The sequence below is a fragment of the Solanum lycopersicum genome, chromosome 9 (assembly GCF_036512215.1).
Source record: "Solanum lycopersicum chromosome 9, SLM_r2.1".
NCBI lineage: Eukaryota > Viridiplantae > Streptophyta > Magnoliopsida > Solanales > Solanaceae > Solanum > Solanum lycopersicum.
In genome coordinates this window covers 40,032,941-40,105,029 of record NC_090808.1, presented here as the reverse complement: position 1 = coordinate 40,105,029, position 72,089 = coordinate 40,032,941, and positions in this window count along the sequence as shown.

Here is a 72,089-nt window from a genome sequence, read left to right as displayed (position 1 = left end):
ACTCTATAAGATCTCTCTCTTATGTTTTCTTGTCCAATGGTCTTTTAGATGTGATTTCTTGGATGAGATTGTTCTCAATGCTTGATGGAGAAAATGTGAGTTCAAATGCTTATCTTTGTTTTATTGTTTGAATTAGTATGTGTGAAGATAAATTTTGGGCATGTTTTGATTATATGATGACATTTATTGCTATGTATGAAAAATTATGTGAAATAGCATGTTATGTTGAAAAATGTAAGTAATGATATAGTTAAAGCATGTTAGAAGTTATTATGGTTAAAATTACTTCTTTTGGAATGATGTGTTCCCGTATTGTTTTGCATGCTTGTAACCATATGGCACTGTTTTAATTTTAAATACTTAGTGACTACCTATGGAAGCATGCTACCTTAATATTTTGTACTTAAAGGTTTTCAATGTTCCTTGTGTATACATATAGTCCTTGATAAGTTTCATAGTATGAATTGGAGTCCTTTGTATATACATGATCCTAGGTGTGATGATAACATGTTTGTCTTGGTAAAGTTTGATACCTCATATTGCAATGTTTTTCCCATCAATCGCCTAAATGTGGCATTTTTGGAATTTGAAAACATGCTCACTGTAATGATAGGCAGCTTACTGTAATGTTTTTTGGAAAACCAACTAAATTGTTCTTTGATTAGATATTTTTGAAATGTGTACATAATTGATGCATATAAACATGATAATGAATAAGCAGAATTGATACTTGGAATGAAGAATGAGATTCTTATGGCATGATAGGTTGTAGAGTTGTTTCTAACTTCTTATTGTGTTGTGAGTCCCTTAATGATTGTTGAATTGACAATTCCGTAGAAATTAAAGTAGTACTCTTATCTTTGTAGAGTGATTATGTTGGTTTGTTTGACCTAGAAGTTACCTAACATTAATGTTGAAGAAAAGACAGTCCTTATGGCAATATCTCATTGTTGTTCCCCGTAATAATGTATTCCCTTGGCGTCTATTGTATTGTATGAAAACCATATGTGGCTGAATGAGATTAACCTAACTAGATTATTGGGGATGAATTTCCTAGGAGATGAAGTTTAATTGTAATCACTTAGAAGTGATGAAAATGAAGGTCATTTAGTTCAGATCCTTTTAAGGGTTGTTTAAGTTGCTCTTATGTTGGGTATATCCTAAGTGGGGGTATGGTGATGGAGTAGTAATGTTGTAGATATTTTCTATCTTGTCCTTGTGTTCTTACTTCAACTTTAATCAAATGAATTCATAGTAAACTTGTTCATGAATAGAGTCTTGCATAAAGTACGAATCACATGAACTTTATATGTTTAGTACATATTGATTGGCTTTACCTTGAAGATATTGTGGAGGTTCCTAAGTGCATGAAAGAATTTTTTTGATAAAATCCATGTTTTCTCATGTTAAATTACATTTTGATATGCTAGTTGTGCATTTGACTTCATGAGATTATATAACAAGCATGGTAATGGTAAATTGTGAGGTGAAATGTTTACCTTTATAATGAAAAGTTGAGTCTCTTTAATATGAAATATGTTGTGTCTCTTTAAAACAAAATATGTTGAGTCTCTTGAAAACTATGTGACTTTTATGATTTGGAATGCATAATTGTAGGCTCATTCTTGACAAGTGAAAGCATGTTTAGTTAACTTCTCATGTGTGTGCCTATGATTTTTGTAATTCTTCTCAAAATATTCTCACTATGAAGGTGAGTACTATGTTAGAAATTGACATTTTGTTAAACTTCTTCCTATTTGCTGTGATGTGCTTGGTGTGACTTATAACTTAGACTTCAATAGGCAGGAAACATGAGTATGCCTTGGTTTAAAAGTTGAGAATTTCTCATTTTAAAAGGAAATTGACCTTGTACCTTGATTAGGTGTGAACTCATGATACATGTAAGTGTGTTGAGGAGAAGGACATTCATCCATGGACACCACTAAACATGGTATGGTTTGGTATGACCTTCATGGAACTAGGTCTAATTAATAAATATCTTTGTTAATTAATTTAACTGAAGTCTATGTGCATTAAAGTATGAGTGCCTACTTATTTTTAGTATTGTTTAAATTTGCCTATGTGTTGCCTTTCAATATGATCTCTTAATTAATTTAGGTCAAACAATCATGTTATGATTTGGAGAAGGATGTTCCTCCTATGAACATGATAATAACCCTTGTGTTTGATGCATTAAAGAGTGAGTGAATAATTGAAGTTTTTCTTTCTTGTGTGCATTGAGTGATAAAATCATTTGATATTGTTATAAATTATATGAACTACTCTATGATTCATTGAAGTCCTTGTTGTGATTGAAGAGCCCTAAGTGTCATTCGAGGACAAATGTTCCCACGGGGGGGATACTGTATGACCCCAAATGAGATAGGGTGTCTAAATATTAACATGTTTTTCTAAAGGTATAAGGTCCTAAATTGACTTATAATATTGTTAAGAGGCAGTATGTAATGTTTGAAGTGATTTGGAAGTTGAACGTCAAGGGACAACCAAAACGTTCAACGACTAGTCACCTATGTGCCTCATGTGTCCATGCGTGTTTATAGGCTGTATATCATGAGATTCTTATGTATTAAAATTATTTATAATTATGCTTAAATATGGCATAGGATTTTCGAGAAGTTTGGAGGTAAAACAACCAAGAACGTCCAAGGCGTTCGAAAGATACACCTTAACACGTTCAACGTGTGCCTTGATGGGGCCTAGCCTGTTTGGATAAGTTGCAGGTGTTTTTTAATTTCAACTTATGTGGAAGGTCTAAAAAATTTTAAGTCTCGTATTAATGTTGAAAACATTGGGGTACGACTTCTAAAGGGCCCTGCAAAAGGAACCACAAGAAGGACCTAAGGCTTGTCGAAACACTGCCTTGGCAGTGTAAATCGACAGACCAAACGATGGCCGGCTGCTCAACCAAGGGCCCGTTGTTGAGGTTTGTCAATTGGTACTTAGATTTGGTAGGTCTCAACCCACAAATTGAAAAAGTACGAATTAACGGAGGCCAATGGACGGCCAGTAGACTGACCAACGTCTAGGCGATTGCTCCATCGATGGTGGCCTGTAAACTTGTGCCTGCGACTATTTTATTTAAGGGGTGAATGGGAAATTTACCCCACGTACTAACCTGATATAACATGTCTTTTTGGATTTTTTTGGCTGCATAGAAGTCATTATACACGTGATCAACCTATTCCAAATCCTCTCCCACGAATTGAACCTTTTCCCTCAAAAATATTCTCCCTAGAAACAACCATTGTTGGTGAAGATCAAGAAATCTTGGAGCTAGAATTTCAATGGATGAATAATAAATATTTAGAGGTTTTCAACTAGACAAAGTTAGGGTGATCCTTCATCTCTTTTTATCCTTCCATCTAGAGAGTTAATCTCAATGCTTTCAAAATCATTGTCATGATCAAAGTTCTCCTTTTTCAACCTAGACATAAGTTCTTTCTTCAGTTGATTTCAAAAGAATCATATGAATGTATTTATGATTATTTTTTTATTTGGACGTGATTTTAAATCCTATTTCATGATTAACCCATGCTCCTTCATAAACTTTATTTTAGTCCATATATGCTCTATGATCTTGATCTTATGCATATTGATTTGTGAATCAATTATGTTAATATGCTTATTTCTACTGTCTAGTATGTATATTGATGGTGAAACATTGATGAATTATCCATGTGAATCCATGTATAAAGATTTGAACAAAACTAGCCTATGTTCAATGTGTTCATTGTAAGGTAAGATTCATGGTGATTGTTATGAGATTTTTATTAAGTAAAGATCATTGTATCTACTTCATTAAGTTGATATTATGAATAAATTGTGGTTATTAATCCTTTATGATCGAATCAAAGGAAACTTGGTAAGATTGATCTACAAGCTTTAGAATATAGATTGATGATTCTAGCATGCTTATTGTACGATTCAAATACATTTAAATGATTGTTAACTACAGACTATGATATAATATTATTATGAATTATATGTCATGGATATAATGTGGATTAATGCATGATACTTTGAATAGGATTAAAATATTTAAATTTATCCTCCATGAATTCCTAATATGAAGCATGTTATAGTGATCAATAGTTTATTGGGAAATATAGTAGGATCTCGTCTAAGCTATGATTTCTTCAATCTACTGCCCTAGATTGGTGGTATTGACGAAATGTGACTTATTATCCATGTAAGTGAAATTGGTTGATGGTCTACCTCGATCTGATGGTCCTGATTCTCCGACTTGGCAAGCTTCGAGAAACTCTCTAGGTTCTTCCTAGGAATATTCCTTCTTTCTTTTCTGTCCTATTGAGAGGATGATACCTGGCCATCGCCTTTGGTCTTAGGTCACAAAGGTGACCACATCTAGTTATGAGGTTGGCTTACGTCCTTCTACATTATATCATGTTAATGTTATGTTGCACTAGTTTTTAGTATGGCCTTGTAGTAGCTTATGATTAACTTTATGTATGAGTATGATACCTTAAGCTACTTCCCTATACCTAATTTATTGATGAAAGAGTAGTAATTGTCAAAGATGACCAAAGGCTAAAGAATTGGTAAGAACTCATCTACTCTTCTACTTCTCTATTTCTTCATAGTAAAGTTGATGAAGCCTTGTATGCCATTGTTTGGTACGATCCACATATGGTGGTGGTGTTTAATTTATTGTCAATATATATGTGTGTTGACTATGTCCTTGAAGGCAAATTTATAAGTATATTAGTGTTTGTTTATGACTATTACAATATGACAAGTTTATGCCTACTTTCCTATTCTAATTGTGATCTAGGTTGTATGGCTATTGTATAAGCATGTGTATATACATAATAGGGTAAAGTGTAAATGCTGCCAATGATAAGATAGAAATTGTTAATAATTCCTTACCTATATACCCCTATGTGAAAGAATAAATAGCACAACTTAGGAGTCTTGAGTGTAATATGAAGTTGGCTTGTCTCCCAAGATATTGCGTGTTTTATGGTCTATACTTGATAGAGTATTAAGGTCTAAGAGGATTGCTGCCTCAATGTGTTGTTGATAGCCATTATTTGTTAAGGTTGACCAATGTTCACTCACTCACCTTTATTGCACAAAATGATTTGAATGAATGATTTATTATAAATTGAATAAGTTTAGGTCAAAATTTATATGAACCCATGAAAATCATGAAATTCTTATTTTATCTATATTATGGGTGTTTTGATCATGTCTCTATTTTATATAATTCTTGTGAAGATTACTTTTGGCTATTAAATTATGTAAAGATCATGTTACAATTGTATATAGGCTGTCTTAATTTGATTATTTTCATATTTTATCATCTTGGGTCATTGTATGGTTTGATTATTGGTTTGGATTAGTTTTTATGGCTATTGGTTAGAGCATTTGTAAATTGAATTTGTTTGAATGGCTAATGGTTGGAGGTTTTGTTGATGGAATGGTGGTATGTTGACCTAAACTTTTGTATATTGTTTAGTATAGGTCTTCAACTTTGATGATTGGTATGGTCCACTTATGGTGGTGCTGCTTTTCTGCTATAACTGTTGGGAATGTAACCTTGTCAGAATTACTTTATGAATTGTAATGTTATCATGTTATGACGTGCGTAGGTGATATTTGTGAAGAATTATATCGTTTATCTGTATATGTGAAGTAAAACCATGTGTTCTTCCAAATGATTATAAGTAACCATCATATGCTACATTGATTCCTTATATGTGTATACTTGATGTTGAAGTGTGATTCTTTATAGTTGACTATATGAGTCCTATGAGGTACTATGTTGATGTTTCTTTTGAAATGGATAGGGTTACTTGTAGTATACTTAGTTTTCCATATGTGCAACTTGAATGTGATTAAACATGTGATAAGATGATGATATGTGTGTCTGTTTTTGGTAGACCTATGTCCCTCTACTTAATAATAGAAGAATAAGAATATGAATTTTGACTTAGTAGGCTAAAGAACCTATGTAATGTATATATATTTATGATTGAAATATGACAACAAAAATGTTTAAGAGGGTCACTAATAGGGAACCTTTAAACTATAAAAAGGTTATGATACCCTTGAAGTCGAAAGCCTCAATGGTATCTTTCTTGTGTGAATGATGGACTTAGGGGTGTTTGACGGAACGACATGAACCCATCCTTAAGAAAATCATTGAGCTAGTAACTATTTTCTTGAATCCATAGTGGACCCATCATTGTAAGGTGTATTATGATTAGTTTATGACTATTATATGGTACCTCAACATATGCCCTTGTGATGGAATTATTCTATGCAAACTAAGGATAGCATCGACTGAGTTTGCTTGGGGAGTGTCTCAACTTAAGTTGATACAAGAGTACAAAGAAACCCTTAATATTCCTTACAATGTGCCTACGTGGGAAGTGTCCTAGTTTTACCCTTGTCAAGAAGAACACCCTCCATCAGAATACGGAATACTATGGATTCCATGCCTAGTTAGTATGGTCTATCTAGTTTAATGCCTATTATCATCATGTTGGATACATTCTAGCATTGGATAATTTCTACAATGTTTAGGTAGTGGAATGGGACACTATCTAAACATTGCATGGGCACAGTTTGAAGATGTTAGTATGTAGGTTCCCTAGGTCTTCCCCAAGATCATTATGTGAATGTCCTTAATTATTGAATGTTTCTTAAATGGATTAAAGAACATAGTTGACTTTAAGTTAAATTTATGTAAATAAAAAGGTACCTACCTACAGTAGCTTTCAGGATTGCTTAGGTTTGTTTGAATAGGTTTTATGGGTGGTCTCTTCATGTCTTACTTAGGTGAGTGTTAGAGTTACATTAGATTGGGGGTTAATTAATGAAATGGGAAGATGCTTTCCTTTGGCAGTCTTGAGGTTCACTTAGTTGTGTGTGAAAGGGTTGTACGGGCGGCCTCTTCAAATCTAACTCAAGTGAGTCTTTAGATAACCTTGGGTAGGAGAGTCTCATGCTTATATGATTTTGAAGTGATGTTAATGCCATTATGTGGATTACTTTACTTATATATGTATATGTTTACTTGAAGTGGTTTCTTATAGTGATGTTATGAGGTTTTCTCAACAAATAGCATGTCTTATACTAATGTGTTTGTACCATGGTTTTAACTTCACTTCACCAAACTTAGTTCATTCTATTGTACTAATTTCATATATTTTGTCTTATGTGTAAAGATGTAAGTGGAAATTTAGAGGATCCATTTGAAGTGAAGCTTGTAGTTAGAATTCATTCAAGCAAGTTGTCGTATGCCCTCAATTGATTTGAGGACATAACTATGTTTAGCTTTTCTTGTAAACGACATTGTATTAGACCGTGTTATTTCTATTATGTTGTTGTATGGGTCATTACACAAGATATTCGTATTTCCAAGATAGATATTATGAGACTTATCTTTTTCCTATGATTTTCTATGAAAGAGGTTTTGAAGTATTATTCTATTGTTGTAAGAAAAAATTATTTCACACTACTTACACACACACACACAATATATATATATATATATATACAAATATATACACACACACACATGTGCGTGTTTGTGTGTTGTGATGGATGATGTCATAGGGCTTGTAACCTCTTAGAGGTCGAATACGCCATGCCATGACCTAAGAATACCATTTCTTATAGGGTATACCCTTGGGTCGTGACAGCCAAATAAACATAGTCAATATCATATCTAAAATATAAAAAATGCCAACATCCCCTAACTTGAGGGCCTACAAATAACATGGGAAATGACTCCAAGTCTTCTTGCAAAACGACCTTGATACTTCAATGGCCCGACCCTACATTATTCCTGAAAAGGAAAAGAATATGGGTCAGTAAAAACTATATGTATTAAGTATGGAAGTTGATGCACGTAAAATCCTTGAAATCATACTTTAAGGGACGTTTAATTAAATACAATGCTAAGTAACTTTTAAAAGACTTTATGCACTATCAAGAACATACACAAACAATCATCATATTATCACATAAGACAAGTCCATATTAAACACAAGACAAACATCATTAGAAAGTCATGTAAACATGGATATCATCAACATAAGGTAATATCAACATCAATAGCATCAACATAAAGTCATACCAACAATTCATGTGATAGAGTTCATACCATCAAATTATACAAGACCCTTACTCACAATACCATTCCAAACCCATAAGTGTAATGTAAATGTGAAGCCCCATAACTCCACATAATCACAAAACAAAGTAAGATATCATTAGTAATGTCTTGCTTAATGTAGCATAACATCATGTGTAGTTATCATCACGTATAAAAATTTAGACCAAGAGCATGTTCATCAATGAGACTAAAATCATATAGGCTCATAAAAATTCAACGTAAACATATGAATTTCATTCATATCATATGTTCATAACAACAACCTCCTAGGAATCCCCAAAGGCCATGTTGTGCAATGTATAGATAGAGTCTCATTCCCTTACCTACACAAAGTAGAACCTTTTAAGTCACCCTAGTTATTGTTCCCTTCATTACTTCATTTATTCATTTTACATTCGGGAACAACCGCCTTAACTTACAATAGACCATGTGAGATAAAAATGGAATCTAGTGTCATGAAACCCTACACCAAATGAAGGTGCTCTACTTGCAAAAGGTTGAACAAAAATATGAACATAACTTTAGAGGTGGATCCATTAGCTAGTATTCCTGTGCAGGAAATATAGTTAAGGAACTAGGAGATATATTTGAAACCCTTTTTATGAAAAATTGCGGTGTAGTCTCCATTTAATTAGAACCATTGTGAACCTACCTTGCTACGTTGGGTAGGTACACCTCTGGTAAGTAGTTATCTCGGTGCTAAGATATAGTCCCTTTTTGAAATATCTTGAATCATTTATTAATCATCATATATTGATATAAACTATATGAGACTAACCCCTTTAATAATCATGTACCTATATCATTAGGTATTGCATGATTAATAGAACACTTTAACAACAACAAGAACTTTAACAAATCATATAGACACTTACAATATTCAAAACATTATCACATAGAATTCAATGCACCAAACATACAAGAAACATAACTTCAACCCAATTAGTACTCAAGAAACACATGCAATCCACACTTTCACTCAGTCATGATAATCACATCAAGCACTTAGACACTATTCTTGTTCATAGGAAGAAGATCCTTTTGTAAATACTAAGATGATAATTATACTTAATTTTTATCAATCGGTTATCATATAAGATCACACATAGGCATATTTGACATCATTCAAAATCAAGTAGGGACTCATACTTCAATGTACATAGACTTGAGTAAGATAGGTTGACAAAGGATTCTTAATCGTTGGCCTAACGCCATGAGGTTCATACTTAACCATACAATGCTTAGACATGCTTAAGGAGGAATGACCTTCTCCTCAATATACATATATGTATCATGAGCTCACATCAAAGCAAAACACACGGTCAATTCCTTCTAAAATGTCAAATTCTCAACTTTTAAACAATGGTATGCTCATGTTTCCGTCCTAGTAAAGTCAAAACGGTATGTCAAACCAAGTATATCACAAAACAGAGGTAGTCATTTAACATAATAGCAATTTTAAACATAGTAACCGCCTTCACAATTTATATCATTTGGGAAAATAATACAATTCATAGGCACACACAAGACACATAGTTAGACATACTTTAGCCTTTTAAGAGTACGCTTACAATCATGATTCCCAAACCATACAAGTAACATGGTTTTCAAGAGAGTCAACACTTTTTATTTTAAAGAGACTAAACTTTTCATTTTAAGGCTAAACAATACGCCTCGCAAGTGACTAGAACCATGTTTTTTATATTATCTCATAAAGTCAAATGCACAACTAACATGTTACAACAAACATTAGAAAAGATGCATTTTATCCAAAATATTCCTTCATGCACTTTGGAACCTTCCAAGTGTCTTTAAGGTAATGTCAATCAAGACATACCAAATATATAATGGTCATGCAATTCATAATTTATGCGAAACTCTATTCATGGAAAAGTTCAAAATTCATTAGATTCAAGCTCAAGCAAAGATAGAAGGACAAGGTAGAAAATAACTACTACCTTACTACTCCATCACCATCCCCCACTTATGGTAAACCCAATTGAGAGCAATTTAACTTAAACTTAAGAGGATCTTAACAACATTTTTTTTTCATTAGTTTAAAGTGGTTAACTCTTAAAAGGGATTACGATAAGTTGACCAAGATATTCTGAAGCTTATCATCTATGAAACTTATCCCCCAATCATCAATTTAAGCCATACTATACATAAACATATGTTTTTTATACAATACTTTAGACACCAAGGTCATACAATATTAAGGGAAACAATAGAGGAGACTTAGCCTTAAAATTTCTTCTTTTTATTTGGACATTACAATAAGGTGACTTCTTCATAAATCAAACCCACATCATCACCCCATAAAGAAAATCATACCACCTTCACACCTAGTATAAAGTATATACAAAGGACTCCAAGCCATACTAGGCGACTAGAAAGGACAACATTTGTACAAAGGTAAACATTGAACACCTTTAATCACATATTCCTAAGGTAGCATATTTCTAAAGGTAGTCACTAAGCATTTCAAGCTCAAATCATAATATTAGGCTACCATCATGTAAAACCATTTGCTTACACATCACTAAAAAAAACTCATTTTAACCATAATAACTTCTAGCATGATTTAACTATATCATGACATAGATTTCTTAATATAACATGCTATTTCACATGAATCTCAAACATAGCCATAAATGGCATCACATCATCAAAACATGTCAAAAATTACCTTCAAACATACTCATCAAACTATAAAACCAAAATAAGAATTTAAACTAACCTTTTTTCCATCATGAATGAAGAAAAATCTTATCCGAGCAATCACATCTAAAAGACCACCGGACAAGAAACGTATGAGAGAGATCTTATAGAGTTAAGTTGTATGGCACGATATGAGATGATGAAGAAGGAAAACTCTATCATCCTATAGCCTCCCATACCATTTGATGTTTCGTGACTCGCCACTAATGATATGAGACTCTACTAGATGTGACAATATGAGATATCTTTGATCCTAAACCACATTTAAAACCTCATGCTCTGATACCACGTTTGTCACATTTTTTGGAGCACCCCCTAGAAGTAACATGGAGTACTTGACCTTCCGTAGTTCTTATACGAGCCCATAGTTATCATTCATCCCATTGTCATGGTAAATTTAGCAGATAATTGAAATTTTTTTATAGCACATCATATGCTAGAAACATCACTTTATATATATATACATATATATATATATATATAAATTATAAGTCATAATACATATTTAGACGTTAAGTCTCTTTTCCATCCTAGACTGAATATCATCAATGTAGTAATTATAATTTGGGGTTATGATCGACCATGAACCACCATTTGGAAAAATTTCTAAAAGCACACCTAACCGATCCACCCTATAAACATCTTTGACAAGTTCTTTCTTAGCGTTTTCCTAATGAGACACATTACTCATAGTAAAATGATTCAAAGAATCCACAACCACATTGGTGTTGCAATGGTGGAAAAAGGACACCCATGTCATAATCCTATAAAAATTCTAACCATCTTCTCTGTCAGATAATCAACTCCTTTTTTGTAAACACATATTGAACACTTTTATGGTAACTAAATACATCCTCATGCACACCATACAAGTAGTATCTCTATATTTTGAAGGAAAAAACTAAAGTAGCTAACTCAAGGACATGTTCGATACTTGTTACCATAAGAGAAGTTCTATGATGTTTAGGTGGTGGTATTAGACAAAATCTAGACATTGCAAAATACGCTTTGAAGATGTTAGTGAGAGTCCTTAGGTCTTCTACAAGACCATTAATTCCATGTCCTCTATGTGATGAATGTTTCTTAATGAAGTACTGAAATAATTACTTATGTTAGGAATTATGTAAATGAATGCCTACCTAAAATAGACTGACTAATGGATTCCTTCTTTAAATTATGAAGAGGTAATAAGGATAATCTCTTCATGTATTATCTATAGAAGTTTTGATAATGACTCAAGTTAGGGAAGTTGGTTGATTCTTTGGGCGTGATGTAAACTTAGGAAGTCTAAAGGATTATTTTGGTAACCCTAAAGAGGGTGTATGGGCGTTATCTACTAGGGCTACATAAATGAGTCTTTTGATATACTTGTTAAAGAGAATTTAATATATTTTACATGTTATGTGTTTGGTGTATTGTTAGTGTGTATGTGTCTCATTATTAGTTGTCTTGAGGATCGTTTACGAATGCTTAGAGAGGGTATATGGGTGGTATCTCTTTTACTGGCTTAAGTGAGTCTTAGGATAGGTTTTAGTGGGATTATTACATGCAAAAAGGTGTTAAAGATGAAGTGAAGATACTTCAATATAACAATGAAGAACTTCATTGTATAGTAAATGAGGTTATTGTAAAGTGACCTTTAAAATTTACTAAATTGTTTAAATTATTTCTTATGTGTTTCTAACTCGATAAATGTTGTTCTTACGATTATATTATGATATTTAAATGTATAGATGCATATTTCCAATAAATTCCATTTCATAATTTTGATGCATTATGTAATACTTAGTACATGCGGTTGTACTAATTCAAATCTTTTATCTATCTCTACAGTGGTTGGTAGGTAAGGAGAATTTGGTAAGCAAGACTTGGATCGTAGCATCGTTCAAGTGAAGTTTACATATGTCCTCATTTCACTCGATGGGATATATGTCATTTATATCTTTATTGATGTATTGTAATAGATGTAGTAGTACTATATTTCAATTGTGTATGGGCCTTGTAATAAGTACTCTTGTGTCTAAGCTTTGATGATATTTAGACTTACTATTTCCTATGGATTTCATATGAAAGTGTTTTTAAAGACTATGAAATGTTTTGTGAAAAGTTTTAATTGCGCACTATTTTTCACTATGTATATGGAATGATCGATGTGCAAGGACTTGTATAAGACCTCCGAGAGGTTGAATACGCCGGTTAATGACCTTATAAAATGGCCTAACTTCTTAGATATAGGTGTGGGTAGTGATAGTCTCCATTCTCCAACCCACATTAGAAAGAACTTGGGAATAGTGAGGTTGCTACTAAACACTTCCTCTTAACTCACAAATAGTGCTCACCCCAAAATTCCCCTTTTTACTTAGCCTCATTCATTCTTTCAAGTGTGAGTATTTTTTTTCATTTGGACAAACCTTTAAAATAAGCATCATTTCTTTTAATCTTCATTCTATACATGCATAAACCTTCATTCATCACATCACACACTTTAACATAATTCATATAATCATATAAGTCACTTAGACCTAATCCTTAGCATACTTTAATCTAATCTTCCATCACCTATAGCATTTTGATCAACAAATCATAATAAATTAGCCCTTATGGCTGTAGCTTACCATCAATAAAAACACAAGTAAAACAAAGCTCAACGACTACAAAACCAAGCTCATTTTACCCATTTATTAAGTAAAAATTTGATAAAAAGCTCTAACATGATTTCACTAAAGTTTTAGAATTAAAAGCAGCAACTACCATTAGAAAAATCACGTTTTAATCATTATAAATGTTTTCATGCAACACCCATACTCAGAGTAAAAGAAATAAGAAGTTAGGGTTGGAATATTGCTTTTAAAATCTCATAGAAATGATCTCCTTGAATGGTAAAGAGTTAAAGGATTACTACCATAACTCTCATAGAAGAAATCCAATCGTTTTTTTTATGAAGAACTTGACAACCAACAACCTCTTCTATCCCTTCTTGAGTTCTAGCTTCCATGGTGACTTGAGAGAGTCTATGGAGAGAGAGAGGGGTTCTGAGTTTCAATAAATGTAGTCTAATATTAGCTCTTTGGGTTCGAATCACTTAAATAAAACCTTAAATAAAGGTCTAAAGTTCATAAAAGACTTGGGGTTAATTTACCTAATATCCCAAGCTTTGGAAGAAAAAGCAACTTTCGGCAGCACCATCGATGCTCCCTTATGAGACTGGCCATTCGTCAATCAACGACCTAATGGTGGAGGTCCATCTATTGGGACTTTGCGACAAAATTGTGCAGGATTTTATAGCCTTGTATTCCACTCGACCCTCAAGGTCTATAAATCATTTGTTGACCTACGGACCGTCCTTTGTGACCTTCGATAGTCAGTTCCTTTCAATCTCCTGCAAAATTGATGAGGTCCTCTTCTACGGCCCATCGTGGGTCTTAAATGGGGTCGTACCCAAATTTTAACCTACTAAACAAGGCATCTAGGTCTTATGAACATCCCACACCAATTTCAAACAAATAGAACAAATAAAACTCACTCAAACTTATCAAGAAAGACATGCACTTTGTAAAGCTCTCCTTGCAAATGTCATGGACATTCTCAGACGATTGACCTCCAAACATAACCAAACTTCACAAACTACCTAAGTAAATAAATTTAACTCACTTTAACACAAAAATTAACTCAAGAGACATTCACGATGCTCTAGTTCACCTTAGTTCAACATCTATTATTCCCAAAACCTGGAAGTCATCATCACAAGAACATCTACTTTAAACTACTAATTCTATGAGTTTCTAAGAAGCAAAAAATACATAAGAAGCTAGTCCATGACATAAGTTCAAGGCATCAAGACACGACGGAGAAGATCCAGTCCAAGCTAGAAGCGTTAGCTCACCCTGAAAATCCGGTGTGACGAAGACTTGCTTAAGTTACTGTTGAGTCGAAGATGACGGCACGTTTGCTGCACTCCACAAATAACAAGAAGAAAAACATAAAAGTAGGGGTCAGTACAAAACATGGGTACTGAGTAGATATCATCGGCAAACTCAAAATAGGGAACAGTATATATATCAATATAATCGTAAATAAACTATAAAACTCAACATGTAGCAACAACAAGTATTATAATCATCAATAAGTACCATCAAGTTCATCCATGAGGGCTCAAGCCTCAACACCATACTCATTTAGGAATTAAGTATATTAAGTTGAGTATATTATCATCTTTCAAGATTCATTATCTTTCCTCCTCTTGTGTCGGTACGTGACACTCCGATCTCCTACATGTATCGGAATGTGACACTCCGATCCCCTACATGTGTTGGAACGTGACATTCCGATCCCCTACATGTGTCGGTACGTGACACTCCGATCCCCTAATTCTATGTGTCGGAACGTGACACTCCGATCCACTAATACTATGTGTCGGAACGTGACACTCCGATCCACTAATACTATGTGTTGGAACGTGACACTACGATCCACTAATATCATTCTGTAAATCATCAAGCCTTCTCTATTCCAAGGCATCATCAATCCTGTTACTTTAATTCATCAAGCCTTCTTCTATACCAAGGCATCGTCATTAATAATGCATATTAAAGTTTCTTTTCAAGATTTGGGATTCCATATTTTCATCATGCTTATCTTATCACAATCACATAATCATATTCATGCAAACATACCATTAAGCATATAGTAGGGTTTACAATACTACCAATACATATCATTCACTATTAAGAGTTTACTTATGAAGCATGAAAACCATAACCTACCTTCACCGAAGAATTGGAATCAACAAGCAATTTCCCAAGCTTTGATATTCCCTCTGCCTCTTGATCGATCAATTTCTCTCTCTCCTTGTTCTCTCTATTTTCTTTATTCAAACCCTCTTTCTTTTACCCTAGTTAACATATAATTAAGTGTAAAAGGTGGCAATAATACCCCACTAATTAACTTAGGGTTACCTCTTTTAACCCCCAAGAATTTGAGTTATTAATATAAACCCACAAAATCTATAATTAAGGAAGGAATAGTCCAAAAACGTCCCTTAAAACGTGTAAGGAAATCCGATTCTTCCTGGGATTTGCGCAACCTGTGACGGGCCGTCGTGCCTGCGACGGTCCGTCCTACAGGTCGTCGCAAGAGTCAGAGAGTCAATTTCCACTAAACAATCTATGACGGTCCGTCACGCCTGTGACGGTCCGTCCTGCCATTCCGTCACGAAGTTCGGAGAGTCGATTTTCAGTACCCAATTTCAGATTTTCTAAGTCTTTCTGTCTACTTTGCGCCGCTAGAAGCTTTTCTTGAATAGACTTCACTTTTTTCATCGAATCCCTCAAGAGATCAGTACCCCAAGGTCTGACCTCGAACGCATCAAACCAACCAATGGGAGACCTACATATCCTACCATACAATGCTTCAAATGGAGCCATAGCAATGCTTGAGTGATAGCTATTATTGTATGAAAACTCCGCCAAGGGTAAGAAGCTATCCCAATGGCCACCAAATTTTATCACACACTCACGAAGCATATCTTCCAACACTTGAATCGTTCCCTCAGACTGACCATCGGTCTGGGGATGGAACGCAGTACTAAGGTCCAACCTAGTAACCAATTCTGCATGCAATGTTTTCCAAAACTTAGAAGTAAACTGCATACCTCTATCTGATATGATGGATAGTTACGTTCATGCACTTTTAATTGTCTTGAAGCATAAGCAATCACACTCTTCTCTTGCATTAGTACTGCACCCAACCCAGAATAGGATGCATCACAATAAACAATGAAGTTCTTACCCTCTATTGGCAAGGTAAGGATAGGTGCGGTAGTCAACAAAGTCTTGAGCTTGTGAAAGCTTTCCTCACATTCGTCCGACCATACAAATGGAACATTCTGCTTAGTTAAGTTCGTCAATTGGGAAGCAATAGAAGAGAATCCCTTGACAAATCGGCGGTAGTAGCCAGCTAACCCAACAAAGCTCCTTATTTCTGAAACATTAGTAGGTCTTACCCAATTCTTCACTATCTCAATCTTACAAGGATCCACCATCACTCCATCCTTAGAAACCACGTGCCCCAAGAAGGACACTGCATCTAGCCAAAACTCACACTTAGACAACTTGGCATAAAACTTTTTCTCCCTCAACATTTCCAATACCATTCTCAAATGCTCTTCATGTTCCTTCTTGCTCTTTGAGTATACCAATATATCATTAATAAATACGATCACGAAGAGGTCCAAATATGGCTTAAAAATCCCGTTCATCAAGCTCATGAACGCAGCAGGGGAATTCGTAAGACCAAAGGACATCACTAAAAATTCATAATGCCCATACCTCGTTCGAAAAGCAGTCTTTGGCACATCCGTTGCCCGTATTTTCAATTGATGATAACCGGATCTCAAGTCAATCTTAGAGAAGACACAAGCACCTTGTAACTGATCGAACAAGTCATCAATGCGGGGAAGAGGATACTTGTTCTTTATGGTTACCTTGTTTAGTTGTCTGTAGTCTATACACATTCGAAAACTCCCATCCTTCTTCTTTACAAACAAAACCGGAGCACCCCAAGGGGATGCACTTGGTCTAATGAAGCCTTTGTTCAATAACTCTTAAAGTTGTGCCTTTAACTCTCTTAACTCCGCGGGGGCCATTCTATAAGGGGGTATAGAAATGGGTCGAGTACCGGGTTCAAGATCAATACAGAAGTCAATATCCCTATCAGGTGGCATACCAGGAAGATCTGCAGGGAACACATCCAGAAACTCACGAACTACTGAAACCGACTCAATCGAAGGTACTTGGATAGTGTCATCCTTTAGATGTGCCAAGAAAGCTAAACACCCTTTACTAATAATTTTCTTAGCACGAAGAAAGGAGATGATGCGGACCGGATTGGAAGTGCAGTCACCCTCCCAAACTAATGGGTCTATCCCAGGCTTGGCTAACGTCACCGTTTTGGCATTACAATCCAAGATTGCAAATTGCAGAGAGAGCCAACTCATACCCAGAATCACATCAAAATTCCATTGCCAAGATAACCAAATCCACATAAGTGTTTCTCCCCACAAAGTTTACCACACAAGACCTATACACCTTTTCAACTACCATAGACTCACCCACCGGAGTAGAAACACGAATAGGCATATCAAGTAATTCACAATGTAAATTTAGACCATTAGCAAATGAGGAAGATACATAAGAAAACGTGGATCCACGATCAAACAATACAGAAGCCATGCAATCACAAACCAGAAGATTACCTGTGATGACAGCATCAGATGCCTCCGCTTCAGACCGCCCAGGGAAAGCGTAACAATGGGCCCTATCGTTCGTCTATCCGTTGCCCCTACCATGTTGTGATGTAGTGGCCCCAGTTTTCCCATTACCTTTGCCGTTTTGCTGACCACCATTACCTCGACCACCACGTCCTCCAGAATAACGGCCTCTACCATGACCACCTCTACCTCTAGCTATTGGGGGTCTATAACTTTGTCTGGGACAATTTTTCCTAATATGTCCAATCTCCCCAAATCCATAACATTCTCTGGAGTCAATCATAGGCCCCTCAGAGAAGTGTTGACCGGTCTGAGGTGGTCCCCCAACTACAGTCTATAGTGAAGACTGAATTGGTCGGACTGAGTAACTTCCCGAACCCTGTCCTCTAGTTTAAGAACCATTAAACTCACCTCCCTTTCGAAGCCTTTTTGATGTCGATGTTGTGGTGAAGTCGTGTGGCTTCACTCCTTCCACTTCTATCACAAAGTCTACCACTTCTTGGAAGGATTTTTCCATTGCCGCTACCTGTAAGGCAGAAATCCGCAATTCTGACCTCAACCCCTTCACAAACCGGCGAATCCGCTCTTGAGGACTGAAACAGAGTTGAGTGGCATATCTTGATAGTGCACGGAACTTAGCCTCATAAGCATTAACCGACATCCTACCTTGCTCTAGGCTCAGGAACTCATCTCTTTTCCTATCCCTCAAAGTCCGGGGGATATACTTCTCCACAAACAAGCTAGAGAACGAGGCCCAAGTCATAGGTGGTGCCTCTATTGGTTGACACTCAATATGTGACCGCCACCACATTTTGGCGTTCCCCTGAAACTGATAAGTCACAAACTCCACACCAAACCGTTCTACTATACCCATCTTGTGTAGTAGCTCGTGACAGTCAACCAGAAAATCATAAGCATCCTCCGATTCAGCACCCTTGAAGACTGGAGGTTTCAATTTCAAGAACTTACTGAAAAGTTCATGCAGATCACTTGTCATTATAGGCCCAGTAGTCAGACGTGGAAACGTGCCTATTTCCAATGGAACATCCATGCGGGGAGCCATAGTAGCCGCATGTTGTACCTCCGGAGCCTGAGGTGCTGGTACAGAAAACACTGGGGGTGTCTGGCCCTGATCAGATAACCCGCTAAGATAAGGCAGAACCTGATTGATCATCTCTGGGGTAGGTTGGGGTGGCATTTCCTCATTTTGCACGTGTTCATTCACCCCATCCTCCCCCTCTCTTATCACTTCCTCAGTCGGTGGAGGAGTCACCGCCCTAGTACCAGATGGGCTCGGTGCAAGTCCTCTTCTTCTAGAGGACGTCCTCCCACGACCTCTACCACGGCCCCTTGCCGCTGTTCTTCCTCGAGCCACAGCCCCAGTGGCTGGCTCAGTTGTTTCTTGTCTGTCCGGTGTTGGTGTTGGCGTAGTCGTTGCTCTAGTTCTAACCATCTACAAAAGAGAGTGAAGATGGTCAGATACCAATTCGTATCGCCTAGATACCAATTGGACTCAAGTAGTAGCACGAAAGGAAGAATGAAAGAGTGAAATTTTCCTAAAGTCTTATAGCCTCTCAAGGAAAAGTAAAGGCGTCCCCCTACCGTTCCTTAAGACTCTACTAGACCTGTTTTTGTGTGATGAGACCAACGAACCTAATGCACTGATACCAAGTTTCGTCACGACCCATATCGGATCGCGACTGGTACCCACACTTACCCTCGTATGTGAGCGAACCAACCAATCTAAACCTTAACATTTCAATGTAATAACAACAGAAAGTAATGCGGAAGACTTAAACTCATTAATAAAACCAATTCCATAACTATCAATATTCAACATCTATTATTCCCAAAACCTGGAAGTCATCATCACAAGAACATCTACTTTAAACTACTAATTCTAAGAGTTTCTAAGAAGCTAAAAATACATAAGAAGCTAGTCCATGCCGGAAGTTCAAGGCATCAAGACACGATGGAGAAGATCCAGTCCAAGGTAGAAGCGTTAGCTCACCCTGAAGATCCGGTGTGACGAAGACTTGCTTAAGTTACTGTTGAGTCGAAGATGACGGCACGTTTACTGCACTCCACAAATAACAAGAAGAAAAACATAAAAGTAGGGGTCAGTACAAAACACGGGTACTGAGTAGATATCATCGGCCAACTCAAAATAGGGAACAGTATATATATCAATATTATCGTAAATCAACTATAAAACTCAACATGTAGCAACAACAATTATTATAATCATCAATAAGTACCATCAAGTTCATCCATGAGGGCTCAAGCCTCAACACCATACTCATTTGGGAATTAAGTACATTAAGTTGAGTATATTATCATCTTTCAAGATTCATTATCATTCCTCCTCTTGTGTCGGTACGTGACACTCCGATCCCCTACATGTGTCGGAACGTGACACTCCGATCCCCTACATGTGTCGGAATGTCACACTCCGATCCCCTACATGTGTCGGTACGTGACACTCCGATCCCCTAATTCTATGTGTCGGAACGTGACACTCCGATCCACTAATACTATGTGTCGGAACGTGACACTCCGATCAACTAATACTATGTGTCGGAACGTGACACTCTAATCCACGAATATCATTCTGTAAATCATCAAGCCTTCTGTATACCAAGGCATCGTCATTAATAATGCATATTAAAGTTTCTTTTCAAGATTTGGGATTCAATATTTTCATCATGCTTATCTTATCACATCACATAATCATATTCATGCAAACATACCATTAAGCATATAGTAGGGTTTACAATACTACCAATAAATATCATTCACTATTAAGAGTTTACTTATGAAGCATGAAAACCATAACCTACCTTCACCGAAGAATTGAAATCAACAAGCAATTTCCCAAGCTTTTATATTCCCTCTACCTCTTGATCGATCAATTTCTCTCTCTCCTTGTTCTCTCTATTTTCTTTATTCAAACCCTCTTTCTTTTACCCTAGTTAACATATAATTAAGTGTAAAAGGTGGCAATAATACCCCACTAATTAACTTAGGGTTACCTCTTTTAACCCCCAAGAATTTGAGTTATTAATATAAACCCACAAAATCTATAATTAAGGAAGGAATAGTCCAAAAAGGTCCCTTAAAATGTGTAAGGAAATCCGATTCTGCCTGGGATTTGCGCAACATGTGACGGGCCGTCGTGCGTGCGATGGTCCGTCCTGCAGGTCGTCGCAAGAGTCAGAGAGTCAATTTCCACTGAACAATCTATGACGGTCTGTCACGCCTGTGACGGTCCATCCTGCCATTCCGTCACAAAGTTCAGAGAGTCGATTTTCAGTACCCAATTTAAGATTTTCTAAGTGTTTTGAAACGAGACCCTGCGACAGTCCGTCGTGCCCATGACGGATCGTCGTTTGGTCCGTCGCCTCAGCCTGTTTTTCCAGAATTGAAGTTTGTTGCTCAAAACGACTAAACAGGTCGTTACATATAAACAGGATAAATACATCATAATGAAGGCACCAACTAACAAGGATCATAATTTTACACTTTCAAACACTTTGCGACACAAGCACTTTGTAAACACTTTAATATTTCAAAATACACAATTATTCGTCACTTATGGAGAAACTACAACCTGCAACATTAAACACTCTCATACACAATATTTTTACACCATTTACACAAAAATTCATTATAAAGCAAATTCCTTCAAAATGAAGATTTTTAAAGTGAGCATCAGTGTAACACAGACAACATTGCAAAACTTCCATTATTCAAAACAAAATTTTATTTCTTCACTATATGGAGAGACTGCCTTCCCCAACATTAAAAATTCTTATACACATTGAAACTATTATTCATGCAAAATGAAATTTGTCAAAATTTGAACTTCTTTACAATGAAATCAAAACTTTAGTGTATCACTTTCTTAAAAATTCTACAATGCACCTTTGAAGCAACATTATCAAGATGACATGGCAATGTGAGAGACAAGACCTTACTAACTCACTCCAAAGAGTCTTGATAAGTTAACTAAATGCAATGTGAGAGTATCATTCCAAACTACCACTCCCACTTAGTGACCCTTGAGGATTCTCTTGGACTAAGTACACTGCATGCAATCCTACCTAGCATTCTACATTGAACTTGCTTCTTTAACATCATAACTTAAGTCATCAAACTTCATATACAACACATTATAACTCATTCATATACACTTCATATTAAAAACAACCTTGAAGCATTTAAGCACTATCCTTAGCTACTCCTTAAAAAGAGAGCGTAGGTTCACCTCCAATCTTTCCCATGCCATAACGATGACTTTAAGAGCCTCCCAAACATTTTGAATTCAATACACTTATAACAAAAGGACAAATACAACTCATGCTATGATGAAAGACTATTAACCATTGCCAAACTACTAAGGATTTGGTATGAAGATTGAATAAGAACAAAAATGAAAGATGAGGACATCAACTACCTTTGTACTCACTCATTCTCCCCTACTTACGGTAAGACATATTCAAGGCCTCATACTTCAAAGCACCATTATTCCTCTCACAATCTAGAAACTCATACTACTCTTACCTAATGATCATAAATACTAAACATCAACTCTACTAGTAAAGCATAACACTATTCTCTTAGGATTCAAGCTTAGACAAACTCTCTTCAACATTACCTCATTCAACTCTTGAGCACGACATAACTCAATCTAATGGAAAAAAACTCCCTTACTAGCTGTTCATACAACATTTCTTCCGTAGTATAAACCTAACAAAGAACCTCATTCAAATAACATGAAACACTATTAAATCATTAACCACACAAGAGGGTTGCCCTCAACTCCTACAAAATCCCCACATTCCCTCAACATTCCTCATATTTACACCTTAAAGTTTTCTACCAACATCGAACATAATCACAAGTTAACTAATTTACTCTCAAAGGAAGCTCATTCAATCATTATAACTCTTACCATGCTTAGAATTACATCACCATACAACTTCTCATAACAATACATCCAATCTCATAAGTCACGCGTACCCATAAATGGCTTCAGAACAAATCCTCAAAATTAACCTTCACATTTACACTTCTAGCAACAAAATCATCATAAGCATGAAAACTCACCTTTTCTCTCCCTCAAAATTAGAAACATCTTTCCTTCAACGCAATCACATGAAGAAAACCACCTGACAAAGGAGAAGAGGAGAGAGATCTTATGGAGCAGAGTTATAAAGAAAGTGAAACTCTATCATCCTATAGCCTCTTGTCCATGGATGGGTTGCGACTCACACCAATGACAAGACTTTAATAGATGTGGCTTGTGAGATTTTTTGACCCTAAACTATTTCCCATAACCTTATGCTTTGAAACATGTTTTTCACGACCCGAAAATACCCCCTAGAAGATAGGGAGAACCCATGGGTTGGAAAAATTGCGTACATGAACCTTAGAGGTCTTATACAAGAGTCATCTATCATTCATTAATTAAAATATGAAAAGTAGTGCAGAATTTTAAAATTTTCATGAATTAATTAATAAAAAGAACATCTTTTATAAAACGTAAGGAAATAATCTTGTATTAACAATTCAACTTAAAGACATGACATATATAATCTTAAGTACACGGTCCTTTAAAATTAAAGAAAATACACAATAATAACTTACACAAAACTAAAAGAATTTAGAACTATTTCCTCAAATATATGAAGACATACTTTGTCTTGAGGTAATCGTTCCCAAGATTTGACTATTAAACTTCAACCTTGCTTCAAACCTATAATAATACAGTATAATAAAATATGGGGTTAGTACAAATATTATATTAAGTATGGAATATGCAAAAACATGCAAAAAGGGAAATTTTAGTATAAATAAGCTTTCATGCCGAATATGTAAAACCTTCATGGATATAGAGGTAATACAACATAACAACAATCATTTAACACTTAGAAAAGAATTCCAAAACTTTAGAAAAAGGAGCATTTTATACTAAACTTCCGAAAGTTACACTCGATTCATTTTGACTTTATAGTAAACTAACTCATTCTCAAAACAGTGAACTCTGAAGGTATTGCCAAGAGGAAGTGAACTCATTTCCCTAGGAGTTTCTCTAACCCGGGTTATCCTATGAAACACAAAGGTATGACACGAAGGAAACACCGATACACCTCCTTCAATACAGACCTAGGTGATCCCCAAGACTACCCATCTTAGGCTTACTCCAGTGGGGAGAACAAGTCACCACTCAATAACATGATATTCTAAGGATACTCAAATAAGACATAAGACATGCAAAGACTAATCTTTCGGAATGCCTACTTATTTCAATGAAAACATGGTATCTCATTCTACCACCTATCCTTAGTAGTACACTGTTTTAGAAGACTTAGTTAATTCAGTTCACATAAGACTCACCAAAACTCCCTTTACGAAATGCCAGCCTAGTGCAATGGATATATAGCGTCCTATTCTACTATATACAGTTAGTACACTGTTTTATAAGAATTAGTACTTTTATTACTTTTCTAGGGTTAGTGTTAACGACATAGACCATGAGAGCTAATAATGGAATCCCGATATTTCCCTTATCAGAGAAGGGTCCCCCCACATGCGTAGAGTGAGGTCTTTTTTTTTGGCTTTTACATGGATTTCCGAATAGCTACACCTATGCGATCGCAAACTTAATGGATAAGGAGAATGCTACTAAGTAACTGACTCTCATCTCGCAAGGAGTACTATACTTAAGAGTTACACCGGGGTACAACTTCTCAACTCACGAAGTGTAGCAACCCCTTATTCACATTCTGTCGGTGCTAAGCGTAACTCCCTACGGATTCTAACCATTAACTACTAAAGGTCAAGGATAACTTTTTGGTACTACATATCAACTCACAAAGTGTATAAATCCTCCAAACTACATTAGAAATATCTTCGGAATAGTAAGGTTGCTACTAAATACTTCTTCTCAACTCATGAATAGTGTTCACCAAAAAATTTCCCTTTTTACTTAATTCAGCTTCATTTATTCATTCATGTTTGAGTGTGTGTACATGTGAACACACCTTCCACATAAACATCAATTAATTTACACTATTTCTATACATTCTTACACTTTCATTCATCACATCACTCACTTTAAATACTTCATATAATCGTATAAGTCATTTATATCTAATCCATAACATACTTTTAATAACTATCTTCATAAAACAAATTGACAAGAATAACTGCATTTCTAACTTTGTTCACATAACATGTCTTCATGACCTTATTTACAAAACACAAGTAACTACACATTCACCCAATTCAAGTAATCACCAACACCAAAAAGATGGACCATACAACTAATGAACATTTAATAATTAGATAGACAACATAACCAACTTAACCTTTAATCCAAGATTCCATCAGCTATAACATTTTAATAAAAAAAATATTATACCTTATACATGAGGGCAGTAGATAAATATCAATAACAACACAAGTAAAACAAATCTCAAAACACTACAAAACCAAGCTCATTTAACCCATTTATAAGCAAAAATTTGATAAAAAAACATTAACATAATTTCATTGATGTTTTAGAATTAAAATCACCAAATATCATTACAAACATCATATTTGAATAATAAGAAACATTTTTATGATAGACCTATACTTAAAGTCAAAGATATAAGAACTTAGGTTTGTAAAACTATTATCTAAATCTCTTAGTAAGGGGCTCCTTGAATGCAAATGAATTGAACGATTACTACCATACCTAACATAGAAGGAACCACTATGATATTTCCTGAAGAACTTGACCTCGAACAGCCCCTTCTAGACCTTCTTGATTTCTAGCTTCCATGGTAACTTGAGAGAGTCTTTTAAAAGAGAGAGGTTTTGGATTTTAGAAATGGAGTATAAAATTAGGTTTTAGGGTTTTAAACACTTTAATATACCTAATAAAACCTAAATAAAACAACCAAGTTTCATAAAATACTTGGGCTGAATTTACCAAGCACCCCAAGCCTTGGAACAAAAAGTAGCTTTTGGCAGCATATTCGATGCCCCCTTTACTGATGGGTCGTTTGTCGATTGACGCCCCGTTGGTGGGGGTCCGTCGATTGGGACTTGGACACCATCCTGTGTAGGATTTTCTAGCCTTGCAGGAAAGTCCACACCCAAGGTCGGTGGACCATTTGTTAACCTACAAACCGTCCCTTGTGGCCGTCGAAGGTCACTGCCTGGCAACATCCTGCCAAATAGATGGAGTACTTTTCTAGGGTTTCAAGTGGGTTCTAGGTTTGCTGGTACGCAGATGTTAAACCCCAAAACATATTCTTCAATGTCTTAGAAACATCCCACACCAATTTCAAACAAAACAAACACGTAAAACACACTCAAACTACATCAAGATACATAAAAACATTCTAAGGCACACCTTGCAAATGTTATGGACGTTCTCGGACGTTTCACCTCCCAATTTTACCAAACTTCACACACTGCCTATGTAAATCAACTTAACTTATTTAACACAAAATTAACTCATGAAACATTCACGAAGCTCTAGTTCTTCTTAGTTCGTTTTAGGGTGTTACATAGATCTTACTTGTATGATGATCTAGTCAATAGAGGACCTTTTGAATGGTGTTCTCAAGGGTACCCTAAACTAGATGGTACTTTATATATGTGGTGTCCATGTGAAATGACTTCTCACATGAATTAGGTTGATGAACCCTCATCTATGACCTATGATCTAAGCATATAAGGGGACAACCTCCTAAAGACTTAATTTATAAAGTAATACTAATAAAGGGTTAATAAAGTGAACTTATCTAAGCACTGAGTGAACTTGAATATGAGGGGTGTCACTTCCCAATGTGAGAAGGTAGGTTCACCATAGTTCTTAGAGGTGGTTAGCCTCATATTCGAAAGGGCAAAGAGTGATATTTCCATATACGCCTCCACATTTCATAAACTATGCTTTCCTAATAAAATATAGCAAGGGGTATCAATTAATATGGTAGAATGTGTTAATCTGCTACTTTGCTAGATAAAGAACCATCCTTTGTGTAAGGATTTACAACACCAAATTCCATGTTTAGCACCCATGGTCTTAATGTATTTTAAGACTATAGTTTCCCTAAAGTAAAAGGTACAATGAAATTAAATTAAGGACCCTAACTAGAATAACCTAAGATAATTTTCTTACTGTATGTGAGGGAGTGGGACTTTATCTATGCATTGTACAAGTAGATCTTGTAGGGACTTGTAAGAAAGTGTTCTAATTTATGTGACTATATTTACGTTCCTTATGCGTCACATTGTTGTGTTGTCTACTTATTATGATGAAATTCATATTATGAGTGTATATTATGTGGTCTTATATACATTTATATGCATAATGTTTGTCTTAATGACTATATTATGATAGTCTTGCTTTACATGAATGAGGTTGTCTATGTTTTTCTTGTTTATGTATGAAATGAATGATAAGGATTGTAGACTCTTTGTACGTTTACTTAGCATGTGTAAGGTTATGGGACTTCACATGTACATTACACAAGTAGGCTTAGAATGGGATTGTGAGTAGATTTCTATCATGTCCTTTTTAAGTGAAGTCCCAGCATATTGATGACTACATCCTTACCATGATGATGATTGGAAGTATTGAATTGTATAGGTTCTTTGAATGAGTTCTTCTATGTGGTCCCTAAAGTGTGTTGAGTCAAATGTGAGTTGCATCTCTTGTTATATGAGATTGTTCCATGATTGCATATTAAGGGTTAATGAATGTTGTATGCATGATTTTCTACTGTCCTTAAGATGATGCATATGTATGGATACTATAATGGTACATTATCTATACGTTGCACCAATGAATATCTAAAGGTTTAGTTGGAGGGTTATGGAATTAAGAAAGAAAAGAAGTTACTGTGAACGGAGGAGTACTCCCTACAATGTCGTTCCAAGAAGATCAAAATTGCAATGTATGATTTTACGTGATATTCTTACTATTGTATATGCCTAAATAAAGTATGTGAGTTGTATGATAGATTATGTATCAAGTTTTCTAATGTTTTCACAAAAAAGGCATAATGCATGGTTTCAATGCAAAAATGTCCCTTTTAAATGAAGTTTTTGCATTGTTGTCATACTTAGTGCATTCTTGTACTAATACCGTCCTTATTCGCCTTTTTACACAAAATGTAGGTTAGGTATGCTTAAAGGATGTCTATATGCTTAAGGGATTCATATGCGATTCCCAAGCTGAAGGAAAGGAATTCTCAATTCCAACGAATTTCCTAAGTCATGTGTTACTGTAATGTTATGTAATAGTTAGTTATGTTTTATGTTGTAAGGCTCGTGTAAATAATTTACTCTAATGATGTTTAGTCCAAGTTGGCAAAGAGACTTAAAGTATAACTATTTACTTATGTTATTTTATATATATAATGGAAGTGATGTTCTAGCATATGATGTGCTATGAATGTTTTAAATTTTCTGCTAAATTTACCTATGACAATGTGATAAATGATAATTATGGTCTTGTATAAGACCTCTGAGAGGCCAAGTATGTCATGTTACTTTTAGGGGGTGCTCCCCAGTTGTGAAAAATGTAGTATCATAGCATAAGTATATGAAAGTTGTTTCAGATTCCTAGTCTCATATTGCCACTTCTAGTAAAGTCTCGTTTATCAGTTGTGAGTCACAACACATCTTTGAGCAGGAGGATATAGGACGATAGAGTTTCCCTACTTTGTCATTCTCATGTTGTTCCATAGAGATTAAATTTATAAGATCTCTCTCTTATGGTTTCTATCCGAGTTAACTTTTTTATATGATTGTTTTGATGAGATGGTATCTCTATGCTTGAGAAGAAAAGGTGAATTTTTATGTACATCTTAGTTTTATGTTTTGCTGAGCATGTGTGAAGGTAAAATTTTGCATGGTTTGATGCTCTTACGTCATTTATGTCTATACATGTGATTTAGGTTAGATGACCTCTTATGTTATTGTTTATGCTATGATATGGTTAAATTTTATTGAAAAAAATGGTTATAGTTGAATTGGGATTTCTTTTTGGATTATAAGTTGCTTGATGATTTTACATGATGATAGTCTTATAATATGGTTTAGAGTTGAAATGCTTTGTAGAAATTAGTTAATAACTAAAGATGCATGTTGCCCTTGTACATGTGTTATGGTTCAAATGTTGCCTTGTTATGTGTATAATGTCTCATAGGTTCCTTTCATGGATCAGAGTCTTTTGTATAGTCTTGGTCCCTACACTGAACGTAGTATGCTGATCGTGCAGGGTTATAATCTGTGTTTGAATGATCTATAAGTTACCTTACCTGAGCATTTAATCAAAAGAAAGAGTCTTGATGGTAAAATCTTCTCTATTTTCCCCTATAAGGTTTTATGACCTTTGGTATTCATCGCATAGTTTATACCTTTTGCAGTTGGGTAGTATGAACTAACTTAATGATTATGGATTCCCTCTAGGTTTTGAACTCAGAAGAATGATGATGTATGAGGTATCACCCCCTTATGTTTAAGTTAGTAGACTCCTTGATGTGAGATTAGGAGTGAGAAACTAAATTATGTTAAGCCTTCTTCTGTGAGGAGTCTATATGTTGGTTTTGACTTGAATTGAACTTGGGGTTTAAAGGGATGATGTAATTAGGCATACCCCATGTTAGGCATAGTTCGCCAAATTGTTAAGATTTATGTTCCTTTGATGTCCCTATGATGAGGTATTGTAAACTTCTTTAGGTTGGGAATCACCGTTAGGTGATGATGATGAATGTTAAAGAGCTAAGATCCTCTTGAGGTATAGTTAATTTCATGTACAGGAAGAACCTGCTAGAAGTAACATGGCGTACTTGATTTCACGGAGGTCTTATATAAGCCAATAGATATCAGTCATCGCATTATCATAGTTAACTTTAGCAAAAAAATTTAAAACTTTGTTAGAACAACATATGCTAGCACATCACTTCCAATATATATTTAAAATATCATAATACACATTTAGACTCTAAGTTTCTTTGCCATCAAAGACTCAACATCATTAGAGTACATTAGACTCTAGTGATACTTGGTGCAATGCATCACCTTAAGAACACAGAGAAATCATACATACAACCTACATAAGCAATCACATATCATCATAAAAATATAGAATATCATAGACACATTTAAGTCAAGACCTTATTGACATTACAGTAAACTCTTGTCATTATACACATATACTAATTTTACTCACATATAACACTAGAAAGCTTAATAATGAACCCAATCTAAGACTATATGTTCAATGTGCATGTGAAGCCTCATAACTTCACACATACTTAGTAAACCTATCATGAGATCAAAAGCGTGAACATTCACTTCGTATATAAACATGACAAGCATAGACAACTTCATTCATACCTAAGAAAACCTTCATCATATAGTCAACAATACAAATATTACGCACATATGGAGACACCTCATTATATAGACTATTACGACTCATATTATGAATATCTTCATAAAAAATAAACAATACTACAATGCCATGCATAAAGACATAAATATAATCATACACTTTAGAACACCTTGCTAGAACAACCTGAAGATCTACTTGTGCAATGTATAGCTATGTTCATTACTCTTACCTATCCTAAGCAACTTCCCTTAGGTCATCCTAGTTAGAGTCCTAACCATTTACTTCCACTGTTTATTTTACTTTAGAAAACTATAGTGTTAACCGACACTAACACAACAAGTGCTAAACATGGAATTTGGTGTTGCAGAGCCTTACATCAATGGAAGGTGCTCCACTAAGCAAAAGTAGAACATTAACATATTCTAGCATATTAGGTCGTATAACTTGCTATATCCTATGTAGAGAGCATAGTTTATGGAAGTAAAAGATATGAATTGGACCCTTTCCATGCCCATATACATTGGAGTCCCCATCTCATGAGAAATCATTAGTACATCATTCTCAAGTAATGTCAACATATCATGGGCAAACATAGATGTATTTTCCATCATGGGAAGTCAACACCGTATGAAAAACTAATGGTGAATCTTCCTCCAAGGAAATCCAACACCTCAAATTTTCAAGTTCACCCGATGATGAGCTAAGTTCCCTTTATTGAATAGAGTTTATTAACATTACATTATAAAATTAGGATTAGGAGAGTGAACTCCTCCTATTCTTAGCTCATAGGTCATAGATGAGATTTCATCAACCTATGTCATGTTATAAATCCTTTCACATGGACATAGAATATTTAAAGCACCTATCTAGTTTAGGGTACCCTTGGGAAAATCTTCCATGTGCCCCTTTATTGACTATATTATTGTACATGTGCGTGTGTACAGATATGTGAGCAAACTTTTCACATCAACACATTAAAGCCATACATGTTCATGAATTAATCCATAAGTGTATTTATGAGGAATCCATTCATATTAAACACATTAAGACACTATGGATATTCCTAGCATAACCATGCATTGGCATTCATGTGCATAGAAAACCAAACCTAGGAACTAGTGAATATTAGACCAACCTTTCAGTAGACACCATGAACCTACACTACCTTGTAACATGCATGAAATGTGGGTGTGTGTGTACAATGGTCAATATATTTACCTAATGACTATAAATAACCACATTGACGCAGACACCCTCTTAGGACCACAATACATTGTTACATTCGGGAAGAACCCCCTTGACGTAAACGGCGTCATCGTCCTCTTTGAGGACTAAGAATAGCCTCTTACTTTACATCATTACATTCATATGTTAAAAATGAAAAAAAATTTAAAAATTTCCTATGTATCAAGAGGTTTACATAGTCGTCTCGCATACACATAATATATATTCATATCGAGTATGCATAGACCCTTTGCATAAGAAGATTACACAGTCTTCAAATTTTATGACACATAGATATATAAGATACACAACATTGTCATAAAAGAGTATCTAATATCATAAAAATATATAAGAAGAGTATATCAATTGGGCATATCCCATACATCATTGTCATAAATCCATATATAGGCTATACAATTTTTAGAACTTATATGAAATGGAAAGAACATAGAAGTCTAAAAACTAGAAAAAAATTCATTAGCTTGATAGTGGCATTGCCCTGGAAAAAACTGAGGACCTATCAAACAAGGATGATTGAGAACTCCAAGTCTTCTTCAAAGTCGTGTCAAAACCCTTTTAAGAAACAGAACCTAAAATGTTTGGGAAAAGGAGAAAACAAGGTTAGTATATCACATGTACTAAGTGTGAGACCATATGCACATATAATATTAATTCATTCTAAAAATAGACATTTCATTAAAACATGTTATTTTACATTTGGAATGACTTAAACACATTCAAGAACCAATACAAGTCATTAATTCAATCTCAAATCAATACCATTTATTATACAAGACCAAATCACCTTAAGTCAAATCAAATCACATGTATATCAACGTACTTCAACCCATAATAAAATATAAGTCTATCATCAAGTCATAACATAACAAGCATGAATAACAGTTTATTTCAACATAACCAAAGCACGACCATTACTCATTACCTCTGTTAAGTTTACTTGTTTAATAACTAAACAAAGCCACATAACCTTACTTAATCAAGTAAAATGAACTAGAACCATATCAAATTTCAAACTTCACATATCATATCATTAAAAGTATATAACATCATAGTCTAAAAGTATAGACCAAACATATATTCAAAAGTGAATTCAACATAATATGGTGTCATCAACAAGTTATATCCTCATATACATTCATAAGAATATATATACATAAAAAAACCTCCTAAGGCTTCCCTCATGGCAAACTAGTATCAGACATAGGTAAAGACAAATACCCCTACCTAGGATAAGTAAAACCTCTTGACTTACCATAGTTGGATTTTATTACATTACTACATTTTAGTTTAGGGAACACTTGCCTTAACCAGAAGATCTAAGTGTAGAATCCCGTGGGGTAAAAGTTTACACCATTATAAGGTGGTGAAACGACAAAAGTAGAACCAAACATAAACATAGCTTTCTAGGTTTATCCACTTACTACTATTCCTATGGGGGCAACATAGTTTAAGGAACTAAGAGATAGATATTAAATCTCTACATGCCACTTTTAAATCGAAGCCTCCTATCATGAGGGGAGTAAAAACCTCATGTGGTACTATAGGGTGAATCTTCTTCTATGGAAAGTCAACACCTTCCAATGTCAACTTTTCTCGGTGCTATGCTAACTTCACTTTTGAAATGTCTTTAATTTATCATTTCTTATCAAAACATTGTTTAGGTCATAGGGTCTATCCCCTATATATAGATTATCATATCTCATTAGGAATTATATGAGAATCACCTTTCAATACATTTCTCTTATTGAGATCAGCACCTTAGTTCATATCACAGTAATGCACAAAAATAAATCAACATCATCTATATATCATTAAATGCTTTACATGATCTCAGAATTCATAAGTCAAGACATCTAAATAACAACATCATACAATCCTAGTCAATCCAATCACAACACACATACTTCAATTGAATCAACATCACAAAGTATAAGTAATCACAAGAGAATTAGGATATAAAGATCACAAGACCTTACCTCTTCATCTTCCAAAAATATTGTCACGACCCGAAACCAATCCCTAGAAGTTAGGGTTCAATCTCGGATTGCAACTAGCGTCTTCAACCTTTCGAAGGCCTTAGACAAGCCCTTTCGTACAATTCATTGCACATATGTATGAAAAGTAGTGTGGAATTAGAACTTTTCATAAGAAATAATAATAATTCAAATATCTCTTTTGATACAAAAACATAATGAAAGGCTAAGTCTCAAAGTCACTATCTTAGACATATGAATATAGAAAATAGCTAAGTCTATTACAGTACTTTCAATTAGGAAAACTAAACTTCCAGATGTCCTCTGATCTAATGAGGGTATACCAAACTCTTAGCTTGAATGAACAATAATCTAATCTCAAACTTCAAGACTCCTTTCAAATGCCTGCACACCTTTAGAGATAGACAAAGTGTATGGAATTAGTACAAACACTTGTACTAAGTATAGCATAATATAAAATCATGAAATAAAATAAACATTCGTATAAAACATGCTATTTTTGATGAAAACATCATAGTATAAGTATAAGAACAACATTTACCACCTTAGAAACCTACAAGACATCACATATGAATTTTATCAAACATTGAAGAACATTACAGTGAACTAAGTTCAACTTTACAATAACCTCTTTTAACTTGCATTCATCTCACCAAAGGTTATTCTTAGATAAGATCATTCACATTTTCCTTTAAATAAATCCCCACATAAGGTTAATCTAACATTTACCTAAGTATGGCAAGAAGAGCCCACCCATATACCCTATTCAAGCTTACGTAAGAAACCCTAAAAGCTACCCTAGATAGAGCACATTTTATTCCTCATATATTAGCTAAAGTCGTGATCTCTCATCAAGTCAATAAGATGACATTTAATTCTACAGACTTCACATAATGGTCATGGAAAGACCTAGGGACTCATATGCTAACATCATGAAAGTCTAGTCGTGCAATATTTGGATAGCGTCCAATTCTACTACCTAAACTTTCTAGAACTTATCAAATACTAGTATGAATACCGCATGATGAGAATAGGCAATAACCAACATAGACCATACAATCTAGGCATGCAATCCGGAGTTTACCCTACTCGGATGGAGGTGTTCAACTTGCAAAAACTAGAACTTTATCCCATGTAGTAACATGGTTAATGGAAATCAAGGTCTTTTATGTACTCTAGTCTCATTCTCAAGTAGAGGTACATTTTACTATAGTCCCCTTCTTAAGTAGAACTACAAATAATAACATAGTGACTTGGTGGTAGCATTTGTTCTCATAGAGTAAGTTATATAAGGGACATATGAAAAGGTACTATCTCTTTGTCATTACCAGTCATAATGCACCTACAAAAGATGGGTCCACTAGGGCTTCCATTTGATCGTCTATTAGGATAGCTCATTGTTAGCCTTCTTTTTATATAGAAGATTCCACACATAAGTCATGCTTAGAAGGGCACAATATTAGGTTTACAGATCCTAGACTTTCATTAAACATTAATTCATAAACATCCAAGATAAAGCTGCCTAATCCCTCTAAGTCAAAATGTTCATATTTATCATATATATGTATCAATAAGGGAAATAATCTACCAAACCAAGACACATCAATAATTAAGATAAGCAGATATAACATATGATTCTTTAATGAACTTAGGAATGACCCTTATAATCTTCATGTCATCCTATACGTTACTATAACATCATCAATTTAACCATCATATACTGATAAAATGAAGTAGGAATAATCTTGTATCAACTTTAAGAGTACACACATAAACACATAGTAAGAATCTAGCATGATCACCTAATATCCATTGAAAAACACATACTTTTACATTACTAGCAAGTAGATAGATATAATCATACATCACATAATCAACAAAAAAAATCATAAAAATAATTCAAGTAGTGCCGACAAGTTCATGATAATCAATATACTTAAAATAACATAGACAAGGCCACATCAATCGCATAACACGGCCACCATAAGTGGACCATACAAATCAAAACATAATTTAAGTCTAATTAACATAAATACAAGGGAATTAGGGAAGCGTACCACCAATCTATTCTCACCACTTCAATCCATGTCTAAATCATCCAATTAAATACCATATGACCCTTACCTATGACCATAAACATTAATTCAAAGTATAAATCATAATACTAGATGAAACATGGTCAATTCTATATATATTTAACAATCTAAGACCTATTAGATATCAATTGAATACAATACTTACATGATTTGAAAGCCCATAAGAAACTACACATTAATTCATAATCATTGGACTAATATTGTGTAACCCATAAGTCAGTCAAAATCTAGGGTTGATCAATTTCATGGGCTCACATGTTAATTGAGTTAAAATCATATTAATAACCACAATTAATTCACAAAACAATGACTAAAAACCTGTAATACAAGAACCCATGGTAGATCATGAAAAAGGTCAATTCATATTCTGAAAACTTTAGAAAATAATTTTGAAACTTGGGCTCCTTGATGAAACGAGTTTCAAGGATCAAAAGTCATACATTTATCGGAGAAAATCCACAATATGTGGTGAAGAAATAAACGAAGAACTTAAACCAAGCTTCAACCATACCCTTGTTTAAAGAATCTTGACAAATCTTGAATTTCATGAATTGAGTCTTCTACTTTGACTTTTTTTGAGGTTTTGCCCTAGGGTTTGAAAGAGAAGAGAATGATAAATTTAAACATGGATTTAGGATTATGCTAGGCTTTATAGGACTTGTGAAACCCGTTTTATTTAGCTTTTCCTAGTTGGAAAAGGAGAGGAAATTAACTTAATTTCTATTTTTTCGCGGCCAAAACGGGACTGCACCATACTATTCACTATAATGGTCATAACTATTTACTCGAAAACTAGATTGATGTCAAATTGGTGGCATTGTAAAGAGGATTCAAATAAATTTGATCTGATAGATCATGACTCACGTAACTTTTAATACAATAAAATATTTATTTGTTTAAAGTTAACGCAAATAAAATCTAATGTTTTAACTTAATTGGCAAGGTAACATTCAACTCTACTTTGTGCAAGATTCAGTTAATGACCTTAATTGTTATTGGAAATCGTTTGCACGCTAAGAAATTTACGTGAAAAGATATGAAAATTACGAGTCACTCAGTATTACCCTATACGAAAATTCAACAATTGGTAGGGCTTACCTTAGAAAATTTCAGGACCTTACAATCTCCCCCACTTGGACAACATTCGTCCTCGAATGACCCTTGCAGCTTATTAAAAACTTCAAAGAGTAAAGATTCAGTTAACAAATCTCAATCATACCACAGAACACATTATACAACACACAATAAGGAGAAAACATCAATTTCACATAATCAAGAAAATACAAACACAGGAAGATACAAATAATTCTACAACTCATCATGATATTAAACTCATATTTTCAATACATAAAAGAGGAACTTTTTTATCCACATAATATCATGCTCATATACATCAGTTATATACACATTATAACCACTTTTCATGAAAGAACAATTTAGCCAAATATTCAAAACCTTTATAGTAAACACTAATTTCATGACATTGAAACATGCTCAATGTTCCAATAATGCTACTTTTTGGAAAATTAGGATGGAAACATAACAATATGAGAGATAAAACCATATAAGCTTACTTTAAAACATAATCATAACTTCATGAAATGCACAATACAAAGATTCAATAAAATACAATTACAAGCTTGAATTGAATAGAGGAGATGAGACAACAAATCACTTTCTAATACATCATATTCTCCTCCACTTAGAAGGAACTCATATAACTAAAGTGATAAATACAAGAACTTACCATCATCATCATCATCATCATCCTTCTTTGCTCTTTTAGTCCACAGTGCAAAATAAACTCATAATATTTCACTATACGACAAGACATAGTAGAAGAAAATAAGGGAAGCTATGTGGTCCTGTAGCCTCTTGCCCATGGATGTGTCGGGACTCACATCTATGGTCAAGACACTACTAGACGTGACTTTATGAGACTTTTTGATTCCTAAGACTACTTTAACCAACCAATGCCTAGATACCAAGCATTTCATATCACTAAAACCACACCCTAGATGTTAAGGTGCAATCTCGGATTGTGATCGGTGGAGTCGACCTCTCAAAGGTATAAGAAAAGACCTTTAGAACCATTCATTGTATACATGTATGAAAAGTAGTGCAGAATTAAAATATTTTATACGAAAAAATAATACGTCAAAATATCTCTTTTCATAGAAAAACATAATGAAAGGCTAAGTCTAATAGTCGTCATATTAGACAAATAAATATAGAAAATAGATATTTCTATTACATTACTTTCAATAAGAAAAACTAAACATCAAGATGTCCTCAGCTCTAGTGAGGACATACCAAACTCTATGCTTGAATGAAAAGTTTTCCAAGCTTCAACTTCGAGTCTCCTTTAAAATGCCACCGAAACCTCTAGAGATAGACAAAACAATTGAAATTAGTAGAAACACTTGTATTAAGTATTGCATAATACATAAAATCATGAGAAACGGACATTCATATAGAACATGCTCTTTTTGATGAAAACATCATAGTTTAAGTATAACAACAACATTTATCATCTTAGAAATATACAAGACATTACATAAGCATTTTATCAAATATTGAAGAATATTAGAATGAACTAAGTTCAACTTTACAATAACCTATTTTAACTAGCGTTATTCTCACCAAAAGGTTATCTTAAGATAAGATAATTCCCTTTTTGTTTCCATTAACTCCCCACCTATGGTTACTCTAAGATTCAACTAAGTAGGACAACAGGAGACCGCCCATACACCCTTGTCAAGCTTACCTAAGAAACCCTCAAACGTACCCTTTTATAGAGCACATTCCAATCTCCATACGTTAGTAAAAATCGTGATAGTTCATTAAGTAAGATAGAAGATATTAAATACATTATAGACTTCACATAATTGTCTTGGAATAACCTAGGGACTCCCTTCCTAACATCGTCAAAGCCTAGTCGTGCAATGTCTAGATAGCGTCCAATTCCATTACCTAGACTTTCTAGATCTTATCCAACACTAGTATGTATCCCACATGATGAGAATAGTCAATAACAAAGATAGTCCATACTATCTAGACATGGAATTCAGACTCAACACTACTCCGAAGGAGGTTGTTCTACTTGCCAAAGCGTAGAAATCGGTCATATCCCTTGTAGAATTATGGTTCAGGTATATCAAAGTATTTTATGTAATCTATACTAATTCTAATGTAAAACATCATTGTACTCTAGTATCCTTCTTAAGTAGAGATACAAACCATAACATATTCACTCGGTTCTGGCCTTTGTTCCCATATAGTAATTTCAATCTAAGGGACGTATGAAATTGTACCATCTCTTAGTCATTACCTTCTCATAATGCACCTAACAAAGATGGGTCAACTAGGAATGTCATGCGATGTTCTATAAGGATAGCTCATTCTTAACCTTCTTTCTATATAGAAGTTTCCATGTATTAGTCCTTCTTAGAAGGGCACCATCTTTTGTCGACCGATCATAGACTTTCATTAAACATTCATCCATAGACATACAAGAAAAAAGGTCCTAAGCCTACTATTTCAAGATGTTCATATTCATCATAAACATGTATTAAGTAAGGGACATAATCTACCAATACAAGATATATCATTAAATCACATAAGCACATATAACATATTATTTTTAAAGCACTTAGAAATGACCCATATCATCTTTATATTATTCTATGCGTTACTATATCATCATCAATATAACCATCATATACTCATATGATCAAGTAGGAATAATCGTGTCTCAACTTTTAGACTACACACATAAACATATTTGTCAGAGTCCAGCATGATCACCTAATATTCATAACAGAAAATATACTTTCACATTACTAGCATGTAGATAGATATAATGATACTTCACATAATCAATTATAAAAATCATCATAATAATTCAAGCACTGCCGACAAGGCCATGATAATTAATAGTAAGGTCACTGTAATGTCCTTTTTAGTTAACTGTATGTTTTGGTAAATTTACTCTAAAGTGTTCTTTTTGTTAAAAATTATGTGAATTATTCCTTAAGTTCTAAATGATGTTTCTTATGTTGTTTTGCTTCTAAATTCATGAATGTTGTATTTAAATTGCATGAAAGGTTATTTTACTAAAATGTCCCTTTTTGATTATTTTTGCATATGCCATACTTAGTACAATGTTTTACTAACCCCATACTTTTATATACCTTATCAGTAAAGGTTGGAAGCCATTTAAAAGATCGAAGATGAAGCTTGGGAATTCTACCTCTCAAGAATTTCATATGTCCTCATATATTCGAGCACATAGTTTATGTCTCTTAGTTTCATCATTAAGACTTATTTTGTATTTCATTTTTACTGTAAAAGGTCGTGTCCCTATGATTCTAAGTTATCTTTAGTTGTCTTGTGACGACAAGATTTCCTAGTATTTATGAAAAGACATATTTATTATTGCTATCGCGAAAAGTTTTAATTCTGCACTACTCTTCATGCTTTATGTTATGAATGCTAGTTAGAATGCTTGTACGAGACTCCAAAAGGTCATGTACACAGGTCACGATTCGAAGGATTTCCCTAACTTCTAGGGTTGCTTTCAGTTCATGACACATGGAATCCCGATATTAAATCCTATCAGATTAGGGATCCTCACTTGACTACAGTAGGGTCATACTTCTTAGCTTTTATATGGGTTTCCCAAAATCTACACTTATGCGGGAACATAGCTCCAGGGTAGGGCGATTTCTACTTAGTAACTCTATCTCTATTGACGAGGAGTACTCATCTCAAGAGGTACAATTGAATACAACATGTCAACTCACGAAGTGTATTCCACCTCTTCTTCCTTTCCTCTCGATGTTAGGCATAACTCCTCATGTATTCTCACATTATAGAATATCGGTTAAGGATAACTAGAGAATACCATATCTCAACTCACTAAGTGCATTCATCCTCTGACCTATCTTGGAAAGCTTATTAATAGTGAGGTTGCTACTACACACTTCATCTAAACTCACAAAGAGTGTCCACCCCAAAACTCCCCTTATTACTAAATTTAGCTTCATTCATTTACTTAAAGTGTGTGTGGACATGTGAGCAAAAAATATACTTTACAAGATGTAACTCAATGAACTCATAAAAAAGGGTGTGCAAATAATTGGGACAAGGCCCAACATACCCTAAAATAATTGGGACAAGTCCCAATATCCGCATGAACTTAAGAATATAGTAGCATATTGGGTATGTTATAATAACTTTAAAAAAGAATGGTACAAGACTATCAATTAACTCTGAAGAAGATAAGATGAGTTATGAAATAACTAAAAGCTTAAGAGTTATGAAATTGACCTAATATAGAGTGCTAAAGGAAGTGATATAGACCTCACTTACACGTAGACAATTATGTCAAAGTTACTCACGTTAGAGGGTGTTAGAAGCCGTGAGACAGGTCCACTTGCACCTATCATGTAAGATTAAATTCACATTCATTAAATATAAAATAAAGGGGTGACAAGTGACCCACTGAGCTAAGTATACCTCATACTAAAATCAAGCTTCCATAATGTTTGAGTCAACTCTTAAAGTTGTAATGTTTAATAAATCTGAGCTAAGCAACAATAGACTAGAAATGAGATTTTTCCATCATATATAAGCTCATGAGACAAGATCACCACCAAGGTGGATCAGGATCTCCAAAATCTCCTAGTCTTTGAACCATGTTTCCAACATAAGAACTATCTAGTGGATATTCCACCTAAGAATGCTAGGTAGTATTCGGTTTCACTTTGGTAGGTTATGCCACCTCTTTTCTGTGTGGGGAAGACACTGGATTTCATATTTAGATAACACGATGTATATAGTTTAAATGCTCAAAATATTATTCTCTTTAGTTTAGCCATGAAAAACCTCTTTTCGCTGTAGGGAAGACATTTGACTTTGTTTCACTTTAGCTGGTGATCCACCTCTTCTCAGTGTGGGGTAGACACTGGGTTCAGTTTTTCTCTAGCCATTGAACCACCTCTTTTTTGTGTGGGGAAGACACTGCATTTCATGTAAGCTCACATTACTTATATCAGTTAATGCTAATGACTTCATCAAGAAAATAAGAAATAATGAAAGACGTATATTCAAAGTGAACAATAAATCTAAGAAGAAGAAGTGTATGTTCAAGGCGAACTATGTAAGCAAGAGCTTAAGAATGTCAATCATCAATGTTTGATAAGAATGAAGTTTTAACAAGTTAGTAGTTTATGCCAATATTGGAGTATGAATATAAGCCCCCAAAATTAACATATTATGCAACAACAAAATGATGGGCAAAGCCAATAAAGATTGGCTTATAAATACATTCATGCCCAATTTGACAATAATTAAAAATCTAAATACTCGATTCATTGTAGGTATGGTACTACAATAAATCATTGAACTTTTAATTAAAACATAGGATTAAAGGATATCATTGAACTACCAACAAAAATGAAGAAAAGAATGAAAAATAAACTAAGGATGGGAAGAAGAGCTTTCGGCCAAAGAGGAGCATATTTATTAACTTTTGCTTGAATCGTTCTAAAATTATGTTCATGATTTCAAGTCCTTATGTTCATATAGAAAATAAGTTATGTGCTTTAAAAGCATGAGAATATGTCATATTCATGGCATGATTCACGAATAACGAATTAGGAAAGTATAGTGACTTCACTTTCCAGTAACAGCATGTTGATTTAGGAAGAGTTTTCCTTGATCATGCATAGTCCTTACGTTTTTATGTGCATACACCCATACTTAGTACAACTATGTACAAAACCCATACATTATTACTATTTTAATAAGTACATGTTTGAGAGAAGATTGCAGATTAGACGAAGCTTTTTGGATTAGCGATCTCCAGGCTTTGGTAGGTCCTCTTGAGTTTTACGATGCTACACTTATTTTCTAGCTTAGTAAATTAGACATAACTGGTGGACGTTGTCCCTAGAGTTTCATTTAAAACAGTTGTTCAGGCGTTTGTAGTAAGACTTATTTGGCAAACTATTATTATTATTATTATTCTCTATTTAAATTGTTTAAGCTATTGATAGGTGGTTTCTTAGTTTTAGTTATATTAGTATATCATTCTTATACAATTATATGAAGTCTATGTTAGTTCAATAAGTATTAAAAAGATTAAACATTCCACAAATTTAACTGTATGATTGTGATGAAAAGTAATAAAAGGTTTGTTTGCCACCTCTGAGAGGTTAACGACGTCGTTCTCATCTGGGATCGAGATTCCTGTTGTGAACAACATGGTATTAGAGCATGAGGTTAAATTTTGTAGGAACTAGTTTAAAAGAACCACGCTGTGTAGTTTTTAGCTTATGGTTGCTAAGTGCACCACAATCATGACTTAGAGACTAAGTGGAATTAGATATCTACCCTTCTTTTACTCTTTATCGTGCTATCTAGAGCTTTGACATTTTGTGTCATTCTAGCATCTAAATTCCTTCTTGTGTTTACGTGTAAAAAATTAACACAAGGACAAAAATGCAGGTACGAGAGTTGAATAAGCTACCGCTGGGGGAAACCAAGATCCTCCTCAAGCCCCGACTGCTTGAGAGCAAGTGTCTGTCAACCCTGTTGCCTTGGCGGATAGAGAAGTTAGAGCAGCACTGATTCAGATGGCTCATGCCATCACTGTTTAGGCACAGGCTATCACATCCTAGGCTACTATAGAGGGTATTCCCGTGGAGAACTCGAATGCTAGCACATTGGCTAGTAGACTCAAAGATTTCACAAAAAGAATCCTCCGAACTACTTCAGGTCAAAGACCATGAGGATCCCCGAGTTTGTGGACGAGGTTCACAAGATTCTTTCTTCTATGGGTGTTATTAAAGAGGAAAAATCTGAGTTGGTTGCATACTTGCTCAAGAATGTGGCTCAGGTTTTGTACATAATGTGGGTATATGGCCTATCTAACACCTAAAAATCCAAGACTCATTGTAAATCCTAAAGTAGGTGTCATAAAGTCTAGCACTATCTTTTTGAGTCCATTTTTAATGAATATAGGTCATTTAGGAGTATAAGAATCAAAACGTCCAAAATGTCTTGGATATTGGTTAAAAAGGATGTTAGGAAATGTACGAAAAAGGGTGGAAAAGTCTAACACTATTTTTTTGATTCCATTCTTAATGAATATAGGTCATATAGGAGTATAAGAATCAAAACTTCCAAAACATCTTTGATGTTGGTTCAAATGGATGTAAGGAAATGTATGAAAAAGGGTGACAAAGTAGCTAATGGGTGTTTAAGTTGTTTCATTATTGAAACATCTGGGTATGATTCCCCAAGGACCAACCAAGCGCCCTTGAGGAGGACCCCTGCAGTTTTATGTAACACTGCCTAGCAATGTGCATTGACGGGGTAGACGACGGCCCGTCTGTGGATAGACGGGGCATCAATTCAACTGTCGTCCCACACATAAGCTGGTGAAGAAGGTCCCTTCACTTGCATAGTCCCTGGAATCATTGACGAAATGCAGAAGTGCAGGCAATGATCCGTATGTGTATCAATGGGGTATCGATGACACCTTCGTCCCAAACTAAGAAAAATGAAGAAAAGCCCCGCCTCCACATGTCTCTGACTGATCTTATGGATGTGCATCACTGGTCCATCGGTCGAGGTCTCGTCAGTAGGGTCTGCAAATTGCTGCATAATTTAAACTAAATTGATTTAATTAATTATGTCTTTTAGGGGTAATTGGGGATTAAATTAAGACTAATTAAGTTTATTTAATCCCACAGCAGATACCCTCAACCCTCATTAACCTAAAGAAACTCTCAAAATAAACACTATTCCTTCTGTCTTATTTCTCTCTCTTCATGAACTCACCGTTGAAGGTAGCAAGAAGTATGGTTTGGGGGATGGAAAAGGGCGGATTCTTCATCAAATTTTTCAGTAACATCAAGGTATTGGTTCTATTCACCTTTGAGATCATTTTCTCTAAGGGTTCCTTCAAAAAAGATTTTAAAAAGTTGGAGTTTTTACGGGTTTCATCTAATTACGAAATTGAAGTTATTGATTGAGTTATTATGAATTCTTAGGGTTATATTTAGTATATTAACATGTAACTCAATAATTTTGTGTTAAATTTTGATGGTTTTGTTTAAATTGAATAATATGATCCTGTATCCCTAACTATAAGTAGTGATGTTGACCTATTAATTCAATTGCGTTGGTTGTTGATTTGATTACTCTGCTATGGTGGTATTATGATTAAATTAAGATGAATTATAGGCCTATCATTCTAGTTTTGAGATATGATTTAGGTTATGAATTATAATGTGAAATTAGCGTGTGTACCTTGTCTCAAGTTTTGATATAAAGATGAAACGTGCCTTAATATGTTTTAAAACGATAAAGTGTTAACCTCACTTATATGAATTGTGATGAAAATAATTGTACTAATACAATTCCTATTGAGCTATTGATTATTATAATTATACAAGGGTTAGACCCTATGACCTAAATTAAGTTATTATTGATAATTAAAGGCATAATGACATTTAAATAAAGGGACTTTGCTTAGCACCTAGTGAAATTGAAAATTATAGGTGATATCTTTCAATAGAGGAAGTGTTACCCTGTAGGTCTGTATATGATGTTGACAACCCTTTAAGGTTTACTCATCCAATGATTACCATGAGGTGATGACCCAATTAATAAATGATATGCAGAGGGAATACCTATCTCTTAGTTCCTTAAACTATGCTGCCACATGGGATACTAGCTAGTGGATCCACCTAGAAAGCTATGTTCATATGAGGTATTACCTTGGTCGGTAGACCACCATACATCAGTGTATGGTCTTATGACACCTGCTTCCACATTTAGCTAATGTGATCTATGTCAGTTAAAGAGAGTGTCCCTAAACTAAATTGAAAGAATGAAGTATAGACTAACTAAAATGACGTGAGGGGTTTGACAGAGCGTAGGTGGGGGTATGGGAATTTATATATGCCTTGCACTAGTTTGCCTTTATAAGAGCTTTGGGAAGTTAGTATTATGTATATTGATGGTGTTAAATGTAAATGTTTTTATATGATGATTATGATTATTATGAACTTGCAGATGTTCTTAATTATTTTAATTACTAAAGATATGAAATTATGAATATATGAGGTTATATTGTGTGATACTAATTATAGTTCTTGTTGGGTGACTTGATTGAGTAGGGTTATGCATCATTACTTTGTCATTCCACTTGTTGACCCTATGGGAATTTATAATTTGCTATTTTTCTTTACATCTTATGTTATTACTCTTATTCATGCTTTTGATGATATTCCTTTGTTATAGAGTGTACGATGTTATGGGTTCAAACATATTTATATACATTTGAATTATTTAACAATTGGTTGTGCATAAGTTCATAAAGAAGTAAAATGGCATGAATTGACTAAAAACCCCTTTTTGCATGTATTGCTTGTGTATGTTCATGAGGTATCATACTTAGTACATGTGGATTACTAACGCCATTTTCTTCCCTTTTCCCTAAAAATTTTAGGTTGCGTTCGTTGAAGAGTTTTTTGAGGCGTCATCGTTAAAGGTTTGGATTTTTTCTTTAATCAAAGTAGGGTAGATCCTCAACTCTCGAGGGCAATGCCATTATCTAGCTTTGGATTTTGTTATTAGGTTTATGACTCTATTATTCCTTTCCTTGTTATTTTAATATTGTACATTTGTAAAATTTATACATGGTCTTATTTAATTGATGTAAGGGCTATAGCCACATTGTGATAATCGTTTAGATGGTATGATGAGACAATTATGGAGACTTTAGTCTATATTCCTTATATGTATGTGCAATAAAAGTAGAAGGCTATTTAGCCTTCCTATATTAAGGGTCTATGTATACTCGATATATATATATATATATATATATATATATACATACATATACATATATTTTATATGTATGTAGAGGTCTATGTAAGCCTCGGAGTAGTGATAATAAAACTTTAAAAAATTTTCGCACTTTTCAACCTATGAATGTAAAGACATGAAACATAGAGGTCATTCTTAGTCCTTTAAAAGGATGACAATGCTGGTTATGTCTTGGGGTAAACCTGGATTTGACGGCCGAAAACCAGGAGAAATCCCCATCACTTGGGATGTCTAAAGACTTCATTCCTTTAGAGGTTCTTTTCTAGAGAGAAAAAAGAGGATAAGGTTGAGGATTTCATTAACATACATAAAGGAGGTATGTTAGTGAAGGAGTATTGCTTTAAGTTTTAAAAGTTTTCAAAATATGCTTTTTATCTTGTCTTGTGTCAATAACAAAGATGAGATGAGCAGGTTTCTTACTGGTGTATTAGAGGATTTGGAAGAGGATCTCCTGGCAGCCCTGTTGCGTGATAACATGGACCTCGGTTGGTTGATGGTACATGCAAAAGAGGTTTGAGAGAGTCATTGGAGAAAGAGAGGCCGAGAGATAAAGAAATCTAGGCCCTTTAATCAGTCTTGTTCGAGTACTTGTAGGGGCTCTTTAAGAGTCAAGGACTGGCCAAAGTTCAAGAAGTGGCACCAACATTAAAGTAAACCTACTCTTTCCAAGAAAACTAATGAAAACAAGGTCAACGATATGAATGACCAGCGTGACAAAAAGTCATGTAGTAAGTGTGGCCGTTCGCGTGGAGGTGATTGCATGGCAGCTTCTTATGGTTGCTATGGGTGCGGCAAGAGTGGGCACATGATCAGGGACTGCCCACACGTGAAGAATCAGTACAAAGGAGATACTCAGCCTCGGTGTAATCCTAATGCTGCAGCCGTGCCTCCCAAGAGGAATAGGTTCTATGCTATTAAAGTAATAGAGGAAAAAGAGAAGTTGGCTGATGTGGTCATTGGTAAATTCCTTGTCTTTTGTTTTCCTTTTTATGCATTTTTAGATCAAGTATCTACCTTTTCTTTTATTACTTCTTTAATATCTAGTAAATTTGACTTGCAACCTGAGATCTTGCATGAATCTTATTTAGTTAGTACTCCCATTGGGGACATCATTATGGCCGAAAGAATATATAAAGACTGTCAAATAACCGTTCTTGATAGAGTTACCCATGTTAGCCTAATAGAATTAACCATGCTTGATTTTGGCATAATTTTTGGTATCGATTAACTTCATAAATGCTATGCTACCATAGAGTGTAAAAATAGGGTAGTAATGTTTCAGTTTCAAAATGAGTTAGAGTTGAAATGGGAAGGGAGTGGTTAAAATCCAACAACCCAAATAGTTTCCAATCTTAAGGCCAATAAGATGTTGTCTGAGGGGTAACTATGTCAGTTAGAGTTAATGACTTAGAACATCAAGTTCTTTGAATATAATCTATGGCCATAGTGATTGAGTTTCAAGATTTGTTTCCGGAGAATTTACTAGGAATTCCTCCTGAGCTCAAAATTGTCTTTTCTGTTGAATTAGATCCCAACATGAAACCAATTTCCATTCCTCCCCATAGAATGGCACTAGCGGAACTCAAAGAATTGAAGTTGCAGTTAAAAGATTTACATAATAAGGTCTTTATCCAGCCGAGCATATCCCTATGTGGTGTTCCGGTGTTGTTCGTTAAGGAAAACTATTGCACTTTTAGAATGTCTATCGATTATTCGCTTCTCAACAAAGCCACTATAAAGAACAACTACCCTCTTCCAAGAGTCAATGATCTATTTGATAAGCTTCACGGTTCAAGTTTCTTTTCCAAAGTAGACTGCAATCAAGTTATCACCAACTTAGAGTGAGAGAAGTGGACGTTCCTAAGATTGTCTTCCGTACTAGGTATTGTCATTATGAGTTTCTTATCATGTCATTTGGTCTCACTAACACACCATCTGCATTTATGGAACTTATGAATAGAGTTTCCCGTGATTACCTTGATTGTTTTTTCATGGTATTTATAGATGACCTCATATGGAGTTGGAAGAATCAGTTACCACTAATTGATTTCTCTTATGATAATAGCTACAATTCCATTATTAGGGTTGAACCTTTTGAAGTAGTGTATTGTAGGATATGTAGGTCCTGAGTTCGGTGGTTTGAGGTAGGAGATTCTGCCATTCTTAGCCCTGAGATCATACATGAGGGTGTGAAAAAGGTAAGAATGATCAGGGATAGATTTCCTATTGCTTACATTCATCACAAATTGTATGTTTTTAAAAGAAAGAGGGTTCTTAAATTCGAAGTAGGTGATAAAGTTTACTTGAAGATATCACCCATGAAAGGGGTGATATGAGGTTTGGTAGGAAAGGGAATTTGAGTACAAGGTATATAGGTCCTTATGATATCTTATAGTGAGTAGGGAATGTTTCCTACGAACTGAAGTTACCAAATGACATGGCTTCTATTCATGTTTCGATGCTTCAAAACTTTCTAGGTGATCCAACATCAATCCTACTTTTTGAGGGGTTAGGAGTCGATGAAAACCTTTCTTACGAAAAGGTTCAATTTGAAATTTAAGATCGCCAAGTGAAGCGGTTGAGGATAAGGAGGTTGCCACCATAAATGTGTTGTGGAGGAACCACCTTGTTGAGGGAGCAACATGGGAGGCCGAGGACGATATGACATCCTATTACCCTCATTTGTTCTATTCTTGAGGTTAGATTGACTCTTCCTAAGTCCGATTTTGTTAAGGAGACTCTATATTTTAGTGCATTATTCAATTTGGTGTTTTAAGCCCACAATTGTGTGTTTATACATGCACGATATTATCTAATATGAGTTCATGCTTTAATTCATGATGCTTTTTTGGTATAGCGTAGACATGATTTTTTTGTTGTAGAAGTAAAATGTGCATTGAGTTAATGTAAGAATGAGAAGGAAGTTCCTGAATCTCAAATATTAAGTATAAGATAAGCTTTGAGTGATGTGCATCATCCAAAGTATATTATGAATCGAATATCCACAAAGAGTGAAATTTTTCACGTATGTTGATGTGTTTTTCAAAAATACCCTATTTGATTCAAATGTTGTGTAGTGTCATTCGGGGAAGAATGTTCCTAAGGGGGATAATGTAAAGTTCAAGAAAGTTACTTCTCCAGTAAAGTCTCTATTAGGCTTTAAGAATATGTATTGGGGTACATAAGCATCTCAATGCCCAATATTGAGAAATATTGGGTATGTTAGAAAATATTGTCTTAAGGGTGTTAGCTAATGTCTACAAAAGTAAATTAAAATATACGATGATGTCAAATACTCCAATCCAAGCTTGTTTAGAAATTGAACCTGCAATAAAGACCCAAAGATAAAATAACTATATTCTTTACATACACGCACACTATGTACTAGGCATCCAAGAGTTAAGCCTAGGTACACCATAGCACATGATCATTTAAAATAATCATGTAGATTAAGTTGTGCCCAATGACATAGTGAGGATCCTTGGAACAACAATAGGTGAAATTTCCAAATGGACTTTCTTGAGTAATAAGTTAGGAAAGTTTATGGCAACATATGTGCAAGCACTTGTGCTACGTCCGAGAGACAAAGCTAACCGATTCGGTTAGAGAAGTTAGAGGACCGGAGCATGTCCGGGTCAAGCCACATGGGGACAAGATTACTAATCGGTCCTAAGCTCTCACTAACTGACCTAACTAGCCAACTAACCTAGGACTAACAAAAATAACTAACTAGTGTAGCCGACATCCTAAGACTAAATCGGGTGACACTAATCGAGTAACTAATTAAAGAAACATACTAGTACATAAAAAAGGATGGTCCAATGGGTTATTTATGGTCCTAACAACATAGGGGTATTCTAGTAATACCTTTAGGATACTTAATTAATTAAATTAGCAATTCATTAATTAATTTAAATGGTCAAAGCAAAACACTTAAGAAATTTCAAGATTTTTGTTAAGTCAAGTGTTCTCCTATTTTTTGTCAATTTAAGTGGGGCATTTTGTTAAATAAATAGTTTATTTATTTAATTAATAAATTTAGAATAAGTTGAATTAGTTAATATTCAGTTCATAAAGACATAGACTAACGCTATTCATCAAAAAATAGTATGACCAAAATCAATGAACAAAGTAAGAAAAACCTTAGGCAATTTTAAGGTAGTTCTTCAATATTTTCGTGCAAAGTGCAAGGTGATCTTTGTAGATTCAATTCTACAGTAAGGTATGAGTTTTTTCTCTTTGATTCCATTTTCCAAAAGGATTTTTGACATTTTGATTTCAAGAATCCGAAACTAGGGTTGTTTCAAATGAATAGCATGTTAATCTCCCTAGTTCTCCCTATTTCCTATTCTAGTAGTTTGTATGATGTAAATCTCGAGCATGTGGTTGGTATGTGGTGCTAACTGATCATTATGTGTATGTTTCTGTGATTTATAAGGTGTAATGCGACCTAATGGTTTGATCTATATGATTAGGGTATTATTAACATGAGTTAATAAATGTTTTAATGACTACTTGTGTTCTAGAATATGAAATTGTTATAAGTTTTTCATTGATTTTCTCTTAAAGGATAATCAAAGGTTAGAAGTTATTTTTTTTAACATGATGAGATTACTATAATGTATTCATGAAATCATTTACTTGGCTAGTGATATTATCATAGTTTAATTTATGCCAATAAATTGGCTACAAAAATTATGTCCAAAATATTATTAAAATTGGGCCAATACTAAATCATACCAGTCTTATAATGACAATGTATTGAAATGCCACATACATGTTAAGGATAGACTTGACAAGACATAACTCAATGAAATCATAACCAAGGGTATGGCAATAATTGGGACAAGTCGCAACATACCCTATCCACACGAAATTATGAATTAGTAGCACATTGAGTAAGTCATTATAAGTTTCATAAAGAATAGTACAAGACTATGAATTAATGTAGATCAAGATAAGGTGAGTAATGAAATAACTTAATCTTAAGAGTTATGAAATTGAACTAATAGAGATTGCTAAATGATCTGCGACAGACCTCATTTACACTTAAACGATAATGTCAAAGTTTGTCACATAAGATGGTATTAAAAGCCATGAGAAAAGTGTCACTCGCACCCTATTGAGAATGTAAGATTAAATTAACATTCATTAAGAATAAAAGAAAGGGGTGACCAATCATCCATTGAGACAAGTATACCTCATACAAGAAGCCAACTTCCATAAAGTTTAAGTCAACTCTAAAAGTTGTAAAGTATAATAAATATTAGCTAAGCATCGATAGACTAGAAATGAGCTTGTGCCAGCACATGTAAGCCTCATGAGACGAGATTACCACAACGGAGGATGAGGCTCTCCGAAGTGTCTTAGTCTTTGAACTATTTTGCCAGCATAGGAACTAGCTAGTAGATATTCCACCTTAGAATGCTAGGTAGTATACGATTTCACTTTGGCCGGTGATATTTCCTCTTTTCGGTTTGAAGAAGGCATTGGATTTAATGTTCATTTCACATGATCTATGTCGGTCAAATGCTAAGGAAAGTATTCGATTTCACTTTAGCCGCGAACCACCTCTTTTTGGCGTGGTGAAGACACTGGACTTGGTTTCACTTTAGCTGGTGATCCACCTTTTTTCTATGTGGGGTAGGCACTCGATTCGGTTTCACCATAGCCGGTGAACCACCTTTTTTCGGTTTGGGTAAGATACTGATTTCATGTTAGCTTCCATGATCTATATCAGGTAATGGTAATGACTTCTTTATTAAAATAATAAAGAATGGAAGTAGTACGTTCAAAGTGAACAACAAATCAAATAAGAAGAAGTGTAAATTCAAAGTGAACTAAGTATAATCATAAGAATGTCAATCATCAATGTTTGATAAGATGAAGTTTGAACAAATTAGTGGCTTATGCCAACATTGGAGTATGAATATATCCCCCCAAAATCTACATATTATGAAAAAAAATACAAATAATGAGCATAGAAAAAAAAGATTTGCTTATAAATACATTGATGCCCAATTAAACAAAAATGAAATATCTAACTTATGAGTAAGGTAGCCAAGTCATTTCATAAGTGTTTTGGATTAGTTACTCGATTCATTGTAGATATGGGACTACAATGAATCATTGCACTTGTTGGTAAAACATATGATCAAAGGAAATTATTGAACGACACAACAAGAAAGAAGAAAAGACTGAAAAATAAACTAAAGGCTTGGAAGAAGTGCTCTCGGCCTTAGATGAGCAAATTTATAAACTTTTGCTTGAGTTTTTCTAAAATTATGTTAATGAATACAAGGTTTTATGTTGATGCAGAAAATGAGTTGTGTGGTTTAAACATGAGAACATGTCATATTCATAGCATAACTCAAGAATAACGAATTAGGAAAGTATAGTAACTTCACTTACAAGAAACGACATATTGCTTTTGGAAGAGCTTTACTTGATCATACATAGTCATTATGTGTTTATGTTCATACACCCATACATAGTACAAGTTTGAACTAATACAATAGATTATTATTATTTCTATAGGTGCAGGTTCTTGAGAAGATTGCAGATTCGACGAAGCGGTTTGGATTAGCAATCTCCAGACTTTTGTAGGTCCTCTTGAGTTCGAGGATGCTACACTTATTATTCTAGTTTAGTACATTACACAGAGTAGGTGGATGTTGTCCCTAGCGTTTAATTTCAAAAAGTTGTTCAAGCATTTGTAATAAGGCCAATTTGGAAAACGGTTATTATTATTATGATTCTCTATTTCAATTGTTTAATCTATAGATGGATGGCTTCTTAGTTTTAGTTATATTAGTATATTACTCTTATGCAGTTATATGAAATCTATGTATGCTTCAATAAGTATTAAAAAGTTATATATTTTCCGCAAATTTATATGTATGATTGTGATGAAAGTTAAGAAGATTCTTGTCTGATGTTTTGTGAGAGATTAACGACGCCAGTATCAAATGGAGTCTAGATTTCTGGTGTGACACCATAGATGTGTCATAACTCAAACCGATGGTTGAGACTCTTCTAGAAATGACGTTATGAGACTTTTTGTTTCCAAATATTACATTCATATCTTCTGCTCTAATACAAAGCTTGTCACATGCTGTAACGACCTATTTAGTCGTTTTGAGCAGCAGATTTTATTTCTGGAAAAATAGGCTGAGGCGACGGACCCCAGGACGGACCGTCATGGGCACGACGGACCGTCGCAGGGTGTTGTTTCAAAACACTTAGAAATCTGAAAATTGGGTACTGAAATCGACTCTCTGAACTTCGTAACGGAATGGCAGGACGGACCGTCACAGGTGTGACGGACCGTCACAAACTCTTCAGAGAAATTGAGTCTCTGAAGTCTGTGACGGAGCAGCAGGACGGACCTTCGCAGGCTGCGTAATCCCAGTCTGGATCGGATTTCATTACACGTTTTTAGGGACGTTTTGGACTATTCCTGCTTTAATTATAAAGTTAGAGGGTTAAGGTTAATAAGTCTAATTACTTGGGGGTTAAAAGAGGTAACCTTAAGTTAATTAGTGGGTATTATTGCCATCTTTTATTCTTAATTATATGATAATTAGGGTAAAAGAAAGAGGGTTTTGATTAAAGAAAATAGAAAGAACAAGATAAAGAGAGAGAGAGTCGAATGAGAAAGAGGAGAAACGAAGAGAAACAAAGCTTGGGAAATTGCTTGCTTGATCACGAATCTTCGGTGGAGGTAGGTTATGGTTTTTATGCTATTCGTAGTAAACTCTTAATAGCGAATGATATGTATGGGTAGTATTGTAAACCCTTCTATATTCTTAATTGTAGGCTTGCATTAATGTGATTATATGATTGTGATAAAATAAGCATGATGAAGCTATTGAATCCTAAATCATGAAATATAACCCTAATCTACTTTGTTAATGATGATGCCTTGGTATTAAAGAAGGCTTGATGAATGAAATTAGTGAGATTAGGGGATCGGGTGCCACGTTCCGATACCAGGATAGCATATGGATCGGGTGCCACGTTCCGGTACCAGGATAGAATATGGATCGGGTGCCACGTTCCGGTACCAGGATAGTATATGAGGATCAGAGTGTCACGTTTCGACACCAGGATAGTATATGGATCGGGTGCTACGTTCCGGTACCAGGATAGAATATGGATCGGGTGCCACGTTCCGCTACCAGGATAGAATGAGGATCGGAGTGTCATGTTCCGACACCAGGATAGTATATTGAGGAGCGGAGTGTCACGTACCGACACAAGGGGAATAAAGATAATGAATCTTGAAAGATGTTAATATATTCAATCTAATGAACCGAATTCCCAACTGAGTATGATGAGGAGGCGTAAGTCCTCGTTGATGTGCTTGGTGTTGTAACCAAGGGTTATGGTAACTGTAAATGCTGCATGCTAAGGATATTAGTTGATTTTATGATATTGCTTAATATATACTGTTTTCTATTTTGAGTTTGCCGATGATATCTACTCAGTACCCGTGTTTTTACTGACCCCCTACTTTTATGTTTTCTTCTTTGTTATTTGTGGAGTGCAGCAAACGTGCCGTCGTCTTCAACTCAACAGTAATTCTAGCCAGTCTTCGTCACACCAGATCTTCAGGGTGAGCTAATGCTTCTAGCTTGGACTGGATCTTCCTCTTAATGTCTTGATGCCTTGAAGTTCCGGCAAGGACTAGCTTTTATGTATTTTTAGCTTCTTAGAATACTCTTAGTTTAGTAATTTGATCATAGATGTTCTTGTGATGATGAATTCCAGATTTTGGGGATAATAATAGTTATTGATTTTATTAATGAGTTAAGTCTTCCGCATTACTTTATGTTGATATTACATTGAAATGTTAAGGTTTAGATTGGTTGGTTCGCTCACATATGAGGGTAAGTGTGGGTGCCAGTCGCGGCCCGAATTTGGGTCGTGACAAACTTGATATCAGAGCATTAGGTTCGTTGGTGTCATCACACAAGAACGAGTCTAGTAGAGTCTTAAGGAATGGTAGGGGGACACCTTTACTTTTCTTTGAGAGGCTATATGACTTTAGGAAAATTCCATTCTTTCTTTCTTTCTTTCGTGCTATTACTTGGGTCCAATTGGTATCTAGGTGATACAAATTGGTATCTGACCATCTTTACTCTATTTCGCAGATGGTTAGTACTAGAGCAACGACTACACCAACATCAACATCGGCAAGACAAGAACTGTCTGAGCCAGCCACTGGGGTTGTAGCTCGAGGAAGAGTAGCGGCAAGAGGCCGTGGTAGAGGTCGTGGGAGGACGTCCTCTAGAGGAAGAGGACGAGCACCCAGCCCGTCTGATACTAGGGCGGTGACTCCTCCACCAACTAGAGAAGTAGTAAGAGAAGGTGAGGAAGGGGAGAATGAACAAGTGCAGAATGAGGAAATGCCACCCCAACCTACCCCAAAGATGATCAATCAGGTTCTGGCTTATCTTAGCGGGTTATCTGATCAGGGCCAGACACCTCCAGTGTTTTCTGCACCAGCAGCTCAGTTTCCGGAGGTACAACATGCCGCTACTGTGGCTCCCTGCATGGATGCCTCATTGGAAATAGGCACGTTTCCTCGTCTGACTACAGGGCCGATAATGACAAATGATCAGCATGAACTTTTTAGTAAGTTCTTGAAGTTGAAACCTCCAGTCTTCAAGGGTGCTGAATCTGAGGATGCGTACGATTTTCTGGTTGACTGTCATGAGCTACTACGCAAGATGGGTATAGTAGAACGGTTTGGTGTTGAGTTTGTGATTTATCAGTTTCAAGGGAACGCCAAAATGTGGTGGAGGTCACATGTTGAGTGTCAACCAACACAGGCACCACCTATGACTTGGGCGTCATTCTCTAGCTTGGTTATGGAGAAGTATATCCCCCGGACTTTGAGGGATAGGAAAAGGGATGAGTTTTTGAGCCTAGAGCAAGGTAGGATGTCGGTTACTGCATATGAGGGTGAGTTTCGTGCATTATCCCGGTATGCCACCAAACTATGTTTCAGTCCACAAGAGCGGATTCGCCGTTTTGTGAAGGGCTTGAGATCAGAGTTGCGGATTTCAGCCTTACAGGTAGCGGCTACAGCGAAATCTTTTCAAGAAGTGGTAGACATTGTAATAGAGGTAGAAGGAGTGAAGCCAGATGACTTCACCATGGCAACTACATCAATAAGGTTTCGAAAGGGAGGTGAGTTTAATGGTTCTTACTCTAGAGGACAGGGTTTAGGAGGTTACTCAGTCCGACCAATTCAGTGTTCACTACAGACTGTAGTTGGGGGTCCACCTTTGACCGGTCAGCACTTCTCTGAGAGACCTATGCATGAACCCAGAGAGTGCTATGGATGTGGGGAGATTTGACATATTAAGAGATATTGTACAAAATAGAGTTACAGACCTCCAAATGTTAGAGGTAGAGGTGGTCATGATAGAGGCCGTTACTCTGGAGGACGTGGTGGTCGAGGTAATGGTGGTCACCAGAACGGCCGAGGTGATGGGCAACCTGGAGCCACTACATCACAACATGGTAGGGGCAACGGGCAGACAAACGAAAGGGCCCATGTTTATGCTTTCCCTGGGAGATCTGAAGTGGAGACATCTGATGCTGTCATCACAGGTAATCTTTCGGTTTGTGATTGCATGGCTTCTTTATTGTTTGATCCTGGATCCATATTTTCTTATGTATCTTCCTCATTTGCTAATGGTCTAAATTTACATTGTGAATTACTTGATATGCCTATTCGTGTTTCTACTCCGGTGGGTGAGTCTATGGTAGTTGAAAAGGTATATAGGTCTTGTTTGGTGAACTTTGTGAGGAGAAAAACTTATGTAGATTTGGTTATCTTAGAAATGGATGATTTTGATGTAATTCTGGGTATGACTTGGCTTTCTCCGAATTTTGCGATCTTGGATTGTAATGCTAAAACTGTGACGTTAGCCAATCTTGGGACAGATCCGTTAGAGTGGGAGGGTGACTACACTTCCAATCCAGTGCGTATCATCTCCTTTATTCATGCTAAGAAAATGGTTTGTAAAGGGTGTTTAGCTTTCTTGGCACATCTCAAGGATGACACTACCCAAGTACCTTCAATTGAGTCGGTTTCGGTGGTCCGTGAGTTTCTGGATGTGTTCCCTACAGATCTTCCTGGTATGCCACCAGATAGGGATATTGACTTCTGTATTGATCTTGAACCGGGTACTTGCCCCATTTCTATACCCTCTTATAGAATGGCTCCCGCGGAGTTAAGTGAGTCAAAAGCACAACATCAAGAGTTGTTGAGTAAAGGCTTCATTAGACCAAGTGCATCTCCTTGGGGTGCTCTGGTTATTTTTTTAAAGAATAAGGATAGGATTTTTCGGATGTGCATAGACTACCGGCAATTGAACAAGGTAACCATAAAGGACAAGTATCCTCTTCCTCGCATTGATGACTTGTTCGATCAGTTACAAGGTGCTTGTGTCTTCTCTAAGATTGACTTGAAATCCGGTTATCATCAATTGAAAATACGGGCAACGAATGTGCCAAAGACTACTTTTAGAACCAGGTATGGGTATTACGAATTTGTAGTGATGTCTTTTGGTCTTACGAATGCCCCTGCTGTGTTCATGAGTTTGATGAACGGGATTTTTAAGCCATATTTGGATCTCTTTGTGATCGTATTTATTGATGATATACTGATATACTCTAAAATTAAGGAGGAACATGAGGAGCATTTGAGAATGGTATTGCAAATGATGAGGGAGAAAAAGCTTTATGCCAAGTTCTCTAAGTGTAAGTTTTTGCTAGATGCAGTGTCCTTCTTGGGGCACGTGGTTTCTAAAGATGGAGTGATGGTGGATCCTTCTAAGATTAAGACAGTGAAGAATTGGGTAAGACCTACTAATGTGTCAGAAATAAGGAGCTTTGTTGGATTAGCTAGCTATTATCGTTGATTTGTCAAGGGATTCTCTTCCATTGCTTTCCAATTGACGAACTTGACTTAGCAGAATGTCTCATTTGTATGGTCGGACGAGTGTGAAGAAAGCTTTCAGAAGCTTAAGACTTTGTTGACTACTACACCAATTCTCACCTTGCCCGTGGAAGGTATGAATTTCATTGTCTATTGTGATGCATCCTGTTCGGGTTTGGGTGCAGTGCTAATGCAAGAGAAGAATGTAATTGCTTACGCTTCGAGGCAATTAAAAGTGCATGAGCGTAACTATCCAACTCATGATTTGAAATTGGCCGCGGTAGTGTTTGCATTAAAGCAATGGAGACACTATTTATATGGGGTTAAGTGTGAGGTCTATACGGATCATCGTAGCCTACAGCATGTCTTTACTCAGAAAGACTTGAACTTGAGACAGAGGAGATGGATGGAACTAATGAAGGACTACGACATCACTATTTTGTATCATCCGGGGAAGGCGAATGTTGTAGCGGATGCTTTAAGTAGAAAGGCGGGAAGCATGGGAAGTCTAGCTCACTTGCAAGCTTCTAGACGCCCATTGGCTAGAGAAGTTCAGATTCTAGCTATAGACCTTATGAGACTAGAAGTAAATGAGAAGGGAGGATTTTTATCTTGTGTGGACGCAAGATACTCCTTCCTTGACAAGATTAAGGGAAAGCAGTTTAATGATGAAAAATTGATCCGGATTCGAGATAAAGTGTTGCAAGGAGAGGCTAAAGAAGCGACAATCGATGAGGAAGGTGTTTTGAGGATTAAGGGAAGGGTATGTGTACCCCGCGTCGATGATTTGATCAACATTATTCTGACAGAGGCTCATAGTTCAAGGTATTCGATACATACGGGTGCAACAAAGATGTACCGTGACCTAAAGCAACACTTTTGGTGGAGTAGAATGAAGCGTGATATTGTGGATTTTATTGCCAAAATGTCCAAACTGTCAACAAGTAATGTATGAATACCAAAGGCCCGGAGGAACACTTCAGAGAATGCCTATTCCTGAATGGAAGTGGGAAAGGATTGCAATGGATTTCGTAGTTGGTCTTCCAAAGACATTGGGAAAATTTGATTCTATTTGGGTAATTGTTGATAGGTTAACAAAGTCTGCTCACTTCATTCCAGTCAAGGTAACTTAAAATACAAAGAAGTTAGCAAAATTGTACATCTCGGAAGTGGTGCGATTGCATGGGGTTCCACTCTCCATCATATTAGATAGAGGTACGCAGTTTACTTCTATGTTTTGGAAAACATTGCATGCGGAATTAGGTACTAGGTTGGACCTTAGTACTGCGTTCCATCTTTAGACCGACGGTCAGTCTGACGAACGATTCAAGTGTTGGAGGATATGCTTCGTGCATGTGTCATAGAATTTGGTGGTCAGTGGGATAGCTTCTTACCCTTAGCAGAGCTCTCCTACAACAATAGCTATCACTCAAGTATTGATATGGCCCCATTTGAGGCACTATATGGGAGAAAATGTAGGTCTCCCATTGGGTGGTTTGATGCATTTGAAGTTAGACCTTGGGGCACTGGTCTTCTGAGGGAATCGTTAGATAAAGTGAAATATATTCAAGAAAAGCTTCTAGCGGCGCAAAGTAGACAGAAGGAGTACGCAGACCGGAAGGTTAGAGACTTGGAGTTTATGGAGGGTGAACAAGTCTTGTTGAAGGTTTCGCCAATGAAAGGGGTGATGCGGTTTGGTAAGCGAGGTAAACTTAGCCCAAGGTATATTGGTCCATTTGAAGTACTTAAGAGAGTAGGGGAGGTGGCTTACGAGTTAGCCCTGCCTCCAGGGCTGTCCGGAGTGCATCCGGTATTCCATGTGTCCATGTTGAAAAGATACCATGGGGATGGAAACTACATTATCCATTGGGATTCAGTTTCGCTTGATGAGAATTTTTCTTATGAGGAGGAACCTGTTGCCATTCTAGATAGAGAAATTCGCAAGTTGAGATCAAGGAAGATTGCATCTATCAAAGTTCAATGGAAGAATCGACCCGTTGAAGAAGCCACCTGGGAGAAGGAGGCAGATATGCGAGAAAGATACCCACATCTGTTTACAGATTTAGGTACTCCTTTTCGCCCTTGTTTTCCTTCTTGTGATCGTTCGCGGACAAACAATGGGTAAATTGGTATCTATTGTAACGACCTGTTAAGTCGTTTTGAGCAGCAGATTTTATTTCTGGAAAAACAGGCTGAGGCGACGGACCCCACGACGGACCGTCATGGGCACGACGGACCGTCGCAGGGTCTCGTTTCAAAACACTTAGAAAATCTGAAAATTGGGTATTGAAATCGACTCTCTGAACTTCGTAACGGAATGGCAGGACGGACCATCACAGGTGTGACAGACTGTCACAGGTGTGACGGACCGTCACAGACTCTTCAGAGAAATTGAGTCTCTGAAGTCTTTGACGTAGCAGCAGGACGACCGTCTCAGGCGCGACGGGCTGTCGCAGGCTGTGTAATCCCAGTCTGGATCGGATTTCTTTACACGTTTTTAGGGACGTTTTGGACTATTCCTACTCTAATTATAAAGTTAGAGGGTTAAAAAAAAATTTATTATTATTATTATTGTTGGCTGAATATCAGCCATATGTATAAAGTGAGAGTCTTTTTATTTTTGTCGTCTTGCGTCGGCTGAAAAAAGCCAAAGGTACAAAAGTCGTAAAGTAAATAGTTTGTCGGCCAATCATGTAAAAAGTTTGTCGGCCAATTATGTAAAGTAAATAGTATGACGGTGTAATTTATGTGTATAAATAGAGGAGCTTTCCTCATAAATAAAACACACCTTCATCCTTATAACTCTCTTCTTTCTGAATACTCTCTCTCTACGCTTCCACCCCAAATTGGTATCAGAGCTAGTTAATTAAATAGTTATGGAGAACAAACCAACTATGTCGGAAGATCTACAAAAACAGGTATACCATTTTATATTCATGAGTAGCTAAATTAATTTATTCCTGAAAATCTCTTGTTAATTATAATTGTTTATCATGTTTGAATAATGTTATAATAACCATCTTTAGAAAGTTTGCTACAGAAATATTCTTCGAACAAGTATGCCCAGACTATGCCATCCTAAGGTTGAAACCGGTAGGCAGAGAAGGCCGTTTAGGGGAGTAAACAAAGTTGAGGCGCTGTTAGGGTAACTAATCAAAGAAGAAAGCTGTAGTAGTGACCAGATTAGATGATTATTAAATCATTATTTTTGCATAATAATCAAGTATAATTTATTAAGAGGTTGAAAGGAATAAAATTTTAGTGAAAAATGAAAATAATAAAAATGGAAACCTACCTATTAAACGATGATGTTGATTATAAGATATTATTGTTCTATATACTAAAAAATTTGAATACTGATATAAAAAGAGAAATTTATAATAAATTATTAACATATGAGATAATAGAAATAACAACCCAAGGTTGGACTAAGTTAACCATACAAAGTATACAAGATGGACTTTATTATGACATATACGATTTATATGATGATTTAGATATTGGAGATTAAATATGACTGAATATTGGCTAAAGCGATATGGTAGAAATTACAGGTTAAAAAAGATTAGATATCCAGATAAATTAAGTAAGCTTTTTAAAATATTATATAAAAAGTTATGATAAATAAAAATAAAAATACTAAAATAAAAAGAACTAAGATAGATAAAAAGATAAGAAAAATATGGAAAAAATTGAGATCTTTATATATAGAATATGAACTATCACAACTAGTCAAAACAGATAATGATAGAAAAAATCAATTGATAAACATAATTTCAAAAATAGAATATAAATATGTCTGCTATTTGAAAAAACAGTATGAACAGAGAAATCTATAAACAACAATTAATAGAAGAAATAATGGAAATAATGGCTGAAAAGGAACAAGAATTACAACATAGAAAAAGAAGATTAGAAGAAAACATATTAGCAGGAGTATGTAATAAATCACTACTAGCACAAAGAAAAGATATATCAATGTTAAAATTAGAATTAGATTGTCTTGAATACGAGTTACAGCATAATATAATATATAGATTATAATGAATAAAGAAGAATTTGCAGTAGACGAAAAAACATACGAAAATCAAGACGGAATGATAATAAAAATAATATTTTCAAATTTAGGAAGAAGATACAAGAAAATAGGAGGTAACTTATATTTAATGCTAGAAAAAGAAACAGCAAAATTAGAAGATAGTTTAACAGCTATGGTAAGAATAACAAAAGAAAATGAAGAAATAGACAAATCAAGAGAAATTGAAAAAATAAAAGTACAAGCAAAACAAGAAGTACAACAATTAGAAGAAATAAAAAATACAAGAATAAGTGAATTAGAAAAAGAACTAGCTAGGTTAAAATTATTATATGAAAATAAGCAAAAACAAAAGGAAAAAGATAAAGAGCTTGAATTAACTAATTTAATAAAAGAAATGGAACAAAAATTAAATGAAGATATTGAGGTAAATGAAGTAAATTAAATAGATGAAAATGAAAATGACCAAAAATCAGAAATAAGTGACATAAGTGAAACATATACAGAAATCTTAGAACAGACAAAAAAACAAAAAAAATTAGAAATAAACACAGGAGATATGAATAGACCTAGTACGTCAAGAGTCAAAACCCCAGATAATAGTCCCAGAAATAGCCCTAGAAGTAGTCCTAGGTGGACACCACCAACTTATTATACAGAAAGTTATCAACAATCAGATAGAAATAATGCAATATGGAATAGTAGATTAAATAAAAATTGGATACCGAAACCAATAAGTGAACAATATAATTTCTTAGATTTAGATTGCGTCACAGACATAAATAAAGCAATATTACTATGGACAGGAAATATATCTAAACAGTTAATAGATAACAAAATAGAAACAACAAAAACACCAAGATATATAGAAAGAACATTCATAGGAACGGCAAAATTATGGATAGAAAATCTACCCCCAGAAAGTTTAGAAGTACTTAGAAATGATAAGAAAATGGATGGATCCCCATCAGCAACAAATATAGATATACTAGACAAATATGAATCAGCAATAAAAAATGAATTTGGAGGTATGACCACGGACATAAGAGAACAAAATAGGGAAAAAATAATAAATAGACAACTTATGACAAAATTAGCTATATGTAAAATGTGTTATATAGAAGAATATACTTGTGCATTCAAAGAATACTATTACAAATCTAAATACAATTTAGACGAAGCAAAAGAAATAAGAAAACAATATTTTACAAAATTACCAGAACCGTTTAGCACAAAAATAATAAAGGATTGGAATAATGAAGGAATGGTAGATACTTTAGGAGCTAGAATAAAATTTCTATCTCAATGGTTTACACAATTATGCGAAAACCAAAAAGAAAAATTAAAAATGGAAAAAGTACTAAATAAAAATTTATCATGTTGTAAAAATAAAATGGCACCACAGTTTGGGTGTGCAAATAAGAAACAAAAATCTAGAAGATATAAAAATTATAGAAAAAATAAAACTAAGTATAAATATAAACAACCAAGACGAAGATATTATGTAAAAAACTATAAAATAAAAAGACCATATAGACCAAAAAGAAAGATATCCCAATGTACATGTTATAATTGTGGAAAGATAGGACACATAGCTAAAGACTGTAAATTACCAAAAAATCCAAAAAGAAAACAAATTGCAGAAATAGTTATAGGTAATGACGAATATATGCAAATAGAATACATAGACTATGAATTAAGTGAAAATGATAGTATATATGAAGTATCAGATATAGAAACTGAAAATGGAGAAGAAAAACTAGATAATGAAATAGAAGAAGAGGAAGAAATATAATGTCTGAAAACGAAATAATATCTAAAGAGAATTATGAAGATGAAGAATCATCATACCAAAAAATTATATTTGATAATACACTTTTTGAACAAATAAAAGGAAAAGAATTAGATTTAAGTGTTGAAAAAATACTTGACATACCTATACTAAAAAACTTTTTTAAAAGACAGAAAGAAGAATATTATGTGGTTAGTCAAAAAGAACATATCATAGATGGAAAATATACAAGTGGGAAACTATATATACCTATAATAAACAAACGAATAATAAATAAAGAAATACAAAACATAAAAAATAAAGAAGCGATAAAATATGTACATTTAGGAGGAACGGAAATACTAATAAAAGTTTGTTTCAGAGAAGGAATAGATACGCCCATTGAAATATATTTAGCAGATGATAGGATAAAATATCCTATAGAAAAAAGCGTAATAAGTGCAGTTAAAGGAAATTTAATATACCAGAAATTTAAATTTAAAATAAGTGCTAATTATACAGTAGCATTAACAGATACAAATATAGATAAATCATTAGTATTATATTGGAAAATGTCAGGAATAGAATTAGCACCAGGAAGTAAGGTATTCACAACAAGATGTAAAAATCTTTATATATTAACAACGAAACATAAAATAACAGCAAAAAATAAAATTGATAAAATAAAAATAGAAAATCCTTTTGAAAGAATAATTACGGTAATAGATAATAATGACTATAGTTATAAAGAAATGGATACAGAAGAAGAATTAGAGATAGTAAAAGAAAGATTAAGTACCTCAAGTACACCAAATACAAACTCATTAAATATGATGACTAGAGCTTCCTCATCAAGAATGAGTTCATCTAAACGAAAATATGAAATATCACAAGATTTAGGAGAAATAACAATATATCATTATTTTATAACAGGAATAATGGACCAAAGAAAATATAAAATCTTGATAAACACAGGACAAGAAGAAAATCATATAACAAGAGAACTAGTATTAGAAGAAGAAATTATGAAAACAGGACACATATGCCCTGGATTACCTAGTGAAATAATAAATACAAATGAAGAGACAACAGAAAAAGAAATAATTATAGGAGGAATTCCATTGAAAATACAATTTAAGATATATGAAGGAAATCATAATATCACATTAGGAATAAAATGGTTAGAAAAAGTTAAACCATACAGCATAGAAAATGAACAATTAACAATAACTTGCCAAAATAAAAAAATAATTATAAAAAGAACCAAAAATGATTAATGAAAATATTCATACTTGCAAAAATTATTGTAGAAGGATATCACAACAGATATTGTACACCTATGATAGATACGGGAGCAGAAGCGAATATATGTAAATATAATTGCTTACCAGAAGATAAATGGGAAAAATTAAAAACACCTATGGTAGTAACAGGATTTAACAATGAAGGAAGTATGATCAAATATAAAGCAAAAAATATAAAAATACAAATATGGGATAAGATACTAACAATAGAAGAAATGTATAATTTTGCATTTACCACAAAAGATATGTTATTAGAAATGCCATTTTTAGATAAATTTTACCCTCACATAATAACAAAAACACACTGGTGGCTTACTACGCCATGTGGCTATAAAATAGGAGCAAAAAGAGTAAAAAATAAACAACGAAAATCTATAGAATGGATTAGAGGTAGTGAAAAAATAAACCAGGAAATGGAAAATATAAGTGAAAAACAAATATCACAACTAGAAATCATTATATTTGCAATAGACAAAGTTAAAATAATCAATGAACAGCTAGAACAACTATATAATGAAGACCCATTACAAGGATGGGAAAAACATAAGACAAAAGTAAAGATTGAACTAATAGATGAAAATAGTATAATAACACAAAAACCATTAAAATATAACTTTGATGATTTACAAGAATTTAAAGTACGTATAAATGAATTACTAGAAAAAAATTACATACAAGAAAGTAATAGTAAACATACAAGCCCAGCATTTATAGTAATAAAACACAGTGAACAAAAAAGAGGTAAAAGTAGAATGGTTATAGATTACAGAAATCTAAATGCTAAAACTAAAACATATAACTACCCAATACCTAATAAAATACTTAAAATAAGACAAATACAAGGATATAATTATTTTAGTAAATTTGACTGTAAATCAGGATTTTACCACATAAAACTAGAAGAAGAATCTAAACAACTAACAGCATTCACAGTGCCACAAGGATTTTATGAATGGAATGTATTACCGTTTGGATATAAAAATGCACCAGGTAGATACCAACATTTTATGGATAACTATTTTAACCAGTTAGAAAATTGTATCATATATATAGATGATATATTATTATACTCCAAAACACAAGATGAACATATAAAATTATTAGAAAAATTTATACACATAATTAAACAATCAGGCATAAGTTTAAGTAAAAGTAAAGCAGAAATTATGAAACCACAGATAGAATTTCTAGGGATACAAATAGATAAAAATGGAATAAAAATGCAAACTCACATAGTACAAAAAAATATCACTATTGATGAAAATATAGATACAAAAAAGAAATTACAATCATTTTTAGGATTAGTAAATCAAGTAAGAGAATATATACCAAAATTAGCAGAACATTTAAAACCATTATACAAAAAACTCAAAAAAGATATTGAATATCATTTTGACAATAAAGATAAAGAGCACATAAAAAATATTAAAAAATTATGCAAAAAATTACCAAAATTATATTTTCCTGATGAAAATAGAACTTTCACATATATAATTGAAACAGATTCAAGTGACCACAGTTACGGAGGAGTATTAAAATACAAATATGACAAAGAAAAGGTAGAACACCATTGCAGGTATTGCTCAGGATCATATACTGAGGCACAAGCAAAATGGGAAATAAATAGAAAGGAATTATTTGCATTATATAAATGTTTGTTAACATTTGAGCCATATATAGTTTACAATAAATTTATTGTAAGGACAGATAACACACAAGTAAAATGGTGGATAACAAAAAAGCTAGATGATTCAGTTACAACAAAAGAAATAAGGAGATTAGTATTGAATATATTAAATTTTACATTTACAATTGAAATTATAAAAACTAATGAAAATCTTGTTGCAGATTACCTATCAAGAAAAAGGAACACAAACTGAACCAGATACAACAGAAGAGATACTCAAAGCTATTACTACACTTTCTACGAAAGTAGATAGTATGAATAAATAATTACAAAATTTGAAAACAAAAAGTCAGCAGCATGACTATAAATATGCGGAGCTATGTCGATCGGAAGACACCAAAATTCCAGAGCTACAAGGAGACGATGGGATACTCCAAAAAACCCATAACATTTGTTTAAATGCAGCTACAGTCAGCACATCTACAACAGGACAATCTACAAAAAAGGAGGAGACTAAAATAAAATACACAAATACAAACTTGAACAAGTTATTCTCAAAACCATATACTCCTCAAGGTACCCAGAAAGATATATTCATACCACCACACGTAAATACCTACAAAGCCAGCCTAGATTCAGATAAACAAGCATATAACCACATTACCAGAATGTATATAGAAAACATATACAAAGTACAGACTTTTCTAAACAAAAACCCTAAAGCCAAAAACACGAGAAACCCTGAACAAGACTACATAACCCAACATCTACAAGGATACAATAAACTAATTGCACAACCAGGAACGAATCCGAACCTAGTAGCAACTTGCTACAATTACGGACTTATAAGCACAGTATATACTATTACAGGAGACGAAGTAGCTAAAATACCTGAGCTACATAAGGCATTTCTGCAATATAAAAGAATAACAAAAGGAACTTTATTTTATATAAAGTTCTACTCAGCAACAGCAGAGATACTATATGAAGAAATTAAACCTACAATACAAGTTATTAAGATAGGTTTAACTAGAGATATGATAATACCAGAAAAAATAGATACACAAGAAGAGATACAGAGGGTGGATATCCCAGATTTTTATGCAAACAAAAGGATTATTGGGATAGCTACTATATTAAATGAGTTATCAAACAACTACCTAAATGAAAATGCAATTTGGAGTTATTACAATAGAGATCAAACAATGATATACTCCAATTGTAAAGACATAAGAGTAGTAGATATGGAAGAACTACGACAATGGATATTAAGTCTACTGAAGCCAGAACAAACACCTACAACAAGGGCTATCAGAAAAAATTTCATTTCTCAAGACTTGATGACCAGATACTGCAAACTAATTGGACAAAAGTATCCAGACCATCTATGTTCAAAATGCAATGGCGAAGATAACTATGTCCCCGGAGTACAACTGGAATAGACTAAGAAAAAGAAGATAAAAAAAATTATTATTATTATTGTTGGCTGAATATCAGCCATATGTATAAAGTGAGAGTCTTTTTATTTTTGTCGTCTTGCATCGGCTGAAAAAAGCCAAAGGTACAAAAGTCGTAAAGTAAATAGTTTGTCGGCCAATCATGTAAAAAGTTTGTCGGCCAATTATGTAAAGTAAATAGTATGACGGTGTAATTTATGTGTATAAATAGAGGAGCTTTCCTCATAAATAAAACACACCTTCATCCTTATAAATCTCTTCTTTCTGAATACTCTCTCTCTACGCTTCCACCCCAAATTGGTATCAAACGAAGAGAAACAATGCTTGGGAAATTGCTATTCGTAGTAAACTCTTAATAGAGAATGATATGTATGGGTAGTATTGTAAACCCTTCTATATGCTTAATTGTATGCTTGCATGAATGTGATTATATGATTGTGATAAAATAAGCATGATGAAGCTATTGAATCCTAAATTTTGAAAGATAACCCTAATCTACTTTGTTAATGATGATGCCTTGGTATAAAAGAAGGCTTGATGAATGAAAGTAGTGAGATTAGGGGATCGGGTGCCACGTTCCAGTACCACGATAGTATATGAAGATCGGAGTGTCACGTTCCGATAGCAGGATAGCATATGGATTGGGTGCCACGTTCCGGTACCAGGATAGAATATGGATCGGGTGCCACGTTCCGGTACCAGGATAGTATTTGAGGATCAGAGTGTCACGTTCTGACACCAGGATAGTATATGGATGACGTGCCACGTTCCGGTACTAGGATAGAATATGGATCGGGTGCCACGTTCCGGTACCAAGATAGAATGAGGATTGGAGTGTCACGTTCCGACACCAGGATAGTATATTGAGGAGCGGAGTGTCACGTACCGACATGAGGGGAATAAAGATAATGAATCTTGAAAGATGTTAATATATTCAATCTAATGAACCGAATTCCCAAATGAGTATGATGAAGAGGCGTGAGTCCTTATTGATGTGCTTGGTGTTGTAACCAAGGGTTATGGTAACTATATATGTTGCATGCTAAGGATATTAGTTGATTTTGTGATATTGTTTAATATATACTGTTTTCTATTTTGAGTTGGCCGATGATATCTACTAAGTGCCCGTGTTTGTACTGACCCCCTACTTTTATGTTTTCTTCTTTGTTATTTGTAAAGTGCAGCAAACGTGCCGTCGTCTTGAACTCAACAGTAATTCTTGCCAGTCTTCGTCAAACCGGATCTTCAGGGTGAGCAAATGCTTCTAGCTTGGACTGGATCTTCCTCTTCATGTCTTGCTGCCTTGAAGTTCCGGCATGGACTAGCTTTTATGTATTTTTAGCTTTTTAGAATACTCTTAATTTAGTAATTTGATCATAGATGTTCTTGTGGTGATGACTTCCAGATTTTGGGGATAATAATAGTTATTGATTTTATTAATGAGTTAAGTCTTTCGCATTACTTTATGTTGATATTACATTGAAATGTTAAGGTTTAGATTGGTTGGTTCGCTCACATAGGAGGGTAAGTGTGGGTGCGAGTCGCGGCCCGGATTTGGGTCGTGACACATCCTTATTCCTCACCCCAAAAGATATTACACTCTCGCATTGCAACCGGTGTAACCTCTCGAAGGTCTTAAATTTATATCGTGCATCGTATTTATATAGTGAAAAGTAGTGCAGAATTAAAACTTTTAACAAACATTTTCATAGTCTTTAAAATCTCTTTCATATAAAAATCATAGGAAATACTATGTCTCATTTCATAAAATCTATGACACAAGAGTACTTGGGACATAGTCCATACACAATAGAAATATAATCCTACTAAGTCTATTACAAAACTTCAATCAGGGAAATAAAAGACATTTGTGCCCTCGAGTCAAATGAGAATATACTTCAACTTCACTTGAATGATGCTACGATCCATGTCTTATTTCCCTAATAATCCTCACCTACCAACAAATATAGAAATAAATAAAATCATGAAATTAGTACAACCCAAGGTATTAAGAATTGCATGATGCATAAAAATCATGAAAACAAACATTTTTAGGAAATATGCATCTTTTCATTGATATATCATAATATAATAAATATAACAACATTTAACACCTAAGAAAAATATAAGAAATAACTTAATAAATTTATCACATTTTTAGGTAAACATTATAGTGAGCAATATCACTTGTACAGTGAAGTCTATTGTAGAATATAATTCCCCCCCAACTAAAAGCTATCCTAAAGACTCAGTTAAACAACACAAAGAGAGACCGCACAATCACCCTCTATAAGCATGACTAAATGATCCTGTAGACTTCTTATAATGAGACATATACACATTTTCAACAGACCAAACACATAACATGTATGTGATGTCATTCTCCTTTCCAAAGCTATCAGCAGACTTACTTACGTACTCCTAGAAGTGAATGCCCATACAATCTCTTCAAATTTAAGTAAACAATACTTAAGACTACCTAAGGTTAGATAATTCCCAAAGAATCAACAAACATTCCTTAGTAGTGTTATTCTCAAAACATCCCTGGATAAAACATTAAGAGATCATATGCCTTCTTCACATTGTAACTATGGAATCCTTAAGTCACTCTATATTAGGAAATCATTCATTTACATGCTTTCTAACATAATTAATCTCTTCATTAGTTCATTAAGAAACACTAATAGCATAGAGTACATTCAAGTAACTTTCTTGGATAAAACCTAGGGTCTCCCAACAGCATCTTCATAGCCTATTTTGCAATGTCTAGATAATGTCCTATACCACCACCTAAACTTTATAGAATTTTTCTAATGCTAATAGGAATCCCATGTTATGAGAATAGGAAATAATCGACATAGACCATGGTAACAAAATATGGAATCAACAGTTATAACCTACTCTGATGAGGGTGTTCTACTTGACAATGGTAAAACTTGGACACATCCCAATATAGGCACATGGTTAAGAAATCTTAATGGCTTACTTTTTATTCTAGCCTCATCCATTAACTAGAACTACTTCCCTTACCATATTCACTCGCTGCTAGCCATTGTTCCCATAGATTAATTCACATTAAAGGTTCATACAAAGGGGTTCCATACCAACTTCATAACCCAGTTACATTTGCCCTACCAAAG